Source organism: Lactuca virosa, chromosome 4, assembly GCF_052849685.1.
Source record: "Lactuca virosa cultivar CGN04683 chromosome 4, Lactuca_virosa_CGN04683_v6, whole genome shotgun sequence".
Taxonomy (NCBI): Eukaryota; Viridiplantae; Streptophyta; class Magnoliopsida; order Asterales; family Asteraceae; genus Lactuca; species Lactuca virosa.
In genome coordinates this window covers 49,600,007-49,672,095 of record NC_136429.1, presented here as the reverse complement: position 1 = coordinate 49,672,095, position 72,089 = coordinate 49,600,007, and the positions used below count along the sequence as shown (strand labels likewise).

At 35.3% G+C, this 72,089-nt stretch overlaps 5 protein-coding genes and 1 pseudogene across 7 annotated transcripts; 4 read left to right on the top strand and 2 right to left on the bottom strand.

Annotated features, from left to right (window-relative positions):
- The first annotated feature begins 17,849 nt into the window (after positions 1–17,849).
- Positions 17,850–21,956, top strand: CAC2 (acetyl Co-enzyme a carboxylase biotin carboxylase subunit). 2 transcript variants are annotated; one of them, XM_079041300.1, is made up of 16 exons: positions 17,850–18,026; positions 18,215–18,280; positions 18,854–19,179; positions 19,258–19,399; positions 19,474–19,572; positions 19,684–19,812; positions 19,973–20,062; positions 20,151–20,210; positions 20,327–20,512; positions 20,601–20,693; positions 20,771–20,852; positions 20,940–21,046; positions 21,169–21,244; positions 21,349–21,395; positions 21,478–21,540; positions 21,765–21,956. In XM_079041300.1, the coding sequence occupies exons 2-16, from the start codon at positions 18,230–18,232 to the stop codon at positions 21,819–21,821; spliced, it is 1,608 nt and encodes a 535-aa protein (XP_078897426.1). In that variant the 5' UTR covers positions 17,850–18,026; positions 18,215–18,229; the 3' UTR covers positions 21,822–21,956. The 2 variants fall into 2 exon arrangements, with proteins under 2 accessions (XP_078897426.1, XP_078897427.1); XM_079041301.1 differs by having other exon boundaries at positions 17,850–18,115.
- Positions 21,957–26,274: 4,318 nt separating this feature from the next.
- Positions 26,275–29,469, top strand: ASP1 (aspartate aminotransferase 1). The gene is made up of 10 exons (XM_079041299.1): positions 26,275–26,621; positions 26,743–26,828; positions 27,484–27,690; positions 27,782–27,887; positions 27,958–28,062; positions 28,199–28,371; positions 28,466–28,625; positions 28,715–28,810; positions 28,898–28,992; positions 29,083–29,469. The coding sequence occupies exons 1-10, from the start codon at positions 26,445–26,447 to the stop codon at positions 29,153–29,155; spliced, it is 1,278 nt and encodes a 425-aa protein (XP_078897425.1). The 5' UTR covers positions 26,275–26,444; the 3' UTR covers positions 29,156–29,469.
- A 5,130-nt stretch (positions 29,470–34,599) lies between these two features.
- Positions 34,600–38,210, bottom strand: LOC145104013 (Nucleotide/sugar transporter family protein). The gene is made up of 12 exons (XM_079041297.1): positions 38,005–38,210; positions 37,310–37,855; positions 37,035–37,204; positions 36,845–36,930; positions 36,713–36,762; positions 36,414–36,481; positions 36,173–36,273; positions 36,048–36,060; positions 35,765–35,949; positions 35,591–35,677; positions 35,081–35,175; positions 34,600–34,986 (listed from the first exon to the last, which is right to left on the bottom strand). Exons 2-12 carry the CDS (start codon positions 37,555–37,557, stop codon positions 34,875–34,877), a joined length of 1,215 nt encoding a protein of 404 aa, XP_078897423.1. The 5' UTR covers positions 37,558–37,855; positions 38,005–38,210; the 3' UTR covers positions 34,600–34,874.
- On the top strand, positions 38,070–43,036 carry LOC145104411 (MDIS1-interacting receptor like kinase 2-like; annotated as a pseudogene). Its single transcript, XR_013707080.1, has 3 exons — positions 38,070–38,113; positions 40,881–42,493; positions 42,632–43,036. The product of XR_013707080.1 is annotated as an MDIS1-interacting receptor like kinase 2-like (transcript).
- Positions 43,037–44,052: 1,016 nt separating this feature from the next.
- On the bottom strand, positions 44,053–46,308 carry LOC145104012 (heat stress transcription factor A-4c-like). Its single transcript, XM_079041296.1, has 3 exons — positions 46,056–46,308; positions 45,481–45,808; positions 44,053–45,112 (listed from the first exon to the last, which is right to left on the bottom strand). Exons 2-3 carry the CDS (start codon positions 45,694–45,696, stop codon positions 44,213–44,215), a joined length of 1,116 nt encoding a protein of 371 aa, XP_078897422.1. The 5' UTR covers positions 45,697–45,808; positions 46,056–46,308; the 3' UTR covers positions 44,053–44,212.
- Positions 46,309–51,297: 4,989 nt separating this feature from the next.
- Positions 51,298–53,574, top strand: ACD32.1 (alpha-crystallin domain 32.1). Its single transcript, XM_079041295.1, has 6 exons — positions 51,298–51,554; positions 52,163–52,276; positions 52,397–52,601; positions 52,705–52,825; positions 52,902–53,057; positions 53,277–53,574. Exons 1-6 carry the CDS (start codon positions 51,450–51,452, stop codon positions 53,326–53,328), a joined length of 753 nt encoding a protein of 250 aa, XP_078897421.1. The 5' UTR covers positions 51,298–51,449; the 3' UTR covers positions 53,329–53,574.
- Positions 53,575–72,089: the final 18,515 nt, after the last annotated feature.

Genomic DNA, 72,089 nt, shown 5'->3' with positions numbered 1-72,089 from the left:
TATGGCCATTGAATCCCCATGCAAGCTATAAGATGTCATTTTGACCTTTTAAGCTCCAAAAGGCCATGCATGGAGAGAAAGGTGGAAGCTTTACGTGTTCATGTAGTGTTTAGGGTCCATATCTCAGTTTATATGCTTTAGCTTGGAGTATTGATGGCTTGTGGACCAATATATGGGTCCTAAAGAGTTAGGGTTTGAGCTAAACCCATTAAGTAAGAGTATTTGTTGAATCATGAAAAGTGACCCTCTTGAACTTCAGCTACCGCAACCCAGTAGGATCCGCAGTCAAGGTTTCATCAACAACCTTACCCGAAGTCATCATCAACCGCAGTCACTCTTAGCTACTAGATTACTTTACTTTGTCTAATTTTTATGTAATTCTCTCTATTGTCCAGTATGCCTTGCATGGCTACTCTTAGAGACGTAATCTAGTGTAACTCTTGAGACTCTATAAATATAGCTCATTCTCACTTATTCAATACAACTCTTGGTGCTATCATTTCTATCTTTCTATCTGATTACGCATCTCTCCTTACTCTCCAAATTCACTAGAACATAACTGAATACAATCTCTCTTCGGAGCAAGTCACTTGTGACTTAATCACTAAGTTTGATCTCACTTACTAACTTGGTCTGAATGCATTCCTCGTTATGAATCATCTTATGTGTATACCTGATATAACAATTATTGTCATTTACATTTCTTTACTTTTCCGCAACTGACTTTCTAACCTTCTAACTCCTAACTTATTAATATTATTGTTGAGCTTTTAGATCCTTCGAGATAAACTATTCTGCAATTATACTTGTTCTAACATTTGTTCAAGTGTATCTCAAAGTTTTTCTCTCAACAATTGGTATACCACTGAAGCTCATTTCTTAAAAAAAAAATTCAAAAACAAGGAAATATGGCACAATCGTTATCTCTGAATGTCTCCAACAGTGTTGGTGGTTCTAATCGAGCTCAATATTGGTGGCAAATGAATATCATCACTGGTCTCAGAGAATGGAAAGATACTTAAGGAGACTTGGTAGAGATGTATGGCGATCCGTAGAAGAAGGATCACATGTCCCAGTTCTTACACCAGTCCAAACTGACGGCGCTACTGCCAGACTAGGAGGAGGTCAACCAGTCATGAACCGTCCCACCAAGGATGATCTCGATAAAATGGAAAATAATGCTGTTGCTTTTTATGAAATCTCTTGTGGAGTTGCTCCTGACAACTTCGATATTATCATAAATTGAAAATCAGCAAAAGAGATCTGGGAAGTTCTCAAAAACCTGTATGAAGGCTCAGAACAAGCTCAAGACAAGAAGCTCACAACTGCACTCAATGAGTTCAACAATTTCAAAGCTCATACTGGCGAAAGTTTGGAAGACTCCTTCAAAAGGTCCAACCTGATAGTCACCAAGTTATCCAATGCGGGCACCATCCGCAGTAATCATGAAACAAATCTTCAATTCCTCAACGGTTTGGGAAGACATTGGACTACTGCTAAGATGATAGTTCAAGGGGATAGAAAGATTCACTCTTTGTCTCTCTATAAGATCTACGGGGAACTGCAAGCACAAGAATCCACCGTACTCAAAGACTGTGCTGACTTCGGAGGACCACTTGCTCTTATAGCACAAGCTCCACATAATCAATCCTACTCTCCCTCGTATGACACTCCTCCGCATTCATATGAAGCTGAATCAGAGTATGATGATGAAGAAGAATTTCAGAAGGCTATTGCTCTGGTTAGCCAACAGTTCAATCGACTATCACCTCCTTCCTTTCGCAAGAATCAACAGTTCAACAAACCTCCATTCAACCGTAACTTCAATCCACAGAATAACCATTCTCGTTACCCCAAAAGTTCTCATCCACCACCGCAATCTCAAAATACTCAACCAAAGGAGGCACCGCAGTCTACTCAAACCACTGACTCCGGTACTCCCTCAGAAGACAAAACTGATGTTGTGATTTGTCACAAGTGCAACAAAGAGAATCATTTTGCTAGAGATTGTAAGGCCAATATAGTAAAAGACAGAGCATTCTACCTTAAAATGGCTCAAGAATTGGAAGATAAGGAAAAGGCAAGGGCGTACGTTGCCCATGTCAAAAGAGACCACCAAGTTTGGTCATCCGGAGATGAAGAAGAAACCATCAGCAGTATCAAAGGAAAGGGCAAAATCTACATGCTGGCAACTGCGGAAGACGATGGATCTTCAAAGCTGGAAAAGAATTACTGCTACATGGCTAAGGATGGAACTCTAAGCATCGTCGAACAAGTAAAACTCATGATCCAAACTCTAAACTATAACATGCATGACTGTCAACCCTTCATAGATAATCTTAATGACACGTGTGCTGCCGTCCTTACAGACTATAACAAAGCCTTAGATGAGAAGAACATTGCGTCCCAAGAGATGTTCCATGTGAGAGGACGACTGGATAACAAAAGACTCAAAATGGCTATGTTAGAAAAGGACTTAGAGTTAGAAAAAGATGCTAGAATGTTGAGTGAAACACAATTAGAGATAGCTTTGAACCAGAGAGATTTAGCTCAGAGTGAAATTGTACGCTTAAATCTTTTAATAGAAAATTTGTTCAATGAAAGTGAAGCTATTGAAAATTTGGTAAATAATGGAACCGTGGACAATACATACAATTGGGGTTGGTCAAATGGATATCCTACCGCAAAGAATTCCTCACCCCGGTTTAACAAAGATCGACTGTATGTTCCTCCTGACCGATAATTTCATTTCCCAGTCAATGACAAGACTTTTCCCGAAGACATCAGAACACACTTCGGTAGACTTCATAACCTAAGCAATAATTGTGTTATTGAGGAAATTGTGCCTGAGGTTTCCGATCACACAAGTGATTAAATTCCTATCTTTGGCACAATCTACCCAAATTCTCAAACCTCATCCGTAGTTGATGAAGAAATTGTTATTGAGGGTCCTGAAGTCTCGCAAGACTTCCCATCTCTGCCCTCAGACCGCAGTGTCTCTCACTGTAGTCATGAACCACAGAAGTCCCACAAAAGTCTCACTGAAGTCCCAACTCAGACTTACTCTGCGGTAGTCAAATCATCCCTACCGTAGTCCTCATTAAAAGGATCTGTGACTCTTCAGCCAATTCATCATGAATTACCCATAGAGAACTTTGAAGTGGGTCAATGCTCTCAAACCCCTGAATCTTCAAGTTCAGATGACTCAATCCCTCGTTTTCAAAAAATTTCAAAGGCTTCCAGGAAACCGCATCTGAACACTAATGACTGCGGTTCTCCAAAAACTTTGGCAAAAAAGGCTTTCAAAGAAGAAATTCGATCCCGAGGTACAAACAGACAAAACTTTTCGAAAAAAAAGGCATATCAGATTTCCAAAATCTAAGAGTCCAGACAAATTTATTTTCTCACACTACTTTTCAAAAAACTCTCCCATCAAGAAAACATGCAAAAAGGAATGTACAGTTTCATCAGTCATTCCAAACTCTTCTGACACAATCCAAATGAAAGAAAGGTCTTTTCGAAGCAATGTCTTTCAAATCTATTCCTCAGATGATCCAAAATGGAAGGGTATTTTACCCACTTCAACACTTTTAAAATCACATCAGAACTTTAACAAGTGGAAGGGTATTTTACCAAAACCAATAAAAAGGTCCCAAAGATCTACACGTGCTAAACCTTTTCCAAAACAAACTTTTCAGAAGTCCAACAACACCAATATCAGATATTCCCGACCTCGGACCGGTCACAAGCCCAACTCATCCTTTAGACCGTTGACCAAACAATGTGTCAGAACAAAAGACAAAATCTCAACCTGTCAATGTCAATGTAGCTGCCAAAATGGTTCATCCCATGTCAAATCTAGGTGGATTCAGAAACCTCGTAATTTTTCAAAAAGATACAACACTCCAAAATCTCACAAACACCCAGGACTAGGATTAAACGTTGACACGAAACCCGTCCCTGCAACCTCGGTTCATGCATCAATCAGAAATTCACCTTTTGTCCCAGGCTCCAAACTAGTTTGGATGCCTAAACTAACCGTGTAATTTTCAGACCTTGTGCAAGGAGGAACAAGAAGATGAATGGTTAATTGACAGTGCCTGCTCCTTGCACATGACCGGAAGGTTAGAATACCTTCGGGATTTCAGGCCAATTTGCAACGGTGGAAATGTTACATTCGGCAACAATGCGAATGGGATAATCTGAGGTTATGGTGTTCTTACTACGGGAAACTTCTCTATTCAAAAGGTTGCTTATGTAGAAAGCCTTAAACACAATCTCATCAGTGTTGGCCAACTATGTAAGGCAGGCCATCGAGTTGAATTTAATGATCAATTTTGCTATGTAATGACAAGTGATAGGAACATATGTCTGATCAAGTCCCGATCCGAAGGTACTATGTATCCTCTGGATGTCTCTCTGATCATAGGCAAACCGCAGTTATGCTTCCTATCCAAAGCAGTATCCGAAGTCAGCTGGCTATGGCACCGCAAGCTAGCTCATCTCAACTTCAGATACATCAACAATTTGGTCACTGGAGAACTAGTAAGAGGACTCCCTATTCTCAAGTTCAACAATGATACTCTCTGTCCTGCATGTGAATGTGGAAAGCAATCCATAGCAAGTCACCCCATGGTGATTGACTCGTCAATTTCTGAACTACTGGAGCTCCTGCACATTGATATCTGCGGTCCATCTACCGTAGCCAGTCTCCATCACAAGAAATACATACTGGTTATAGTAGATGATTACACACGCTTCAAATGGGTCTTCTTTCTTCGACTCAAATCAGAAACACCGCATATTCTCATCAATTTCATCAAAGAGATAGAACTCCAGATCAAGCTGCCAGTTCGACGCATCCGAAGTGATAATGGAACCGAGTTTACTAATCATCTCCTAAATGGTTTCTTGGTTTCCAAGGGTATCACTCACAACTTCTCCGCTCCCTACACACCGCAACAAAATAGGGTAGTAGACCGAAGAAACCGCACTCTAGTAGAAGCCGCCAGATCCATGCTCAACTTCGCACACCTTCCTCTCTACTTCTGGGCAGAAGCAGTGGCCATCGCATGCTTTGTATAGAATCGAAGTATTGTATGTAAGCGACTCAGCAAAACACCGTATGAGGGCCTTAACAATCGCAAGCCAAATGTTCGTTTCTTTCATATCTTTGGGTGTAGATGTTTTGTGATCAACAACAGAGAACATCTTAACAAGTTTGCACCGAAGTCTGATGAAGGCATCTTCCTTGGCTATTCCACAAACAAAGTTGCTTACAGGGTTCTCATTAGACGTACAAGGCTAATCATTGAAAGCTTCGATGTGAAATTTGATGACTATCACATCCGCAACACCGCTCCATCGACTGAAACCACAACAATCCTAGAAAGTGATATTCCTGCCTCTTCGGGTCCATTAAACCTAGTTGAAGTCAACTATGACGATCTCTTCGACCCTGTAGAAATAGCCAAATTATCCGAAGTTCTTGTGTCTCAGGAAGCTCAACAGCAGCATGCTGATGTATCTGGTCCATCTCTATCCGAAGTAGCATCTCTCAATACTTCCACCTCGCCGGTTGAGGGGGAAAGCTCTACTCCGGATCAGGCAACAACCATCGAAGTTCCAGTACTTGATGAAGCTCAAGTTCGCACCCACAGAGAATCATTACCATCCAACGTTTCTTCCGACTCGGATGATGAAAACATAGAGAACATTGACACAAGAACAGACTCAAGAATTATCACTCTCCCATCCGCAATCCAGGGGGAACCTTCTAAGGGTCTAGGGGAACTTCCTTCTGCAATCCAGGGGGAACCTGTACCATCTGCCCAAGAAAACGTTAATCCCACCTTCCTAGTTCAAGATAATTCAGCAGGATGTTCTCAAGTCCAGGGGGAACTGCCATCTCCAACCGCAGAGTCTTCCGATATCGAAGACATTCCCTCTACCGCAGTTGTTGATTATCTGCAACCCCGTCTACACGTATGGACGAAGGACCACCCACCAGGACAAATCATTGGCAACCCATCCGCAGGTATGCAGACTCGATCTTCCAAGGAATTATCTGATCATTGTCACTACGCAACATTTATGTCCTCGTTCGAGCCCCGAACGATCAAAGAAGCATTACTAGAACCCGACTGGATATCCGCAATGCAAGAAGAGCTAGAAGAATTCAAAAGAAACAAAGTATGGAAACTCGTCCCGAAGCCGCAAGGTCATACAATTGTTGGTATTAGATGGGTATTCAAAAACAACCTGGATGAATCTGGTGCGGTAGTCAGAAACAAGGCAAGGCTAGTTGCAAAGGGCTATAGTCAACTTGAAGGTATTGACTATGATGAAACGTATGCTCCAGTGGCACGAATGGAAGCCATCCGAATCTTCTTAGCATACGCAGCCCACAAGAACATCAACGTACACCAAATGGATGTAAAGAGTGCCTTTCTCAATGGGGAATTAAAAGAAGAGGTTTATCTTCAGCAACCTCCAGGCTTTGAAAGTATTGAATTCCCAGACTACTGCTACAAACTTGAAAAAGCAGTCTACGATCTGAAGCAAGCCCCAAGAGCGTGGTACGAGACTCTTTCTGAATTTCTTGTCTCGTCCGGATACAAAAGAGGAGTGATTGATCCCACTTTATTTAGAAAAGCAAATGGTAATCACCTTATGCATGTACAAATATATGTGGATGATATCATCTTCGGATCAACTGATGAAAAGATGGTGAATGAATTCGCCAAGCTCATGACCAACAAGTTCCAAATGAGCATGAATAGAGAGATCAACTTCTTTCTAGGACTTCAAGTTCCGCAAGGGATATTCATTCATCAGGAGAAATACACCACTGAACTGTTAAAGAAATATTCTATGGATAACTGCTCTTCGGCTAAGGTCCCCATGGCCTTCGGATATAAGATATATGCTGATCCCTCGGGCGAATCAGTGGATCACAAGACTTATAGAGGTATCATTGGTTCATTGATGTACCTCACCGCAAGCCGACCAGCCATTGTCTTTGCAACAGGTGTATGCGCAAGGTACCAGGCTGACCCAAAAGTGTCACACATGACCGCAGCCAAACAAATACTACGATACCTGAAAGGAAGCAAGTCTCTTGGATTATGGTACCCCGCAGGCAATGACTTCAGCCTTCAAGCATTCACAGACGCAGATCATGCCGGATGCAGACTAGATCAAAAAAGCACCTCAGGTGGATGTCAATTTCTGGGTGGAAGACTCGTCAGCTGGTCATCTAGAAAACAAAGTTGTGTATCACTGTCTACCGCAGAAGCTGAATATGTGGCCGCAGCCAGCTGTTGTTCACAAGTCCTATGGATGAAGACACAACTTATGGACTACGGATACAGAATTCTGCGGATACCAATTTACTGTGACTCTGAAAGTGCTATAGCTATTTCACACAATCCAATTCAGCACTCCAAGACAAAGCATATTGAACCACGGTATCACTTCATCAAAGACCACATCCTGAAAGGTAACATTGAACTCATCTTTGTCCATACTCATGAAGAGATTGCTGATGTGTTCACAAAGGCACTTGACTCTACAAAACTCAACAGTTTCTTACAAATTTTAGGAATGATGAATCCGGACCCACAATTCTTCTTGAATTGATAGGTACCGCAGACCATCCTCGGTCTCTGTTGCGGTCCTAACTGAAGTTACTTCTGATAGATGGTATTGGTATATCCTGTGTACCGCAGTCTATGTACCGCAACCATATATCATATTTATCTCTCAATGGTCCTTATTGTTTGTTGTTACTAATTTTTGTTCAAGTGTTCTCCTCAGTTCTTCTACTGATGTCATACATCCGATCCATCCGCAATGACATCCGAGCCATCCGCAATGAAGTTTCAATCCGCAACCACATTTATAGTTTCTCAACTGTTTCATTAATTCTTGATTCATGGTGTGCTATTTAATGATCCTTCATTAAATAAGAAAATCATTAACAAAAAAAACATTCTTTGAGTAACTATCAGCGTTTTCCCATGTCCTCAGCACGTCTAATCCGTTACAACTTCTCTTTTGTACAACGGATTAACTCCACTCTCACCACACGATCACAAACGTGATGTTTTACGTCTGACACTTCATTAATTGCAACCCTTTTTAGTTAATCTCAAAAAAAATAATTTAAACCTTTTCATAACCTGTGGCTGAGATTTCATCTTCCAAATCGCAGAAAAAACCCCCAAACGTTTTTACCTTTATTTACTTTCACCCAGGTTAAACACAATTACCGTTCAAATCCATTCCTATAAAATCCTTTCTTCTTCCCCAATATCAGTTTACGCTCTCTGAACCTTGAACTTCCTCTCCATCTTTCTTACCCTCTGTTTTCTGCAACCTTTCTCAAACACTCGACAATGGTGAAATCAGGCATCTCTAAGAAAATCTCCAAGGCTTCTGCCTCTGCAAACCCAACTGGGTCCGATTCTGAAATAAGAAATCCAATGCCGATGATTGCTTCAAGCAATTTTAGGGCTGTTTTCGAAGATCATTCATCCTACAATGCTCCGATCAAGCTAATGATCAAGTTCTTGACCAATCACCCTCTATTTGGCCCCTTCGATGCATTCACAAACGTTGTTCCCCTTTCAACCTTGTTCAAGTGTGCATTCTCTGCTTACAGACCCCTCGAGAATCTTCAAGAGGTGCATCTGCACTTGGTAAACGATTCTTTGGTCATTCTGAGCAAAGAAAAGTTTCTTAATGCCATTAATCTGCTGATTCATCCTTCAACCAAGATTTTTACTCCAAGTATGGCTGACATCCTCTCAGCTCTCTACCAAATGGGTTACCAAAAAAAGATCAAAGGAATTGGCGAATTCAAGAAGAATCAACTACCTGCGGTGTGGCAATTCGTTTGCCACTTCGTCATCCGCAGTCTGTCAGGCCGAACCGGAGGCACTGACAACATGGGTCTCAAGCTTTTGGAACTGGTATGGAGCATTTTCACTGGCCACGACGTCAACTACGGTCAGATCTTGTGGGATGATTTCCTGCAGTACATTCCCAAGGAGAGCCCACGAGAAAACCCTACCGAACTCACATTTGCAAGATTCTGGTCACTTTGCATCTCAGATCTCCATGCGGATGCAGGAATTAGCATGGGCAACGACACCGATCTCTTCATCACCAAATACCTCAAAAGGTACAATCCTTCCAAGGATCAATCTAACTTCGGACCTATAAGATGACTACCAGTCCACATTTTGACATCACTTGGACTTGAAACCCCCGATGTCACAGACCATATAGAGGCTACGGAAGGTATTAGCCTATACCTTTCTACCCCGCCTCTACAAGCCACATCCGCACTCACCATTCCTGGTAGTACCGCAGTCCCTTCTTCCACTACTCTCTCTAATCTTTCTCAAAGAAGAAAGAAATTAGTCTCAGCCCATCAAGGCCCCCGCAACGTCTCCAAGAAACAAAGAACCCCAAAGAAAGATGCTCCCAAACTAACTGAACCCTCAAAGAAACGCAAAATCACCCAAACTGTACCTTCAAATGATAGTGATTCTGATGAGGATGCACAACCCATAGCTATCCTTAAGAAAAGGAAAACCAATCCCACTGGCCAAATGCGTGACCGGACTGATACCTCAGCCTCTCAAAAGGCTCTGGTAGTCCTTTGGGTGGCCGCATACCCATTCAACACCACAATCGAATATCACTCAGACTCAGAAAGTGAGTATGTTTCACCGCATCGTGGAGACTCACCCACAGTTCACTCCCAAGAGGATGACACTGGTTCTCGCCCTAAGGTCTCCAGGGTTTCCCGACTGCATTTCTTTTCTCCTGAGGAGTTGAAATCCATCCTTTTGAATGTCACCCAAACACTGCAAACACCTTCCCAACCGCAGGGCAATTCTTCCGCCCTTGCCAGAACTGAGCCGAGGCCAGACTTGACCACGGGTCAAGGAGACTGAGGAAGCTCAGGAAATCCTACTCTGCTTACATCCGTTCCAGGTGGTTTAGGCACGGTGAGCACTAATGTGCAAGGATCCGTAAACCCGGAGGACACTTCGGTGCGATTCCAAGGATTTGACGGAGATGAATCGAATGATTCATGGTTACATTACACTCCTGTGTCTGAGGCTGATATCAAGAAATATGTTGCTTTCCGTAGGGCATTCCAAGCAAGGAAGGATCAGCAAACCAAGCAACTGCAGCAAAAGCAACAAGAAATCCAATCCGTAGCCAAGTATTGGGCGAACGCGATCAACAATCCCAACACCGTAACCACCATCCTGAAAGTACAAGATTGGATGACTGAAATGGCTGAGACGATCCGCAAGGCTCAGTCTACTCAGGGTGGTGAAGGTACATCCAAGGTCCCTCCAGTTCAAACTCCAACTCCAACTGTCAGAGATTCACAAGAAGACGGAACCGCAATCGAAGTTAGCTTTGCTCCTACCTTCGGATTCGACGATTTCGATCTTAATGAGGTAAATCAACCTAATCCTTCTGATGATGACTTAATGATGTTTGATGAAGAAGAAGAATCTAGTGGCTCTCACCATTCAACCTCCAAGCCCAAAGAGAAGAAGAAGAAGAAGAATGTCGTGACTAGAAAAGAATTTATGAATATGCAAGCCAAAGTTGACCAGATCCTAGCTGCGGTCAAGCCCACTCAACCGCAACCTGAAGACTTGCCAGGACCGCAGTCACTGATTGAGCGAATCGAACGATTGGAAACTCGTGAACGACTGGCTGCTGAGCGCATTTCCCTGAAAGTTGAAATGGGAATTCGATCTCTCGACACAAGTAGACAAGCTGATCATAAGCAGTTCATTGCTGCTGCGGAGCGCCTCATCTCTGAGGTATCCGCAATCAAGGCTGACTTACAAACTATCATTGCGGATCAATCTACTCACTCCCAAAAGCTGATAGCAGAGACCCACACTGCTTATGAGTCCACCATCTCAGTCCTCCAATCTACCATCAACAGACTCCAACGCTCTCTCTCTTCAAATTTTCATGGCCAGGAGATTCTTCAACTGACAAAGGAGATTCATCGACTACTCTTCAACACTGCCATCCCAGACAATCAGCAATTGGCTGATGTTCTTAAAGCCCAATTCCAGGAGGTATGTGCCAAAGTTGATGGTCTCAAACAATGGCTTGAGGAAGCCCCAGTGTTGCATTCCTCAAGAGGGGGAAGTGAGGAAGAAGACTATCATTCCAACAGTCTTTCTCAGCGTCAAAGTCCCCCCCCCCCATCATAACTAAAACAATTCCCTCATCGCAACCATCTCCGCATCAAACACCACCGCATCAAACACCACCGCAACACAAAATCACTCAAGAAAGTTCCTCTGAGCGACCGGAGACTCCTCCCCACTTCAAAAATCTTGCATCCAATATGTCATCCGAACACTCCAACGACTCTCCCACAACAAAACAGAAGAAAGCATATTGGAAAGTAGCCAAGTTTGCTGAACTCATCTGGAGAGAGAACGGACTCGACATCACCATAGATGAATCTTTAATCAACTCTTGGATCAATCCCCACCGCAGACTCCTAGATGATGACTACAAACCATACCTTACCTATGCTGAACCCCCCTCTGATGGTTATTGGGATGTTCCAATCTCCCCAAATGCTAAATACTTCATTGTATTTGAGCAGTTCGACCGTAGCCTGCCCGATCACAAAAGACTGCCTATGGATTTCAAAAGACTTAACCGTTTCTATGCCAAACATGCTTCTTCCATAGAGAAAATTTGGTCTAATGATAGACCATCCGCAGTCAAGAACTTCAAGCCCTGGAAATTCATGAAGGCTGACTTCATCCAATACACGCTTACCAGAAGGAATCAGGACTATGTCCGCACCCAAGCTGACTTCCCATGTATGAATCCAGAAGAAGTCTTCCTGATAGCAAAGGTGTTCAAAAACAAAAGCGAGAAGTATCCGAAGATGAAGATAACACTTGAAAGGGCAAGCACGTTTCTGAGGGAAACTGTCTGTGACTTTGCAAAAATCGACGCAAACATTTACCCCACAATTGCTAAAAAGTTCGATCTACCACCACTTGATCCAACACCGATGCCTACTGAAGGTTATGAAGAAAGATCCCTAGGTGCAACAAACTTCCCTGAACTTGGAGTCATTTTCAAAAGGAAGGTCGATAAAGTCAAATACTTCATTCCTATGACTGCCATGAATCGTCTCACAAGGAAGCAACTTGAAATCTGTCGAACCGCAGTTGAAAGATCAAAGCACACTACTGCCGAAGTCAAGTTCGAGATTTTGAGAAGGATCACCTGGTTGGAAAATATCAGGAAATTTTGGTGGATACTGATCAAGTTTCTAAAACTTGACAACTGAAGAAAAGTTAAAGAGGTCACTTAGGGGGAAATTGTTGAATCATGAAAAGTGACCCTCTTGAACTTCAGCTACCGCAGCCCACTAGGATCCGCAGTCAAGGTTTCATCAGCAACCTTACCCGAAGTCATCATCAACCGCAGTCACTCTTAGTTACTAGATTACTTTACTTTGTCTAATTTTTATGTAATTCTCTCTATTGTCCAGTATGCCTTGCATGGCTACTCTTAGAGACGTAATCTAGTGTAACTCTTGAGACTCTATAAATAGAGCTTATTCTCACTTATTCAATACAACTCTTGGTGCTATCATTTCTATCTTTATATCTGATTACGTATCTCTCCTTACTCTCCAAATTCATTAGAACATAACTGAATACAATCTCTCTTCGGAGCAAGTCACTTGTGACTTAATCACTAAGTTTGATCTCACTTACTAACTTGGTCTGAATGCATTCCTCGTTATGAATCATCTTATGTGTATATCTGATATAACAATTGTTGTCATTTACATTTCTTTACTTTTCCGCAACTGACTTTCTAACCTTCTAACTCCTAACTTATTAATATTATTGTTGAGCTTTTATATCCTTCGAGATAAACTATTCCGCAATTATACTTGTTCTAACATTTGTTCAAGTGTATCTCAAAGTTTTTCTCTCAACAGTATTAACGGGTAAACTTGGAAACTTTACCATTAAAAGGACATTTTCAGTATGTATGTGAAGTATGAAGCTCAGATCTGAAGATTAGGGGCTTAATCCATTAACATGGCTTAACAGACTGAAGAACTCGTCGAGTCAACTCGACGAGTTGGGTCGAAGTGTACAGATTCTGTAAAGGGAAAAACCCAACGAGTTCAAGGATGACTCGACGAGTCGACTGGAGAATTCCCGATTCTGTAGATAGGAGGAACTCGACGAGGTTTGAAAGAAATCGACGAGTTGGATCGCGATTTCAGGGTTTATGATTCATGGAACTCGAATAGTTGATGGACCAACCCTGTAACGACCCAATTTTCAAAAGAAAATTTTCATTTTTAATTATCCAAAATGCATGTTCATCATCCACAAAACCAGTTACAATTGTTTTCGAAACCATATCAATTACAAGTTTATTTCCAAAATATCAGAGGGTCCCATAAAATGCCCGAGTGAGAGTGCACGCCGTGCCATCATGCCTTGCCCTTGGGCTCATATGTACGTGAAACAAATCCACAACCTGTAAGCTAATTCTTAGTGAGTTCCCCATAGCATACCACACACAAACTACATACAACATATCATACTAGCTATAACAACTATAAATATCATATAAGCCATGCATACAACCGATAAGGATGTCGTGGGCTCGTCCCCAGGGTCTTACACCAGGATTCCATGGGCTCTCCACATGGTCTTACACCTAAGTGACATGGGCTCTCCCATGGTCTTTGATAGGAAAGCCATGGGCTCTCCACATGGTCTTACATCCAAGTATCATGGGCTCTCCCATGGTCTTCCATAAAACATACCACATATATCAATAGCATACTTCCTAGCTCATACCAACTAACATGTCACATAATACAATCTCAGTTAGGATACTACACATCATAAAATGGGCCGGCCTTGGTGCCTTAGACCCATTGGTATGGTGAGGAGACTCACCTCTGTCCGAAGAATCCGAAAGCTGCTCTCCTAACTGTCCGCAACCACTCGCGCTGAATAATAACATTAACCAATGTTAGGACTTCACTTGATCAAAGGGAAACCCAAACCCCAAGTCCTTCCATAAAGGCCCAAATATCCTTTCTTTGTTAATGGGCCCAATTCCATGTCCAAAAATCATTAATGGGCCTCTTGGCCCAATAAGGCCCTACCATAACATCAATGGCCCAAAACAAATAAAATGGCCCATTATTCCCAAAATGCAACAAAGTCCAATAACTAAATGGGGCCCAACAGCTAAAAGGCCCAAAACAGATCCAAGCCCATCTGTGGTGCGTACGTTTAGCGTACCACCCTGGTACGCGCAGCGTACTGGGTCTCTGGGACTTACGCATAGTGTACGCTAGGTTACGCCCAACGTACTAACAGATTAAGCACTTTCTCCATTAAGTGCTTAATACTCGATTCCCTTACGTCCAAAAGTCAGATCTAAGCTTATTAAGACGACCTAGGGCATAAAGTTGGCAACTTTATGCCTTTGCATGTCTCATATGTTCCCAACACCCCCATTAAGACCTTTTTAAGGTTCTTAACCCATGCATGAGGTCAAAACACCCACCAAGACTCCATTTTTATGTTGCAGACGGACCAAAGAACCTCATATCTGTCATTTACATCCTCTGGAGTTGCTCAACTCACAATAGTAGATCCAAAATCAATAAATGGGACAAAACTAGAAAATCCTAGTTAGATCTAGAGATTAAGATGGAAAGGTCCAAGCTTTATACCTCTAGAAGCTCCTCAAGGTCGACTATATGCAGATCCTTGAAGCCAAATGACACTCCAAGCTTCCTTGACAACTTCTCCTTCTTGAAAGAACACTATAAGGACCAAAAATGCACTCTTAAGGCTCAAATTTCACTCACAAATGGTATTAGGGTTTTCAGGGACGTTTGAAGGTGAAGGAGGCTGGTATGCCTAGCGTACGTGCTGCCCCTCCACGATCCTCCTCGCCAAGTACGTTAAGCGTACTCATAAGTACGCCCATCGTACTTAAGGGCTTCTTATGTCATATTTGAAATACTTCAAGGGCTACAAGGTCATACCTGAGTTAGAGTGTTACAAACCCGGCGAGTTGAGTCAACCCAGGATGTTGACTTTGACCACAAGGCTGACTTTGACCAGGGTGTTGACTGTGACTTTGACTTTGGCCAAAGTTGACCCGTAAGGGGTTATGAGTATGAAAGGGTAATTAAAGGAGACTTTTATGTGTATGAGTTTGAGTGGAGTTGATTTCGGACCCCAGGGCAGTTCAGCTACTTCACGACATTTGAGGTGAGTTACCTTCCAGTAGAAGTGGGTCGAAGGTACCAATATCGGCCCACTGGTAGCTGATTATAGTATATATGATTGTCTTTGTGATAATTGTATGGTATGCCACAATCTGTTATGTTTTATGTGCTAGTATGCTATGATATTATGTGATAGTAGTAAGAGGGGGTGAAATAGTCCCCGTAGTCAGTTGAGATAACCGGAGGGTAGGTCGAGCACCCAGATATGCTTGACATGGGTAGGTCGAGCACCCCAGATATGCCTGACAGGGTAGGTCGCACACCCATATATGATTGACATGGGTAGGTCGGGCACCCTAGATATGCCTGACAGGGTAGGTCGAACACCCATATATGCTTGACATGGGTAGGTCGGGCACCTCAGATATGCCTGACATGTTAGGCCAGGAACCCAGATATGCCTAGTAGTATGTGTTTATGCGATATGATGGGGGAACTCACTAAGCTTTGTGCTTACGGTTTTCAGTTTTGGTTTCAGGTCCTTCTTCTTTGAAGGGAAAGGAGCCGATATGATAGCAGCGCATCACACACGATTTTCCGCACATGAGATCTATGGGAGATGTACTCTGACATTATTTTTATATGACATGTTTTGAGATATTTGCTACATGAGTTTTGAGTATGATATGAGATGACATTATCGATGTTTTCAGATTACTATTTTATGAATTCTTAATTAAAAATGAAATTTTTGGTCATGAATTTTGGGATGTTACATAAATCCTAATTTCATACTTAAATTGTGGTGTTCTTATGATATTATAGTTATGATTCCATTCCTAGGTCCATCTATAAGCTCCAATTAGCTAATAATTATGAGTTTTGGAAGTTTGGATGTGTTTGATGTGTTTTCTTAACCATCAATGGTGAAAAATTCGAATTTATGATTTAAATTGAGGTTTCTTGATTTTTTGTATTCACCTAATGTATTTGGATCAATACCCATTATTAGAATTGCAAACCATACTTTCATTTGGGTTTAAATAATTTGTGGTCAAAATTAGGGTTTTCTAACAGAAGGGGTTCTAGATCTAAAATCCTACATACTAGATTTGTAAGAATTATAACAATTTAGTATTGTATCGAATCTAGCATCCCATACTGTTACATCCTTATTATCCATGCATAATATTAATTAAATATATTTTAGTCACATTTAATTTTTTTAAAATCAACGAATTAGCAATTTACTGTCCCCGATTAATCTTCGCCTAACCGATTAATATCTTAATCCCTATCCATTAGCTAGCTAATGTCGAACGTTTTTTACAACCTTGATAAGAACATATACCATTACTTCAAACAAACATACACAAGTTACTTAATACTATTCTATAATACATGTTTTCTCAAATGGACCAAAATGCCCATTTAGCACATAATAGCAATCTGAAATACTTATACAAAAATTCTAGGTTCTTACATAAATGGTGGATGGTTTGTGAACAAAGAAGAATAATGTATGAACTATTTCTGTAAAGTGGATGATTACTTGCAAAAAGTGCCAACATACGAAAGTCTATGAACCAAATTTACAAACATAAGAAACTTTTGTGGCCAAAACTTGAAATAAGATATTTTTGTGGCAAAGTGGGTGATTAGGGGTGGAAAGTGCCAACATACGAAAGTTTAGAGGCCAAATTTACAAACATAGAAAAGTTTTATGGCCGAAGTTTAAAATAAGAAACTTTTGTGGCCAAATCTAAAACCACCAAAGTATATTATTCGTTAGAAGTTCATCTTTTATATATATATATATATATATATATATATATATATATATATATATATATATATATATATATATATATATATATATATTAGTAAGAGATATCATTTCTTCAACAAAGTTCAAACTTAGAGATATAACTAGACTGATCTTACCCCAACTTTGTGGGAGAGGCCAAACTTGTCTAAATACAAAAGTATAGGGACCAAATATCTTAATATATAAAATTCCTATGGTTGAAGTGTGAAACCCAAGAAGTTTAGGGACCAAATATGACAATATAAAAAATATAGGGACCAAACTTCCAAATATACAAGTCTTGTGGATTAAGTATACAGCCCAAAAAGTCTAACTTTGCGATAATCCATAAATTTTATGTTTTTATAATTTTTTAAGCACATTAATCGTTTTTATAAAAAAATATCTGTACATGGACATTTTATGTAAATTACATATATAATTTTTATAATTTATTTTCTATATAGGGACTAAACTGCTTATATACGAAAGTTTTTTATAAAAAAAAATCTGAACAAGAACTAGTTCCGATAAATTCGTAACTTACCTTTTATAGAAAGGATGTATAAAATGGCGAAAATTTGAACCTCAGAACATATGTTATAATTTATAGACAAATAGCACAAACTAATTATATATTATTATTTTACAATCTTATCTATGAAATATATTATATTATAAAAAATAAAATGGTGAATAAATCATAAATCATAAATCATAAATGTATGTATAGCCAAAACCAAAGAAAGTCCGTTTTGGGCGGAGAATTCAATCTGTGAGCATCATAGATTTCATCGACACCCCTCCCCTCTTTCTTCTTTACTTGTACTACTTCATTGCTCTCACACTCTCTCGCTCAACCGCTACGCCTAATTCTTGAATTTTTGCCTGCCTCTCGATAATTTCGGAGTGAGTTGCCTTCTTACATATACACTCTTCATTCCTTCTTAATTTTGATTCCGATTTCCTCACTAACAAGTTGGATCTTACTTTCAAGTGTAATTACTTGCTCATCGCTATTACATGCTGACAAATCTATAAATGCTGTATTCATGTTCTTGTCGATACAATCCTGATCTTGTCTGTTCCTTTTGCAGCGCTTGATATACGACATGGATTCCGCCGCCATGACATTTTGCAGTAAACCAATCACCTCCCCTCCGGTATGCTCAGCCACTCTCCTTTTTTGCAATCCAGCTCTCTGGTAGCTACATGTATTCAAAATTGTATCACTGTCTGTATGCTTTCGAATACCGGGATATTAGATAAGTGTAGAATCGTATGGGATAGTTTTATCACTTATTTCGGTGGATTCAATGGGTGCCGTGTGGTTACTGTGCGTGTAAATCAACGAGGCTGATGGTTGATGCAAGCGTTCTGTGGTAGTAATTTGATGAATTTCTTCCTTGGATTGCAAATTTCTTTTCTAGATGCTATTGGAATTACTTTGGCTATGCATGAGTGTTTTTCTTAAATGATGTTCAAAAACTGCTTTGATTTATGGTGTAGGTTGAGATTTCTATCTCATTTCATCTTTTATAGTTCCATTTCGATATAATTCAAAGAAAAAAAACTGATCTACTATGTGTGAAGATTGCTAAATGAACATGTTCTGAACAACAATCAGTGTGCTATATTTCATGGCTGCTAGCCCTAACCCTAACCCTAGCCCCCAAATTCTATTTTCATTGTTATGTATATATAATATATTCCTGATTAGAACTGTTTGATGCTAGGGTTTATTCATTGGGAGGTCTAGTGGAATGAAGAGCTCCCAGTGTAGCTTCTTGGTGGGAAACAAGTTGAACTTTCCGAGACAAAGAGTTCAAGCTTCTCAAAAGACTCGTAAATCAGGGAAACATGAAGGAGCACTTGGTGCCACATGTCGTGCTGAAAAGATCCTGATAGCAAACAGAGGGGAAATTGCAGTGAGAGTGATTAGAACTGCTCATGAGATGGGGATTCCCTGTGTTGCAGTCTACTCCACCATTGATAAGGATGCACTTCATGTGAAACTAGCGGATGAGTCAGTTTGCATAGGGGAAGCTCCCAGTAGTCAATCGTAAGTCAACCTAACCTATCTTTATTCTTTCTCACATTGAAAAATTGGAAACTTTAATTCTCAGCTTTTGTTGATCAGGTACTTGTTGATACCCAATGTCCTGTCTGCTGCTATCAGTCATGGATGTACAATGTTGCATCCTGGTTACGGTTTCCTTGCTGAGAATGCTGTTTTTGTTGAGATGTGTAGAGGACATGGAATCAACTTCATTGGCCCAAATGTAAGCAACTTATTACTATTACTATTATTATTATCTAGAGTGGTTAATATGCTATAATTAATGCCTGTTTGCAGCCTGACAGCATTCGTGTGATGGGGGACAAAGCAACTGCTAGAGATACCATGAAGAATGCTGGTGTTCCATGTGTACCTGGAGGTGAAGGTCTATTACAGGTATTTTGATTCATCTACATTATTATGATATTGAATTTCTTGATGCCAAAATATCAAGTTTTTGTAGTGATGACATGTGTGTTTTGATTCTTATAATAATAATAATAATAGAGCACAGAGGAAGGCATCAAGCTTGCTGATGAGATTGGATACCCTGTGATGATTAAGGCCACAGCAGGTGGTGGTGGTCGTGGAATGCGTCTTGCAAAAGAACGTGATGAATTTGTAAAATTGTTGCAGGTATTATAAAATCTACAGTTATTTTATGCACATTTTTCCTTTTTTATTCGGTTTATAATTTCATAAAGAGACATTTTTGCAAGATTCAGATTGTATGGTTTATGAATTTGAATCCTGAAGCCAATTTTAAATCTTTTTGTTTGAATTTTTCTCTTAACAGCAAGCCCAGAGTGAGGCTGCAGCTGCGTTTGGAAATGATGGTGTTTATTTGGAGAAATACATCCAAAATCCAAGGCACATTGAGTTCCAGGTAAGTGTTTTTTTTTGTCATAGTGAAATGACCATTTTGCCCCTACCTGCTTGTTGAGTTTCTAACTGCAGCGACATGCTTATTTCAGGTTCTTGCAGATAAATATGGAAATGTTGTTCACTTTGGAGAGCGTGACTGCAGTATTCAGGTGTATATATATATATATATATATATATATATATATATATATTCTACCATCGGTTATTTTGCTTACTTCTTTTTATATATATATATGTTGTAAAAATGCCGATTTTGCCCTTGCAGAGGAGGAACCAGAAGTTGCTTGAAGAAGCACCCTCGCCTGCATTAACCCCAGAGCTAAGGAAAGCCATGGGTGATGCAGCGGTTGCTGCAGCAGCATCAATTGGGTACATTGGTGTTGGTACTGTAGAGTTTCTTTTGGATGAAAGAGGTCAATTTTACTTCATGGAAATGAACACCAGAATCCAGGTTAGTTTTAAAAAAAATTATGAACTCCATTTTATTATAAATAAATGTTGTGACCCTTTGTTTTTTTTTTTTTTAATATTAAAAAAAGGTCGAGCATCCAGTAACCGAAATGATATCTTCAGTGGACTTAATAGAGGAGCAAATCCGTGTTGCTATGGGTGAAAAGCTCCGTATGACACAGGTATATATTAATTTTTCTTATCTTTTTAGTTTTTATGTACCAAAAATATTTATTCTAATATTGAATTATTATTACAGGATGATATTGTGCTTAGAGGACACTCGATTGAATGCCGTATCAATGCAGAAGATGCTTTCAAGAATTTCAGACCAGGACCAGGTTCTACTTTTATATTTTTTGTTGATACATATGTTTTTTTTTTTTTTAATAAAAATTATTTAATAAATGAGCTGTTGATTAATTCAGGGAGAATTACATCTTACTTGCCATCTGGAGGTCCATTTGTGAGAATGGATAGTCACGTTTATACTGATTATGTTGTTCCACCAAGCTATGATTCTCTACTTGGAAAGGTTCGTAATATTTTTTCATGACCAAATTTCAGGAAATAGCAAATATTAAGTGAATTGCTCATGTTAGTCGCATTTATATTTTTAGTGTTTAATTTAAATGTCAACATTGAATTATTTTTTAGCTTATCGTATGGGCCCCAACAAGAGAAAAGGCAATTGAGCGCATGAAGAGGGCTCTTAATGATACTATTATCACAGGTAATATAAACACTTTTGTTATAAAGATTATTATTTATTATTTTTATTTTTTTGGTTTTGTCAAAAGATTTGTTTTTTTTAATATGTTGATTTTTAATTTTCAGGTGTTCCAACTACAATCGAGTACCACAAGCTAATTCTTGAAATCGAAGTAGGCAACTTGTCTCATGTTTTTTTTTTTCGCTAAAATCTTGATATTGTAATTAATTTAATTATTAATTTTTTTTATTCAGGACTTCAAAAATGGAAAAGTTGATACTGCTTTTATTCCAAAGCACGAGGAGGAATTAGCCGAGGTAAGAGTAAACACAAATTTGAATTTATATTTGAATTAGTAGTATTTAATTAATGTTGAACAAACACAAATTTGGATTTATATTTGAATTCAGTATTTAATTGATGGTGAACAAACACAATTTGAATTTATTTATATAAGGTGGATAAATTTGTATTTTTAAGTTACTAATTAAGAGGCATTAAATTGCTGATTATGTGTTTTTTGATATGATTATGGTTGCAGCCACAGAACTTGGTTACCTCATCTTCTGCTAAAGAAGTCGCAAATGCTGTAGCTTAAAAGAGTTATTTCATCACTTGGTATTTTTCTGTATGCAAAAAAATGTTAGCTTTTTTGTCTCGAAAATAACTTTTAAGCTGTGCTTTCTCTTTGATTTTTTTGAGATTGAATGAGTTTAATTCACAAATTATCAAACTCGTATCCAATTAGATGACATTTTAATAATAACTTTTTTGAACGTCCTCATTTGGTTTAAATGATCTCCCTTGTTTTGTTGGAAACTTTGCACTTCTTCTAAAGTGCTTACAAATGCAATAATTACAAAGGAAAGAAATGAAACTAATTTGATGCAATACATTTAAGAACACACTAAACTAGAAAGGAAAAATAAAATAGAAATATTAAACTGCAGTGTGTGTGTGTTGTTGACAAAGAGTAAAATTCAGTAAATATTAACAGAAATTAATTAATACAAAAGGCTTATTATGCTTAGTTGCAATGCGTAATGTGTGGCTAGATACATATGCACACGTAAAATTTTGCGACTTGTGTTCGCATAAATGTTGGTCCGAGATTATGAACTAAATATTTAATAATTTATATTTTTCAATGCAAACACAACAAATATTACCAAAAACATCCAATAACGTTTTGAATTATTATATGTTGATGTTAGTTTTGTATTTTTTGTATTTTTTTATTTTTAAGTTTAATCATCAACTTCACTAAAACACCAAAATACCAAAATATTTATTTCCTCCAACCACAACTGGGCCACACCACATCAGCCCCAAAGACTCGAAGAGTATCACATGGGGCATATATATCTATATCCGACCAGTTAGCAATAAGCTCATTACAAAAGAGTGAAACTACAACTAGAAAAAATAATTCAACACCACCATAATAACCACTCATTACTAGACTCGAATCTAGCGTCTTACTTGTCCAAATCTCTAAATATCACATCCGATCCAATCCGAACCAACAAGATATCATATTAAGAATAACCCGGCAAAATAAAAATAAACTATATTCATTTTTTCACAAGAATTTTATCAATTCTCTGTCGGTTTTCAAATTTTAACGTGGAACAAGCTTTTGGTATCCTCAAAAGTTGTTGGGACATAGTTTGAAAGCCTTCATGATGAATTCATTATAAAAAAAAATTAAAAATATAATGTATGTTTGTTAAATTATATTACACAATATCATTTTATGAGATGAAGTCTAGCAATATGTTCCTTTCGACTCTAACCATCTTCCAGCTAATCAAAAAGGTGAAAAAGTAATCAAGATACTCAAGTTGCTAAGAAACTCACAGCAATTTTCGATAAAATCTCGTTAAACATATTACAAATGTCTACTAACTGTATGTTTCTTATTAGGATGTTGTTTTGGTTGTATTTTTTTTTGATGTTATTTATTTAATTGTATATTTCTTCGATGTTATTTTTTTATCTATATAATTTTTAATTTTGATTAACTTTTTGAGTTTAGTATATTCTATTAGCCTTATTTTATGGTAATTTTTAAATGAAAAAAGAGTACAAGGCATCTTCGTGTTCTTCAAATTAGCAGGAGGCTGTATTTTTTTGACAATTTGATTCAACAAATAAAAGAAAATAGGTAAACACTATACCTGGATGAAACGATGATGTTACAATAGGTGGCAGTAAACGATTCAAAGAAGAAACATTGAACAGACAAAACAAAAATTCCCCAATCTTGTAGTTTTGATTCGAGGTTGAAACGACTTACGGAAAGCAAAAGGAGATGAAGCCGGTATATATTGAATTCAATATCGATCCTTCAAAACCACAGCATGAGGTGGCGCCTGGAGGTCTTTAATAGAGGGTGACTCGACAAGGAAGCATAAGCGGAGAGGGCACGTTGCATCTGCGCTTCAAATAAAGCAGTAGGTGGCAAGCAGCTTTCCGGATACACCACCGACAATATGGGAATGTGAATCAACAACACCTCGCTTGAGACAGGCAACAAAGGTTCTGACCTCCAAATACGTTAAAAGAGGTCGCCCAGAAACCTTTCGATTGGTGGAGGGAAGTAATAGTCTACGTGGACCAAAGTTCAAACCTTTAACATATAGGTAATGATATATATATATATATATATATATATATATATATATATATATATATATATATATAGTAAATCGAATCATTATTTTTTATAATAAATTTAACATTTCATTGTATCATATCATTATTTTTTTTCTTTTATTCACAAATAAGAATAGTCTAATACATTTTGAAAATTAATTTCACATTTTTATTTTAATCAACGATTATAATTTTGCATAACTAAATAAAATATCTCTTAATTAATAATTTATTTAAATTAATTATTTAATAATTATGAGTTTCTACTATGAAAGTGTAATTAATTTTGTTATCGTGGTTTCTACGGGTTATAAACTAGTTACAAATATAATTATAGGAGATTTGAGTCAATCTAAATAAAAAATTTTAAATAAATATTTTTAAAGATATAATAATAATAATAATAATAATATTGTTGATGGTATCCATGCTATTTTTCTATCAAAAATCTACCTCCTCTAATAAACAAAACTTAAAAATGTCACATGTCATCATTTTAAACATTAAGTTGCCACATATCATTTTGTTAGTATTTTTCATTTAAATTAATTATTTAATAATTATGAGTTTCTACTACGAAAGTGTAATTAATTTTGTTATCGTGGTTTCTACGAGTTATAAACTAGTTACAAATATAATTATAGGAGATTTGAGTCAATCTAAATAAAAAATTTTAAATAAGTATTTTTAAAGATATAATAATAATAATATTTTTGATGGTATCCATGTTATTTTTCTATCAAAAATCTACCTCCTCTAATAAACAAAACCTAAAAATGCCACATGTCATCATTTTAAACATTAAGTTGCCACATGTCATTTTGTTAGTATTTTTCATTTTTCTCTTTTTTATTTAATTTGATATATAATATTAATATCCCTTATTTACGGTTTTGAGTTATATATAGTAACGAAATATTATATCTTAAAATTAGGCTCAAAATAAATTTGAATTATTGGCCATAATTCGAAGATTATATTATTTCCATATTTTTCTTCTAAAATTAAGCAGGGAAGTTTTTATGTATTACTATCTTATTAATTTAAAATTTTCATATATGTTTGCTAGATTAAAAATTTTCCATTATTAATCAGAGGCATTAAATCCGATTTTTTTAATTTCTATGACTTTTTAAAGTTTTGCAATTTCATCTTTGTGATAGCACAATTTTTGATATCATCTTATGGAAAGAATCAATTCCAAAAAAACACTGATACAAGTGTTAATTGCATAAAACCGTAAAGAACTTCCCTCAAAATGTAATTTTAGTCAATCAATTTGAATTGGTTTTAAAAATTATAAATTTTCAATTTCGACTAACAAGGGCGTTGTAGTTTATCTTTTTGAAATATAATATCATCATTTTGTTTATTTTATCAAATAATAACTTAATATAACTAATAGATATCTAAATAATTAATATGATAAGGTCAATAACAATCTTTATCAAAAGTTGGTTTGTTTCTCAAATAACCTAAATAAACTGTTTTTAAACATGTTTAATTGTATGTTGTTTTAATTTAAAATAAAAACTAATTAAAATCATTAATTTTAAATAAAAATAGTAGATTTACAAATAAAATTTTTAATGTCGTATATAAATAAGTTTTAGAAATATATAAACAAATTATAAAATTTTATTTCTTATAACATATTTTACTTTTTAATAGTAAAACATATTTTATTTTTAATTTTTATTTGTAATTTATTTTTATGTGTTCATGTATGTTTCTTACAATGCTTAAATTTTAATTCGACATATAACAATTGCATTTCAATGATTTAGTATGTTTGTTTTTTTAGTCTATTTAGTTTTATATTTACATTATACAACATCATATTTTTTTTCAATAATCTATACATAAATAAGGCCGTTTATATCTTCAAAACATGTTACATATTAATCTGAATCAAATCAATCAATCTAACATTATAAGTTATTAACTATTTGAAAATCATTAGTTAATGATTATGTTTTTAAAATATCGATATTTTTTTAATTTGTTGACTGTAGTTTGCACGGGTTATAACCTAGTATTATTATAAATAACAAAAAGATAAACTATATTAAAAAAGAAAAAAATATAAAAAATATATAATTTGTCGTTTTTTGTCAGTTACAAAAACTAAAATATAATTTATCACTCGATTGTATTTTGATACCAAATATACATCTTTATAAATAAACATAAACTATAAACTATTTTAAAAGAACAATCCCAAACGCCCTTAAAACGAATGGGCTTGTAAGAAAAGTAAACAAGTAAACATTTAATTGTACGCACGTCCGAATAATACCTGAAGCAAGACAAAAAAAATAAAATAAAATGTTATAATATATTCTGTGAAAAATAAGAAAATTCAAAGAGACGATAAACTAAAAAAAATAAAGAAAAGGTCAGACGCTATATTTACGCATCCCAATGTCGGCACCTATTTCATCATCAACATCAACATTAACTTCACCATCAACAAAACCAAGCACCTAGCAACCTGCCCGGACTTCAGCTCCGGCAATCGCAACCCACAAACACCGAGAGCGACACCTTCAATATCCGATCGATGGCGCTCCGGACAGCAATTACCAGACGAATCCTGACCTCCAGCTCGGTGGTACATGCCTCTCGATCCATGTCTTCGTGGTGGAAAAATGTTGAGCCTGCGCCCAAAGATCCCATTCTTGGCGTGACTGAAGCGTTTCTTGCAGATCCTAGTCCTGATAAAGTTAATGTTGGCGTTGTAAGTTTCTCTTTTCATTTTCACTTTCACGAGGATTCAGATTTTTGCCGATATTCAAACCCCAAGGTTTTATGGTCGAGATTACTTTAGATTATATTGTTTCTAATCAACGGATTACCAGGGAGCTTATCGTGATGATAACGGGAAGCCGGTAGTCCTCGATTGTGTCAGAGAAGCAGAGAGACGGATTGCAGGAAGTATGAACATGTGAGTGTGACGAGATATATACTCCTTTTTTTTTTAATTTGAGTTTCTTGTTTCTTTCGTCAAATTGTTTATTGAGAAATTCTGGTAAGCAATAAACAATTGAGGTAAATCACAAATGAATAGCTATAGTGATTTATGCCCCATGCAGATATTGTTGTAAAGTGCACAGTGCACTTCTCCTCTACAGTTGTTAATTTCCAGCTTTTGACGCCTAAAAACTTATCGGCAACATCGAAATCGCTAGATCTTGCTTAGAAACGACGCTAATTGGGTTACATGAAACCTCATGATCAAATCCACTTATCATCAATGTTATGGTGGTCCGGTGGCTGTTATCTTTACAAATCCCACCAACCATTTTGATCCTTCCGGCTTTATTCTTACCTTTTTTCTTTGCTTTTCTCACCATGATATAATTCCTTTATTATCTTTGAATTTCATACTATGATTTTTAGTTGTTATTATCTTAGTGATTGAAAATGAAGGTTAGATTTCCAAGTGAATATCTGTTTCTACACCCATATTTCGTTATCCTGGACTCGAATCACATGAATTTTATGATTTGTTAAATCAAGAAAACAGTTGATGTCCTCTATCTTTTCTAATTTTATAATAATTTGCATAGTATGTTGTAACAAATCATACTTTCCTTCAGGGAATATCTTCCAATGGGAGGAAGCAATAAGATGGTTGAGGAAACCCTAAAGTTAGCGTATGGGGAAGATTCTGACTTGATCAAAGATAAAAAAATTGCAGCTGTACAAGCTTTATCTGGCACTGGTGCATGCCGACTTTTTGCAGACTTCCAGAAACGCTTTTCCCCTGATTCTCATATCTATATCCCAGTCCCTACTTGGTCCAAGTAAGTACTTACATAATAAAGATTTGGTCAAAAGTTTGAATCTTGATTTTGTATTGATCTATTTTGTTTTTTCTCATGATGTGAATGTTAGCCACCATAACATTTGGAGGGATGCAAATGTACCACAAAGAACATTTCATTATTATCATCCAGAATCAAAAGGTCTTGATTTCGCCTCACTGATGGATGATGTTAAGGTAATCAAGAATGACATGAAATTTCTTCTTGGAAACAGTTCTTGACATTGTTTTCTTGGATGTTTCTCAGAATGCACCAAAGGGGTCATTCTTTTTGCTGCATGCTTGTGCTCATAATCCTACAGGAGTTGATCCTACAGTAGAACAATGGAAAGAAATGTCTTACCAGTTTAAGGTTTGTGTACATGTACCCTATTTAATATATAATATATATATATATATATATATATATATATATATATATATATATATATATATATATATATCTCTTCTCTTTAAGTTATTAGTCTTTAATGTTTTACTGTTTACAGGTGAAAGGTCATTTTGCTTTCTTTGACATGGCGTATCAAGGGTTTGCAAGTGGTGATCCAGAGAGGGATGTGAAATCCATTAGGATTTTCCTTGAAGATGGGCATTTGATTGGCTGCTCTCAATCATATGCTAAAAATATGGGTCTTTATGGCCAGAGAGTTGGATGCCTCAGGTGAGATTCTCTATTACTTGTTTATAAGGGGATTAATTAAAATTAAAATTGATGTTTTTAATGTAATTGTAATCCTTGTGTTTTTTTCTTGTAGCTTGGTATGTGAAGATGAAAAGCAAGCAATAGCTGTGAAAAGTCAACTGCAGCAACTTGCAAGACCCATGTACAGCAATCCACCAGTTCATGGTGCACTTGTTGTTTCAACTGTTCTTGGTGATCCAGATCTAAAGCAATTGTGGCTCAAGGAAGTCAAGGTAGAAGGGCAAATTGGTCATTTACTCTCACATTCAGACAGTTTAATCAAATCCAAAATGGTGATCACTTTTTATTTTTTATTTTTCAGGGTATGGCTGACCGAATCATTGGAATGAGAAGTGCTCTTAGGGAAAACATTGAAAAATTGGGTTCCCCCTTATCATGGGAACACATAACCAATCAGGTAATTACATTTGTATCTTGTAGCACATTAAGTTGCATAATTTTATTGTTTATTTGATTATGTTTTATATTATTGTTGAACAAACAGATTGGGATGTTCTGCTATAGTGGGATGACTCCTGAACAAGTTGATCGCTTGACAAATGAATTTCATATTTATATGACCCGAAATGGGCGAATTAGGTAATATGCCTTAAAACCCAATTTATCAATTTCAACTTTTTTTTGGGGGGATGAAATATGATCTAAAGAATATTATGTACAAAATTACAGTATGGCAGGGGTTACAACTGGCAATGTTGAGTACTTGGCGAAAGCTATTCATGAAGTTACAAAAACTGCTTAAAGGACATTGTTGTAATTCCTTATGAGGTTTTGATTTAAAAAAAAAAAAAAAGAACTAGTATTTTGGGTATTTATCCCTGAAAATTTTCATCCATTGGTTTCTAAATTAAAATAAAAAAAGGGCCAAAGTACTTGATTTAGTTATGAGTTTTGATTGGTTGTAGTGGATAGTGATAATTGTGTTGTTGTGGAAGAGGATTTGGACAAGTTAATTTCTTGAGTTGTATATTACCAGGCTTTAAAGCCGCCTACGTGTTGAATAATAAAACACATTTGTATTGCAGCGCATTGATACGAAAGAACCACTCTTTAACATTGTCTTTGTGAGGTAGATAAGCTTTGAGTTTTTTTTTTTTTTTTTTTTGACTTGTACGATTTGGTGTCATGTTTTTTGTTTCCTTTATAGAAAGCTATGTAAACTATGCTTTTTCTTTCTTGAATGAAATCAATTATCAACATGTTAGGGAGCTCATAGCAAATTTGGTCTTGTGCACGAATAAAATGTGAGAAGTAAGGGAGGTGAAGAACAAGCATTAGAAGTTGAGTACGATTCTAATTTTGAAGTGGTCAAGGAAGGGTTGACTTTGCGTAATCCAAGAGGAGGAAGGCTTTGACTTTAAGTTTAACATTGACATTCACATCAACATTAACAATGCCAACCATTTTTATAAAACTGAAGACTTTGACATGTATAATAATAAAATATAAAGTAGTTCAAGAAAGCTAATTTTTCCAATACATAATTACAAACAATATCCAAGAAATGGAATATGTAAAAGTTTCAGAAAGAATAAGTTTTACTAAATTCTACACACCGGATTAAAAAAAAAGTTAGTAAAATAATAAGATTAGGTTATCATGTTTGTCATCATCAAAACAAGCCAGACCAACATAGAGTAAGGTGCTGTTTGTTTTTCTGAAGCCAAAATGTCTGCAGTCTGCGGACCACATCTGCAAGCCTCTGCAGCAGAAGAGGTGGACCAAACGTCTGCAGTCTGCAATAAGAAGACTGTTTGTTTTTTAACGTCTGCAGGCTATTGAAATAAACTGAATTTTAAATAAAATGATTTTACAAACTTAAAATGATTTTTCAACACTAAAATTTTAATAATAATAGTCTTATAACATTGAAAATAAAATTCATGCAACTAAATTAGTCATACAATAAAAAAAATTAGGTTTTACAATAACAATTTCATTTAAAACAATTCATTCTATATTGTGCATCAACTGATCGACAATTTCATCCCTTAACTGAGTCATATATTCACGGTCTGGTGCAGTACCATGTGTTGGAATCTCGTCTTCATCATCCTCAACGGGAACATTGTTATTTCGAAACGGGACATTGGGTTCATCGTATCGTGCGAAATACTCATCACTCAGTCCTTCTCTCCTTATAAAATTATGAAGCGCAAAACATGCCATGACAATGTTTCTTTGTGTCACAAACGGAAATGGTGCCATCCTCTTCAATATAGGGAATCGTGCTTTCAAAACACCAAAAGCACGCTCAATGACATTCCGAAGTTTTGCATGTCCGTGGTTAAATTTTTATTTATTGGTCAACGCACGTCGTTGACGAAAATCTCCAAGCCAATACCTCACATTACGATAAGGGGCCATAAATCCTCGAGTGTGTGCATACGCGGCATCACAAAGATAATATTTGTCTGTAAAAAATGAAAAACACTAATCAATTTTCAAAGTAAGATAAAAATATTAAAAAAAACAAAAACTTACCTGGTGGTGGAAACGGGAATGATGCTTGTGGATCGGCTACTGCTTCTGATAATATTCTAGAGTCATGCGCTACCCCTTCCCACCCAGCCACAACAAATGTAAACATCATGTTGAAGTCACAAATTGCTAATACGTTTTGGTAGCAATCTCCCTTTCCCCTACTTCTATATAAGTCTTGTTTCTTAGCAGGGACAACAACATGTATCAAAGTGCCATCAAGTGCACCAACCGCCCCTTTGAAAACCCGTCGTAGCCTCCTATTATGTCCTGGAATGTTTGGATTCGGATTAAAAGAAGTTGGTACTATAACATCTTGTGCGAAAAACATCATTTTTTCCAACACTTCATAAAAAAATTTATGAACTGTTTGCTTCGAGTGTTGAAATCTCCGCTTGATAATCACGTAACATTGATTATGGCCGATCATCATCAAAAACATATCCATCTTTTCCTCAACCGATACATGTTTGCTGTCCTTTAATGAGTAATTTGCTCTAAAATGAGCACATAGTCGTACAAAAGAGTCACGGGACATACGTAGTACTTCAACACATTGTAAACGATTACGATGTAATAACTCCAATGTGTATTCATGTCCCGTCATTTCCGAATCATTATCCCGCAATCGTTTCACACCCCTCTTCCAAAAATAACGGATGTACAGGTACATAAGAATGACGAGAAGTAACTTTTGATTGTGATCCATTATAAACCTAAAATAAACAAAGTAGAACTTAAAAAAAAACATTACATTAATCATATTTCAAGTAGCAAATAAACATTACAAAAACCATATTTCAAGTAGCAAAAAAAAAATTACATAAACTATATTTCAAGTAGCAAATAAAAATTACATAAACCATATTACAAGTACCATCAAAACATTAGATAAACCATATTCCAAGTAGCAAAATAACAAAAAATAGTTCCAACAAAAGCAAATAAGACCTAACAAATAGTTTCAACACTAGAAAAATCATCGGACAATCTTCCCATCCTTCAACACTCCTAAACTTGTACCCGTCATCTCAAGCCATCCTTGTAATATCTCGGGAATATCGGGCAAATGCATCCACATCTCTCTCATGTTCATGGTCCCTCCAAAAATATGATATGCAACAAAGCGTAAAGGATCTGTAGGGCCTAATTGAAGCACCTCTAACTTCTCTAAACATTGAGGAATTGTATACCCTTTAGTCAAACTTTGCAGAGCTTTTTTCATTTCAAATGCTAAATCGTTAGCAGTAATAGAAGTTCCATTAGGTGAAGAAGAAGACGGTGAGGCACTAGGAGGTATAGGAGTTGAGGGTTTAGCCCTTTTGTTGGGGTTACCAGATGGTGAAGCAGTATATGGTGAAGCAGCAGAAGGTGAAGCTGCAGAAGGTGAAGCAGCAGAAGGTGAAGCTGCAGAAGGTGAAGCAGCAGAAGGTGAAGCAGCAAAAGGTGGTGGCTCACGATGGGAAGTGTCATCACCATCATCATCTATTGCATGAAAAGGGGTGGCGGTAATCTGAAGTGGTGGAACACGACAAGAGGATGCTCCAGCTACTGATGATGACTGGGTTGAGTAACTCCTAAAATTACCAGTGGCACTATTTCCATCAAAAAGACGTGCACAAAGATCTGGAAAAGGCAATGGAATTGTTCTCAATGAAGCAGCCTTCGGATGCCCCTAAACCCAAATGTAACAAAAAAAAAGTATAAGAATATTAGGGAACTTCAAACTTAAATGTTTTATATATATTAATATATGTACCTTCTTAAAATCATCCCACTCCTCGGATGTTAAGTTAAAAGTGTTTGTTTGAGAATTGTATATATTACCAGTTTTGTTTTTTAAATATACCCATCCTATGTATTTGGCTTTCAGATTGTCATATGCATTTTTCATTTGTTTTTGAGTCAACTCAACCCCAAATTTCTCCTTAAGAACTCTTCCAAGCCTTATCCATGAATCTTTCTGCAAACTCAAGCCTTTTCTACCAACACTTTCTACTTCTTCAATACAAGTATCCAATAAGCATTTTAAATGTTCATTGGTCCATTGTTGTTTTTCACCCATTTCTAATAAAAAAATAACAATTTGAGACAAAAAAAAAGTAACAATTTGAGACAATTAACAGTCAACAAATAACAACAATTTTAAGTACTTTCAACAACAATTTGAGACAATTTTAAGCACATTCAACAACAATTTTAAGAACAAATCAACAAGAATTACAACATTCACAACAATATTCTTATTTCCAGCACTTGATTACATCAATTACAGCAACATCTAACATCAAATTTAAGAAAAAAAAACATTTTCAGCAAAAGTAATCAAGAAATTTGACTAGATTATAGACTTTTCAGCAAGAATAAACATCAAATTTAAGAATAAACAAGCAATTTCAGCAAAAGAAATCAAGAAATTACAACATTCACAACAATATTTCTTATTTCCAGCACTTGATTTCATCAATTTCAGCAACAAATAACATTAAATTTAAGAAAAAAAAACCATTTTTAGCAAATAGAATCAAGAAATTTGACTAGATAATAGACATTTCAGCAAGAGTAAACATCAAATTTAAGAATAAACAAACAATTTCAGCAAAAGAAATCAAGAAATTACAACATTCACAGCAATATTTCTTATTTCCAGCACTTGATTTCATCAATTTCAGCAACATCCAACAAGAAACTTATGCAAGAAAGGAAAATGAATCAACAAATTTGAGAAGATTATAGACTTTTCAGCAAGAATAAACACCAATTCCATGTGAAATTTGAAAAAAAAAAAAAAGGAAACAGAGCATACCTTCGATAGCTACCAGGTCCGACAGCCGAGAGGAAGCGCAGCCTGAAGTCCGGCGTTCTGGTCGGCGTGTTGTGGTCGGCGACGGTCGGCGTTGTGGTCGGTGGAGTGCGGCCGGGAGATCAGTGGTGGTGGAGCGAGGGTTGAGGCGCCGATGGTGAAGATGGGTTCGTTCAAGGAGGAGTCGACTGGAAGTAGCGGCGTTTTTTTTTTAGGTTAAAAGCCCGCAGATGTTAGAAGTGGGTGGTCCATGTCTGTGTGGTGAAGACTTCGCGCAGACGTTTTTAGATCTTAGCCCTTCGAAAAAACAAACAATCTGCGGGGATAAAAGTCTGCGCGTTGTCTGCGGGGCGCAGACAAAAGTGGTGCTGCAGCTCTTTTAAAAAAAACAAACGACTCCTAAGTCATATTTAGAAATTGTACCAACAACCTTAGTTGTGATAGAAAGAGGAAAATAAATGTGTTGCTTGAGAATACAGAGGGGGGATTTCAAACTAATGAATACAATATGATGTTTTCTTGTAGAGAAGGGAATACCAAAGATTTTTTTTGGCATGAGGATGCGAGATATATGAATCATGTGATTATTATAATAGAAACTCACAATAAACATTTGAGTTGGATTACACCCAATACAAGAGATTACTTCAATGATCCCACAAGATTTTAGGAAGCCGATGAAGAAGAAAAATAGATAGCAAAGTACAAGATATTAAAAACATAAAAATTGGGTGCTTGTAAAAATTAGGGATAAATGGGTCTTCAAGACCAAGTTAAATGATGGGAAGGTTGATATATAAAGACAATGCACGAATATAAAACTTGACAATTTTCAAGAACTAACTCATCCAAAATGACATTAATATTCTGTATTTTACCCAAAAAGATACACTTGTCACGTGTAATGCAAAACGGGAAAACTCTATTGAATTTCAAAATTGGTAGAGCCCAAAACATGTAAAATGATGACAATACGTATGGTTTTGTTTCTCCCTGAATGAAATACAAGGGTGATGGTATATTAGTGTACACTTACAAGTTACAATCATCAGATAACTTCCTTAATCTTCATCAAGATTATCCGGAATCATAGTGGAACTTTGTACACTTACTTAATTATCTAGACCTACTTTTTGTGATTCCATACATCAACCTCTTACTTATGATGGACCAGCGATCACGGGATCGTTTCCTCCTCATCATTAATCTCCTCAAGGATAACGTATTTTGCAGGGACTGCAGTTTCAGACTCACCTATATCTGATTTATCTTTGTGCAACTTCTGATACCTGATAATATCATATATGCAAAAACAAATTAAATATATAAATACTCATTAAAGGGTACATATTATAGAAGATTCTGGATTTTGTGATCACGTACTTGTACCAATTGAATAGACTCACACCAAACATTATGGTCACGAGACCAGCTCCTTTCAGCCATGTAAATTCATCATGAAAGTAAAACACTGCCACCTGAAAACAAACAAACAAATAAAAAAAAATTATTAACAAAAGAGTAAATTACAAAAATGGTCCCTACCGTATTCTGGAAATTACAAGTTTGGTCCAACTTCCGATTTTGTTACATGCAGCTTTGGTCCCACTGACTCGCACCGTTATAATTGAGGTGGGTGTTAAGTCCCCTTGTAAAATGACCAATTTACCCTCATTTTGTCTTTTTGTTATTCTACAAAATGGTCCTTTATTAAAGGATTTAACGCCTCCTTCTCTAATGGTGTGAGTCAGAGGGACCAAAGCCGTACCCAAGCAATGCAAAGAAATCAGAAGTTGGACTGAACCTGTAATTTCCACAATACCACAGGGACTGTTTTTGTAAATAACAACATACATATCATGAATAAAGATTGCATTGAAATTTGCAGCATACCAGTATAGTGACAGCTTCCTTTACAACCCCAGCTATTGTCACTGTTACTGCACTTGTTACTGAAACAAGGATGTACTCTGTTAATACCTACACAATTAATAGATAGTTAGAGATCAGATGTTCCAGATTTTTTTTCTCTAAGAATAAAGGAAATATATCAAATTAATATATTACCATGAAAAAGGCAAGCATCCCCCCAAAAAGCATGAGGAAGCAACTCCTGATGATATGCCCTGAGGTGTCAAAATAAGTGCTACTTCTAAATTCATCCCATGGATCCAAAATAAGAGATAGCAAAGCTGTTAATAGGGCCATTACAGGAGTTACATAGCTCATTAAGGTCAACGGATTCTTCAAACCTGTTCAAAAAACAATAAAATAAATCTAGTAAGATACTTTCAATTTGCATGCCTGAATTCAAATTAAAAACATAAAGATGAGTAAGTGCTTTCCTTACCATAGGCCTCTTTCTTTAGGTTGGATAGGAATCAAAGTAATCCAGCAAGGAGAGAAACAAGATTAAGTAAAAAAAAAATCATTTTGTATAATTGTTATAAGTAAAAATGAAATAATGAGTTGTACCTGAAGGAGGATTTGAGTCATGCTCCAACGAAAACCAGACATAACAGCAGCAAGCATCACAAAAATGAAACCCCATAAATCAAATTCGGTCTCTCTTGCAACTGTAATCATGATGATATATGTCAGGACCAAAAACTAGCATATAAATTACCATTGCCTATCAAACTTTGATTATATTAAAATAAATAAACGAAATTATTTTCTAAAGTCCAAAGTTATATGCCTAAAAAAAACATCATACCTGTTAATAAAATTCCAGATGATATCACCAACATGATACCTAAAAGTTTAAAGCTTGGAGACTCCAGCCTACAAAACAAATTGATATATATTGTCAAATATCAGGTTAGAGTAATCAAGATTTGAAAAATAAAGCCACATGCAAAGGTCCTTTAGAAAAGCAGAAAACATAATACTAAACAATCATATCAACTTAAAAAAGGTTTAAGCTTTATAACTCTGCAGAAAACCCAAAATCCATCACATTGGCTAGAATTAACAACAAATAGTAAACTTATCAACAGTTATAAATAATATTACCTGAATGCAAAAGCAAATATCAGGAGAAATATAGGAGCAGCAGATTTACACTGCAAAACAAAAGAGGAACTTATAACTAACTAAAGCAACCCAAACATTCCAAAATGAAGTGAAAACAGAAAGATCACTAACCATGGTAGCAAATGTAACAGAGATGAAAACAAGTGATGCATTGCTCAAATTGATATCAAGTGCTGTTCCAAGAGCTGTTGGTACAACTGTGAAATGGAAATTGGATCTGTAGCATTAATGTTGAAACATATCACAAGCTTTAATTTCTTTAAAAAATAAGAAACAAGAAAAATGGCACAAAAAGCTCTACCTCTCATAAAATAGTCCTTCCATGACATAGTTACAGTTGGTTCGAATCTTTGGGACCAAAAGTATGTGATAGCCCTTGAGAAAACAGCTTGCATTGCAAAATGAATTGTGTTCATCAATAAAGGAGCAGGAAATCTCCCCATATCATCTCCCAATAGTGTTTTATTATACCTATTACCATTAAAAAGAACACATTCTAAGTTCTAACTTCTAACACTGCATTATATCAATTCTCAAACTAGCTACTAAAATCAAATAATACCAAAAGACACTTACAATGTCAAGAATGTACTGAAGGTGTACCATACAAGTATGAGGAATAATGTCTTGAGTATATCAGCAATGACAATGGGGTTCTTGGAGCTTGAAAAGCTAGGTTTATGTTTATCAACATAATCATTATTTGAGTCCTTCAATCCTCCATCAAAATCATCTTCGATATCAAAAGAAACACGTTTTTCGTTTATATTTGATCTCCTAGGGCTAAGAGTAGAAGCCAATTCAGCGTTGCTACCACCATTCATCTTTATGCTTTTAACAAAACCTTCTTGTTGACAATTTGGATGCAAAGGGTTCTATTGGAAACCAGATTCTTAACTCTCTCCAATTTGGTTTCCGAATTACATATATATGGTCGGAGCTATCAAAGCGCCAACCACATAGTGCACATTATGAGAACTTAGATTGCGCACCTAAAGCATCAGATCAGTAGTCTATCCAGTAAGATTTCGTAATATATACTAGATAGAACCAACTCCTAAGATCTTAGCAAAATTCAAATCGAGCGCACGACTCAAATAATCCAAGTCTTGTGAACATTACCTGTTTCGATCAAATGTTGAATTGAATTAAAGTCAAAGTAAATCGGGTGTCTTATCATTGGATTTAAGATGATAAACAGCACGAAATCAAGTCGAATCGAATCAAGAAGTATGTAGTGAAGCAACTAGAGTTGAATGAAAAACACACACCTGGATATGGTATTTGGTGGTGATGCGCAGATGGGAAGCGGAGTTGGGACACCGACAGAATAGGTATGGTGATTAATGATTATACAGAGATCTTGAGAAGGAGATGCAGGTAATAAGTGTTGGATATTATGGGGGTAAAAATTAGGTTTGTTGTCAACGTCTTTTCTGTTTCCCCGAGTGGTTCTTCAGAACGTAAAGAGGATGTATGATACTTTTAGTAGATTTCAAGTCAAGATCATATAACTAATGAAATTTTTTTATATTTTAGTATAAAATAAATTGTTTTTTTTTTATTTTATTCTTTTCTTATATAAATTTTATATTCCACTCGATCCAACCCGATCCAAAATTAGTAGGGTTGAAAATTTTAACTTGTTTAATTATCATTTAATATGTTTAAATAAATAATCAACCTATTATCATTTAACATGTTTAAATAAATAATCAACCTTATTTCAACTCATCAGCCTCTTTAATATAATATTTATATGTAATGATTTCAATTTTTATTTATGATAAGAAGATATACATATACAATGTCATTTGAATAATTGATTTGTTTTTATAATCATACCTTTTTAATTTGAACAATCATTTGAGATTGTAACTTATTTAATTAGATGTATTTTTTTCTACTGTATTTATATTTTGAAATTTAAATCAGGGAACATACGCTCAAGTTGTTTATGTTATATGTTGTGTAAAATAAAATAAGAGGATCAATCTTATCAACATGTAAAATATTTTAATGTGAGTTGTATTGAGAAAACTCAGCACACTTATTTGAATAAATTAAATTGGATTTAGTTGAAAATTTCAAAATTTTCTTAATCAAATATGTCAACTCCATCCTAGCTCAAAGCCTCAAACCAACAAATTGTCTTCTAGAAGTTGTAACTTTTATTAATAATTTGTAGCTTGTAAATGTATACAATTAGATTTTTTTTTAGAACGGCAAATCTACACTACTTCTAAATTAGACCTAATACCACCTATGTCTCCAATGACACTTGAACCCTCAACATCTAGGAGGGAGGACAACACCCGATACCGCTGGGCTAGAAGCCCTTTGGTATACAATTAGATAAAAACCAAAATTTAAAAGCTCAAAAAGCTAAAAACTACTTGAATAGCTTTTGAATACAAAACTTTTAACTGTGATTTGTTGAGAATTCATAGTTTTCCGAGAACCCGAAAACTAAAAGTGGAGCGTTAGATCAAAATTAATTCATTAAGGGCATGATCGTCATCTTACCAATCTCATTTAATGTTTAATTTTTATATTATATGAAATATTAATAAAAATGTCTAAAAATTAACATAATGAATCAAATTTTCGGATTTTTTTTAAATAACAGTTTTCATATTTTTAAAAATGCAGAGTTTTTAAATTTTTTTAGAAAACATGAATTTTTTAAAAAATTGAAAAAAATTATTTTTTTTAAAAACAATAAATTGTAAAATCAATAAATTGTAAAACCAATAAATTTTTAAAAAAAAAACTGAAATCTTAAAGAATTTATATAATTTTTTTATCAAAAAATGTCAACTTTTTGTTGATCTTGGGAGACTCTGTTTTTGAATAATGATTTGAAAACAATGGTTATATAAACACTTTTTTTTTTAGTAAATGAGTTGTTTTGAAAAGTTTAAATTTGTTGTGATTTTTGGAGACGTTACACTCACCGTCATACCCACAACGATGCATACGAGGAACGTAGAGAATTCAAAGTGATCAACAAGCAATAGATGAGTACTTAATCCTCCAGTTTATTCATAGAAATTAGCAATAAATGTATTTCATTTGTTTATAATAAATATATCTGTTATGTTTATAAAAGATTTGTTAATAATAATATCCATTGATTCCATGGTAATTTTTAGAAAAGTCTCAATATTTTGGTTATTGGGTAATTTTCAGAAAAGTCCCAAAATTTTGACCAAACTAACGAAAAAGGACAGAATATCGGCTAAATCTGCGAAACCGGTCGAAAAGGGGTTTTTAAACTTTTAGCCCGTATTCTGTGTTTTTCTATAAACAAAATTTTCCCTCACTATTTCCCTCACCCATACCGTCCAACCTAATAAGTGCTTATAATTTTCACCTATCCAAACACTAAAATCTTTTTATTTCTGGTGTCAAACCGCAATAAGCTTAATAAACCCTCTAAATAAGCAATTCCAAACACACCCTCACAACGCCACCTTTAATACATGAGATGCCCGTCTTGAAATCAGCATTGTGACTCTCGTTTTGTCGTCTTGGGTCTTGTTTTGTTTTTTTTTTTTTGAAAACAACAAATGATTCAACGGAAGCCTACACATGCTTTTAAATGTGCACCCCGGGTTCGAGCTCTACAAAGCGGGCAAACCCAGCCCTCAATGAGATTTCCAGGGGAAAATTCCCCCACAAGAGGCTATAAAAGAGGATTTATGGAGTCCCCAAGGATCGAACATCCTACCTCACCCCACTATGGGTTATAAAACCCAATACATCACTACCAGCTAGGTTAGAGATCATTTGTTCGGTCTTGTTTTGTTGATGCCCAGTTCTCTTGTATTATTCTTGTAAATTAAAAACTATTTTAATCTTATTAGATATGCTTGATTTATTTATTATAGCTTTTACGTTTTTATTATTATGAAGCGGTGTCACAGCCCCATTTCTACTTGGAAGTTCCAAGTAGAAAGGCTAACATTCCACTTTGGACCACAAAGCCTGAACCAATAGAAACCTAACGTAAAGGAGGGGTTAGAAATTTACCGCCAGCCAAGGTCTAGGTCTCCGTTGAACTGTGGTGTTTACCATGGACTTCCAAATGACCACCACTTTGGGAATGCATAAATGGAGTACACATACACCCTTTCATATATAGTTATCATGGTTGTTCTCTTTTCCATAAACAAAAATATGTGGCCTGCTTCCTCGAATGTTTCTTCACAAATCTAAACCGATTAGAACTCCTTGATGTTTCTCGTAACTGGTTAACTGGTATTCTTCCATCTCTAGTATGGAGGAATTTGACGACTTTGGATCTTAGTCAAAATCATTTTACTGGTCCAATCCTTTCAGATTTAGGTTCCATTGTCAGTCTCCCACAATTACAACACCTTGATCTTTCTGATAACAATTTCAGTGGAATTCTACCATCTCAGATAGGGAGTTTGAAGAATTTGATTTTCATGGATCTTAGTCAAAACCAATTTTTGGGTCCAATTCATCCATCTTTTGGTTCCATGGTCAATCTCACTGTCCTAGACTTGAGCATCAATAAACTGAATGGATCCATCCCAAAGGAACTAAGTAAGTTGCAAAATCTACAAACATTGAACCTAGGCAACAACAATCTTGGTGGTCTCATTCCCACATCTTTTGGCCAACTAAGCAAACTCAGAATTGTAAACATTTCCATGAATCACATCAATTTGACCTTAGAAAAACTCGATCTTAATCATAACAATCTTGTGGGTCCGATTTATCCTGAATTTGGGATGATGTCAAGACTCTTTTATCTTGATTTTTCATCAAACCAGTTGTCGGGAAATGTATCTTTTCAAAAGCCATGTAATTTCCAGCATCTAGACCTGTCTATGAATCTTATGACCGGAGTTGTCACAGGACTAAGTGCTTGCAATTATTTGGAGTACTTGGACATTAGTGGTAATAACTTTTCTGGACAAATGCTAAACATATCAAACTTTCCAAATTTGGTGTTCTTAAATCAGTCTCAGAATCATCTCATAGCAATTGTTCCTGACCATTCTCCGAGAAACAAACTCGTGCTCTATTTGGCCACTTTAATTCCTACCATTGTTGGAGGTGGCTTCTTAGTGCTTTTGTATGTGCATTACCATCATCACAAGGCTAGAACGAAGAAGTTCCAGCAGCCAGAAACAACAAGGCATGGAGATGTATGCTCAATATTGAATTATGATGGAACACTTGCATATGAAGACTTCATTAATGCTACAGAGGACTTTGATCTCAAATATTGTATCGGAACAGGTGGCTATGGTAGTGTTTATGAAGCAAAACTACCAAACGGTAAAACCTTTGCTTTGAAAAAACTTCATAGGTTTGAAGCCGAGCAACCAGGCATTCAACCAAAGTTTCAAGAACGAGGTCCAAGTCTTAACCAACCTAAGGCACAAAAACATAGTGAAACTCTATGGTTTTGTCTTGCATAAAAAATGCAACTTCCTTGTATATGAATACATGGAAAACGGGAGCCTATTTTGCGCACCGAGTGACAGTGAAATTGCTGTTGAATTGTGTTGGGTGAAGAGATTGAACATGATTAAACAGATCGCCCATGCTTTGGCGTACATGCACCATGATTGTAGCCCACCTATTGTTCATCGAGACATATCAAGCAACAACATTCTGTTGAACTCAGAAATGGAAGCATTTGTTGCCGATTTTGGAGCAGCTACCCTGATTCCTCCAATCAAACTGTAATTGCAGGAACTTTGGGATATATTGCTCCAGGTATATATATATATATATATATATATATATATATATATATATATATATATATATATATATATATATGCTCGTCTTGGATCCCTGTATTATTAGCATATGTGAATTTTGCTAACAATAATCATTGGTATGATGATGTAGAGCTTGCGTATAACATGATTGTGACTGAAAAATGTGACGTGTATAGCTTTGGCGTGTTGGCACTTGAAATACTTGGAGGGAAGCATCCTAGAGAACTCGTGTCGTCCTTAAACTATTCTTCTAGACATGATACATCGCTGGAAAATATACTGGATGTGCGACTTGCTTATCCAACAGAGATGCTGATTGAAAATGAAATCCTCCGTGTTTATCATGTAGCACTAGCTTGCACTCTCACAGATCCAAACACTCGGCCAACAATGAGAAAAGTGTCTCTGGAATTATCGCGTTGAGGCCTGAGGGTATTTAGATGTATCTTTTTTCTATTTTATTTATATTTTGAAATTTAAGTCGGTCAACATATGTTCAAGCTGTTTATACTATATGTTGTGTTGGAAAAAAATAAATGGATGAAACGTAATGTTAACTTGTAAATTATTTAATATGGGTTGTGTTGAGAAAACTCAGCTCGTTTGTTTAAACAAATCAAGTTGGATTTAGTTGAACAATTTAAATTTTTTAATCAAAATATGTCAAACTCCAGCCCAACTCAAACTGACAAATGGTCTTTCTACAAAGGATATTTGGAAGGCAAAACTATCTTGTAACTGGAAGTTGTCTTTAAACGTGTCAAATTATACAAAAATCAAAAGTTAAAAGTGAAAAGCTAAAAGCTATTTAAAATAGCCTTTGGATACGAAGATTTTTTTGTTTAAAATACAAGCTAAAAGATCATACAGTTGAATTGAGTTTTTTTCTTATAAACTAAAAGCTCAAAAAATAAATAAATAAAATAATAATAATAATAACTAAACTATGCCGAACACCCCCAGAATTTATTCAAGAATAACTGCTTAGCAATAGCCACAGATTTAGCATTATTGTTTTTTCTGGAAGTTAAGTTAGATTTTCTGGTTCTCAAACAATATGCTCTATTATTTATGTTCGTATATGATTATGTTAAAAAAGAAGATGATTGCAAATAACCAATCAAAAGTTTAATTAAAAAGTAATAAAGGGTAATGATATTAAAAAGACACCCCTTAGACACCCTATAAACACTTTTATTAAAAATCAACCTATAATAAACTATTTATAATTTACTTTTTCAAAAAACAATACAAATTCAACCAATAAAAAAAACTTTAAAAATCAGGTGTCTAAATGGAAAATTAAGGTCTCTTTTTAGCCAACCCCTATTTCAATTAAAAAGTAATTGATATTATCACACTACACACGTGGGTTATTTGATCCCACATCAAGCGTGGTTGGCGATATTGTGTCTCATCATTATAATTACATTGACAAGTGAGCCTAAAATGACCAGTAAATGATTGTATATCTCACACTTTGTTACAGAAGGATGTTAATATACGTAAAAATAATAATAATAAGTATTTCTTAACAAGAAAAAAAGCAAATAATGAAATAACAGAAACACTATTATAAACAAACCGAAAACTGTAAACTACATACTGATACACATACACTCCCCTGAAATGTAAGATCTAAAACGGGCCAAGTTCATGATATTATACAACAAGAAAGTCAAAGTCAAAAACAAAAAAACAAAAAACAAAATCATCGAACATCAAGCTTACCAGAAGGACTAAGATTCCCCATCTTTTCTGTAATTTTATCTAAATTATTATTCGTATTCCACAAAGATTTACGCTGACCCAATTCATCATGTTTGTTAATTACATCTCGCCTCGCTGACTGGACTTCCTGTGTGTCCCCACCGCCAGGTGTCTCCGTCAGAAATTGTTCCCAGAACACATCATTCGCTCCTGCTTGCACTGGCGGCACTGTGGCGGCACCACCATCACCATCCGTGGCGGCAGCAGGGGCGGCATTCACATCAATCCCTGAAGATTTCACCCGAGAAACCTCGTTGAAATCACCGGAAACCTGCTTTTCCGGCTGTGTGAGTATGCCAAAATCGTATGTTTCTTCACCGGAAACTTTAACAATGTCGTTCACAAAATCCGTCCAAAACTTCAAAGACGATTCCAACTTGTTCAACAACGGAATGGAATCAGGATTCCCGTTGTCGTCGGCATTGGCTTCATCATGCAAGTAAGTTGTTATTAGCAACCGTCTTTTTCTGGTGTTGGATTCCAAAAACCCGGGTTTTTCAAGGATTTGAGCAAGGAATGACATTGTTTTCTTGTGTCTTAGTTGTATTTTTTGTACTCGTTCACGTAAAGTAGCAAAATTTTGTTCGTATTCTTGATTTTCTTGTTTGTGTCTTTGTAGCACAAGGCGAAGGGAATTGGTTTCATGTTTTAATTTTTGGATATCGTCCTCGTATTCTTGTCTCTCAGAAGGAGACAAGGTGGCCGGAGTACTTCCTTGTGGTGGTGTTGAGTGGCTGTGGATTGGTTTCCGGCGGTGGATTTTTTTCAGAAGGTGTCTTTGTCCTCTTAGGAATTCATCGTTTGCAAACTCCCATTGGTCAGGATCTATCTTTCTAAAACCCTGTATAAAAGATTTCCATTAGATTTGGCTAAAATAGAAGATGAAGATTTTGTCCCACATTGATAGCAAGAGGAAATGTGGAGATGTCTCCATGCCTATAAATCTTTCGAGAGTTTAGGTGTATTTGAGAGATTAGTCTATGTGATTGTAATAATTAATCATACAACGTGGTTTTGTAATAACAATATATAATCATTAATCATACAACATGGTTTTTCTCCGGTTTTCATCATTTAAAGCAGCAGAAAATTTGCCCTACACTACACCGTTTTAAAATTGGCAAAAGGAATGTAACATCATTGCATAAATAAGTGTTTTACCCTAACATAACGTATTAGATATACAAGAGACAACAAGAAGATGCTTACATATGTATTGAGCTGTCGAACAAAACTTGAGAAATTGTTGTGCTTGAAGTATTTAGGAAGCAATTCACTGGCGAATTCAGGTGGATTCCAAACAACAAAACTACTCCCAGTATGACTCCAAGAAACAATATGATCTGTCAAAGGGTCATCTACCATTTCATATGTTTTAGTCAGGAAAGGGGGTGATGAATTTGAACCACCTTGAGAACCATCCATCACAATCCAAAAAACTTCAATCAATCACTCAATCTCTATAATTCGTATCCACAGACACTAAAATCATCTTCAGTAATTCCTTTTAATTTCAATTATCTCAAATCAAACCAACCTGCCCCAATTAGATCAAATCCATAATCAGCACTAGAACCAATTGATAATCACGGATATTGTCAATAGGGTTGAAATGATATGGATAAGACATCCAGAACAACCTAGGGCATGTAACATAGAATACGGAAATGGCAATTGAAATTAAAACATTTCTTCAAAGATCCCGACCTTTTGATTTTAAAATAAATGTAAGGATAGGGGTTAGATCAAAGAAAGTATTCGTGATTTCGTATGGAAGAACTTACTTTGACTGCAATACAGGAAGACGACGAGAAGTTGACTTTGACGTTTGAAGTTGAATAGCTTCGGATTGATCGAGTTTAATCTGGAAACGTATGTTTGATTTCAATACAAAGGGGGGAGGGAGAGAATGGCGTGTGATGGATAAATTAATCTGGGTTCGACCCGAAAAGAAGTGAAACAGCCAACGACACGGTGGGTTTTTAAAGAGCCACCGCCGCCGCCATGTGTCTCATATAATGATCATTAGCGGCCGTTGATGCACAAAATTAATTGAAGGAAAATAAGGGATATAATCCGTGTAATATTTTAAGACACTTTTTAGCCCATAGAATTTTTGGAGAAGTAAATAGATTAATAGATTATGATGATTGATTGTGTGTTATTTTAAGTTGAAATAAAATAAAATTCTAATTTTCATCGTTAAGATGATGTAAAGTTATTAACGGTGATTTATCCATGAATTATATTAATGAGTGTTGTAAAATTCTTGTCGATTAATTTTCGATTAATCCTAGACGCTATCTGACCGATTAGAAGGCACCTAGCGATTAATCCATTTTTATACAGTGAACGAAACAGTAACAAATAATGAAATTTCAATATTTAAAAAAAGTTTTATCTTAATAGAAACTATTTAAGAAATGATTAGTGTTGTATGAACCATATTAACCTATTTTGTTATGATATTAATTGTATTTACGGACTTTGTTATGATATTACTTATATCTATTTTTTTAAAAATTCAATGAATTAGCAATTTAGGGTCTCTGATTAATCCTCGGCTACCTGATTGATCTCTTAACCACAATCAATCGACTAGCTAACGTCGAACGTTTTTTACAACCTTGATATTAATAATTAAAATCTATAAATTCATATTAAATATGTAACATCATGTTTGGAAAGAAGACAAATACCACAACATACATACATACAATTGCAATCTATGCATCGAACTTTAGTTCAATTTTTCACACCAAGTAAGATCAAAAGGTGTGGGAAGACTATTTGAAATATTTGTTGATTTATTGTGGATTGGGACCAAAAGACAAGTTTCATTCTATTACTAGATTCAAATTCACTTAAAATAATTTTCTTTGTCTTTGATAATCTTTTTTTCAGAAACGACGAATAAATATATAATAAAATAAAGCCCCACAACCAGCCTGAAGCTAGATTAAGGCAAAAGAAAAGTTTACAATACAAATTACAAGAAAGAAAACAGGGAACAATACCAATCAATTCTATTGTTAACTTAACATTGTAATATGCACCTAGCAGTGTGTAAAATTGTCACTTATAACCACCCAATCCAAATTACCAATTATAACCGATCAATCTAATTAAAACCCACAAATGGATATTTAGTTGTAATGAGATTTGATCAGTTAAAAAATCAATATATAAATTGAATTGGTCGATTCTTAGACAAATCCAAAAAAAAAATCGAATTGATCCAATACAATTGAATTTATCCAATTATCATACGATTATCATCCAATGTTCTAATTATCATAAATTAATTATTAATATATAAATTAATATATATTAATTGTTTATAAAGAAATTTCATAATTTTAAATATCAAGTAAGATTACTTTGATGGGACTAATCGGATATATCAATAATAAAAATTCAATGACTAAAACCGATTTAATACACAGTTCAAATGGATCGGTTAGGTTCGATTGAATTGGATTGATTGGAAATATCTAATAATCAATAGATTATTGGATTTGAATAGTTTTACAGAAAAACATTAGATAACAAGTGACAAAAACAACTACATGCATATGAAGCTTACACATTTTCAATGAATGCAATCACAAAAATAAGGTTATAATGCTTCAAATTTAGGTCTATATAGTTACGACTTTCCGATGTGCATGAGGTACAACTGTGGAAAGTGATTTACACATTGCTTTTCCAATTATTCAAAACATTTTCAATATGCAAATAACACTTTTTTCCAACATATAAATAACAATGATTTCTAATATGCATATAACATTGCTCACTGTTAGAAAATATAATAGCAGTTAAAGTAAACCAAGCCCGAATGATACTACCCGAAACATGGATATTTATGTTCCAAAACAATTTGAAACCCCACTTTTTCCAACGCTAACATGTGTAATGTATGTACAACTTTATGGAAACCAAAAGATAACGCAATAACTTTTTGTCAGTGTTTATTACTTATGATATAAGTTATTTACATGTTCGAAAGTATGCTCAACACCAACATTTTTAGTATTACTCTTTGGTGATTAATTTATCATTCATTCAATCTTCGTTTTAGACATCCAATGTACCAAAACAAAGGTATTCGTAGGAAAATGTAAACCCGTTAATATCTTTCCATTTTGAGTTCACACAACACATGGTATTTAAGTTCCAAAATAGTTAAAACCCCATTTTTCCAACACTAACATGTGTAATGTATGAAAAAATTTATGAAAACTAAATGATAATGCAATAACTTTTTGTCAATGTTTATTACTTATGATAAATTTTTTTAGGCTCTTTAATTTTTCTATATGTAAATAACACTACTTTCAAACATGTAAATAACTTGTATTTTTCTTTTACACCCCTTCTTTTTTCCTTGAATATGTTGATGCTCACTACCTGTTTCTATTTGAATGCCAAAACAAAATTATTTTGGAGTTCTATTTTAAGAATGTTTGGAATGTCACATCTAGCTTGCTTTTTTTAGTTTTTTAGGTTGTCATTTTTGGTAAACCAAAAACTAGGTTATAAGCTAGCTTTTTAATAAGTTCCTCATATTAGAATTTCAACCAACTTTTTGAGCTTTTTTAAAATTCTCCAAAATATACTCTTATAAATTATATAAAAAAAAAACTCAATCACCCACATGACCTTTTATGTCATTTTATATATTTCAGTTAACTTATCAACTAGTTTTTATCAAATATTATTTTTTTTATCAGCTAAGCAGCTAGCTTTTCAGCTAATAACTACCAGCTAGTTCGTGAAACATAACCTTTATAATACCCATTTATCCTTTAAAACACATTGCAAAATTGGTGCAAACATGCCAAGCATGTTATATATGCTTAACATGTGGCATGACGTGACTTCAAGAACTACATGCAAGTAAATTTACATAAATTGCAAGTAGAATGACTTAAATAGGGTAATTTTGAAAGATAATGTGTTTAAATAAACTATTTTGAAAAAACCTAATTTTAAAATGCGCTATTTTGAAATAAATTGTTTTTAAAAGGGATTAAATGACAAAAACTAACTATAAGTACATTGGCTTAAGAGGGATTTTGTGAGAGAAAATATATGTTAATCATTTATCTTATGTTAGTCTCATATCTAGGGGTGAGCATTTGGACCAGACCGGATCAAACCGACTCTTGAACCAGACTATTTTTGCAGAAATCCGTGGACCTTGAACCAAACCTGTTGAGGCTTACAGGTTCATGTTCAGGTTCAGATTCAGGTCCACGTCCAGGTCCACGTCCGATTCCCAGTTTTTGGACGTAGGGGTGAGCATTTGGATCGTACCGGACTGGTTTTGCAGAACTTGGTGGACCTTAGATTGGAGCTATTAAGGCTTACCAAGTCCAAAGGTCCGGTCCGAAGGTCTAAATGCTCACCCCTACTCATATATTCGACTGAAGTATTTCGCATACGGATTGACATCAACTCCAACTTGAACAATGCTTCTTGGGTTTGATCTTAATATTTCATTGGTATAATCTAATATCCATACATAATTATTAGACAATTTCACATCAATTAATGCAAATGAAAATGCTTTTTCCCTTCACATTGACCCATACTAACCTTTCAATAAAAGTTCTTTATAAAATCACTTTAACTTTCATTTCAAGTTTGCTAATTATCTCTTGCGGGTAATGATTAGCAATCAAATATGGAGTTATTATGGACCAAAGTTGCAATTTTGTGCATAAACATGCCTCTCTTCCAATGATTTCAGTTACCAAGTTCATTCATCTTCTATCCATGATGCCTTATACATACATAAACATTTAGTATCATTACTTTTCTCACAATAAACTAATATTTTAGAACGATCACTCTTTGCAAAACTCAATTGGTACCCACTAGCTACTACATAGTTTGTTAAACATAACTTAGGGGCATTCGTACTTTCCCCTAAGTGTGATGTCATTCCATCATACAATATATTAGGGTTGTGTATAGTAGATTAGAACCTTATCCTCTATTTTTCATCTTCCCATTTTGTTCGTTGTGTCAAAACTATCATCTGAAGGATCCATTCATCTTCATCAAATGAGATGATATTTTCAGGCAATACCATTTCTCCCTACTAACTCGTTTAAAATAAGATTCACATTTTGTGTCCACGGAAGAAGGAACACATTAATTATTATAAAAATCTAAAAACAACCTAGAAATATCTCTACGAAAATTATCACCAAACGGTTCGTATGAGTTTCCATCAGTTTTATTAAAACCCTCCATACTAACTTCAACATTTGAAGTTGAAGCCGTACGTGTTTATTAAAACATCATTAGAAATGGTAAAAGTAACTAAAAACAAATAACGAATCAAATAACATTTTGGTTAAATAATTGCTTCAACAATGATAAAGGCAATGGAATTTTACAAATCAAAACCAGTTTCATACAGTATTTGTATGATTTGAATCCACAATTAAATAAAATTTTCTTGTAAAAAATATGTATGCAATTAGTAGATAACATCCATAAACATTGAACTTTTGCCCACACTTTTATCAATGGCATCAAACAACTAGTAACATCATCGATACTTAAAATCGAAATGTTTATATTTGGGTAAAACAGCTAAAAGTCCAACTAACTAACTCAAATAGTTGAATATTAGAAGATAATTATAAGAAATAATGCAACAAACTGACCTCATTTGGCAGTAACCTTTGAGTTGTAGTTGTGTTCGCAAAAGACTTTGACCATTTACCGCGAGGAGACAAAGGATTTTCGTTGGTGAAAAAAATAAAATGATTTAAACGAACAAAAAATAAAAATAATAATTAATTCGCTCATTTAGTCGTAAAAGATTGAGGTTTTCATTTAAAATATGACCATAATTGATTTTCTCATAAATTAATAAAGTCAACATTATCACATTGCATTTGCATCTAATCCAACAAAGAAATATAATTATTCAAAATTTGATTGACCCGTGACAAAAATGGATAACAATATCCTTGCTAGTCTCACCTCACCCGAACCCAACCAAGCACACCCGGTGAACCTGAGAGTGAGACGTAGGACACGTTCTTGCATATCACCCATACAAACTAGAAACCCCATTCATTCCCTTATTTCTATGCAACCAAAATCATCACAACCGGCGACCTTCAGTGAAGTAGTGAACCAGAAGCACGGAGATGGAGACTGAAACGGCGATACGAAGAGTTGAGATGATCACTGCTCACTTCTCTGCCGCCGATAATATCTCTGCCACCGGAGTTGCAACTCATGTCTTCCCTCTGGTAACCCTCGAATGGATTTTATATCGTTTTCAGGCTTAAAGGATTTCAGATTACTACTATTTTATTCGTTTTTTTTTGGCATAAATCGTCACAGTAACTGTTATTACGTTCATTCTCTTCCAAAGCAACCGAGCAAACGGAAATGTTTGAGGAGATTGATGTGTTATTTTATGAATTTCACCTATCCCGTTAACCAACAGATTACAGTTGAAGTATACGCATTCTCTGTATTCGAATTTCCTTTCTACCTTTGACTAAAATTGAAACGTTTATGGAGATTTAGTTTTGAACTTTTGATGCGTTGATTTCTTTGAATTCAAAATTGAATCAGTGTTTGTAGATTAGACGAACACTAAGACCTATGTTGCTGTATTTCATTCAACGGACTGTTATATCGATGTTGAATATTTATACATAACTAAGTAGGCGATCTCATTACCATGACTTCATCACTTATAGCCTTCTTTTCTTTCTAGGAGATTATCATTGTTGCCTAGATCTTTTTCATTTGATCTTCATTCACTATCTCTTTGAAGATTTGTTTTTGTTTTGCATTTCTGTATGTTGTATAAACCTCAGTACTTCTGTGGTTACTTTCATTGCCTCAGAATTGCAGCAGTGGGTTAACTTCTATCAACAGGAGATTAGATAATCGCATGAATTTTGCCAGACAAGATTCAAGGTCCCAAGCTAATTACATGAGGCAGGCTTCAAAACAACAGGTCTTGAATTTTCCCTTCGCTACCCTCATGCTTCTATTGATAAATAATATATGTTAAACATAAATACTACCTTCCAACTTTAAAATTTATCATTTCTAACTTATAGAAACTAATAAACAGGGGTCCTCTGAACTTGTGCCACCCATGTTTTCTCAGCCAGCTAGTATTAATTCCAATGTTCCTAAAGTTCGAGAAATTCAATATGTTGATGAAGATTACATGTTACCTTCTTCTCAACCACCTAAATTTGCCAGAACAACAGTAGAAAGTGATGTACCAATGAAATCCATCCCATATAACAGCACACATGTTACTAAAAGTCTCGGTATTCAAAATTTCCATATGACATGTCGACTCTTTTAGACTGCATTCGTTACACAGGACACTTTACAAACTTTCTAGGACTTCTTTTAAATGATATGATACAGGAGTTGAGAGAAAACAATCTCCAAGGATGGATGTGGCAGAATCTGGAGGAAAATATATTTTGGCGATAGAACTGCCAGGTGTCAGTATAGATGACATAAGAGTTGAAGTTAATAATACAACGTAAGGTTAATAAACTTTTCCCATGTTTATGTCATTTTTTTTTATTCCTAATGATTGCTGACAATTTTTTTAATAGTCTGACCGTACAAACAACCAAGAGGAAGACCATTGCGTGTTCAAGTGATCGTAAAAAGTCCGCTTTTCACAAAAGGGAGATTCTAGAAGGACCCTTTGAAATCATGTGGCCACTACCCTTTAATGTGAACCCAGATTCCGTTTCTGCCGAGTTTTTGTAAGTCGCTACTTTGGAATCGTGGATTTCGGAATTGGAATTCGAGATTCCATTCCATGGCGTGTTTGCTTTCCAGATGGATAAAATTCAATTCCGTCAGATTCCTTCAAACTTTATGTTTGATGGAATTCACGCGTATTACAATTCCTTTAATCTAATTCTGTCAGATTCCAATTCCTTTAACAGATTTCAATTATTAAAAAAATATTACTTGTGCAGGAATGGACTGTTACGTATTACCATTCATAAACTTCGAGTCCCGGTTTGGTGATGCAGCTTCTTGGGTAATTCGTATATAAATACTTGTATATTGTAGTATAAATATGAAGTTATATATGGTATAATTCATATTATATATATATATATATATATATATATATATATATATATATATATATGTATATACATACAGACCATGTAAAAAACAAATACTTAAGTGATAATACTTTGTAATAAGATTTGTTAAAAAAGTTATACCTTTTAAGCATCTAAAAGGCGAAAACAGAAATATTTTAAATCTTTTGGCATGGAAAGTAAAAGCAGAAGGTTGTGATTTGTGAACTCCTGCGACAAGTTCTTAATTGAAAACTATATGGTGGTCAACCCCAAACTTTAATGAAAAGTCAAAGGTAGCCGGACATTATATGCATACCACTTTGGAGATAGGAAATTTTTGCTCACTTTGATTTGGATTATTATTATTATTATTTTAATGTCAAAGCGTATATTAATTTTAAAAAATAACGAAAAAGAGAACAAGTAATCGGGTAAAAATATTGTCAAAGTGGTATTCATATTCATATAGTTTTATAAAGCTCTTCATATTCATATTAATTTTGTTTATCATTGATATTTGTCTATAAATTTAAGAAAAAAAAAACCCTATCATGACTAAAATCTATTTCAACACCGTACTTGATTTGTTACGTTCAAAACCATTAATTTTACCACATAAAGGTAAAGGGCATGGAAGCGATGTGCTTACCATTGGGAACACCGCCAAAATACTCATTGATACATCAATACGGTTGTCTGTATGACTAAAATCCATATGAAGTTATAAACGTTTAAGCCTATAACAACTATTTTCTTTTGTATTATTAAAAAACATTAGAAATAACCTTCACCTTTTCTTGTTTCTCACACCATTTTTTCACAAAACATTACTCTTTCAAATATATGATTTTAAAAGACGGATGTCGAAGGGCTATGTCTTTTCTTAAGAAAAGCTTTCAACCGTTTAAGAAAGTCTAGAAATAAATCAAGATAGTTTTTGGGAATTGCATTGCCAAGAAGCCTACTACAACCTGCGAGCAAATCTTGTGGAACATTATATTACACACGCCCACATATCCAACCTCGACGGCTACTTTTCTTTAAGAAAACAAACTGAAATTGTTTCGATGGTTTGCTGAAAATTGCTTGTTTGGTCCCTAAGTGTTTTTTTTTTTTTTTTTTTTTTGCACTCAAATCGTCCTTGAGTTATGAGTTTATTGCGTTTTTCGTCCCTTGTCGAGATGAAAAAGACTATATTCATGATTTTTTTTCAATTCTATTTATTTATTAATTATAGAAAATAAATTAAATAATTAATAGATTTGCGGGTCCCACCACAACCACAACCACACCCCATCCCTCTCATCTCTCATTATCTCTCACTTTCTCATATCAATTGACCTTTGAAGAAAGATAGAACCATAAGTCTTTAGACCTCAACTCACCACCGTCAGACTTCTGTTAGAACCACTAGGTTGAACTCGGTACCCATTGAAAACCTATGGACCACCATCTACTTTGTCACTGTAGTTTTTTTTCCTCGCTCCAAATTTAAAAGTAAACTTGCATAAGAGTAAGGTTTACAGAGTGGGTGTAAGCACTTTAGAGATTGAGAGACTAGCTAGTGTTTTAAAATGTGAGTTGACCTCCTTTCCTTTTTCTTATCTTGGTTTGTTCGTGGGTGTTAATATGTTGTTAGCGAAAAATTGGGCTCCAGTGGTTGAAAATTTTAGGTCTCGTCTTTCTAAATGGAAAGTAATGACCTTGTTTTTTCATGGTAGACTCACTCTTGTGAGTTCAGTTTTAAATAGTCTCACTCTTTATTACTTCTCCTTGTTTAGAGCCCCAAGAAAAGTAATTTATTTACTTGATAGTATTAGAAGAAATTTCTTATGTGTGTGTGCTGTGGGGAAGGGGGGGGGGGGGTGATGATGTTAAAAGTGTTGGATTAATGTTTCTAAGCTTATAACTAAATTGGTATATTCTTGTAATTAAAAAGAAAAGTTTTTTTTTGGGTTGCCCTCACAACTAGAAATAACTAGAAATTATATTAGGAGAGAAAGTAAATGATTTGTTAATATATTATATGATCAATATATTAATTAGAAATAGATAACTGATTTGTTAATTTATTATGTGATTAATAAATTAATATGAGATCAATGGTTAAATAATGGAGAAAAGACACAAATGTCCTACAGTTTCTAGGATTGGTCGATTCAGTCTATAAAGTTTTTTATCAGGCTTTATGGGGGTATAAACTAGGATACGACCTACTCTTTTAGTCTCTTTCAACCTGTAATAGTCGGTTCACCATGAGATAGTGACCATTTAGACAAAAAAAAACTCACATTGTGCCCCTATAAAGCCAAAAAATAAGTTCGGGGATCAAATGTTTATGCCACAAGATCAACATAATTTGGGAGAAGAAGAAGAAACCCGATAATGGAATTAACGATAACAATCCAGATGCTAAACCCCAAGTTCGCCGGATCAACCATGTGACACCATTACCTCCTCCATCAACCCTAACCGAAAAACAAGAAAATGAGAAGAAACCCTCGGTTTCAGAAATAGAATGAGCTATTGGAGCAGGAATTTTGAAAGATCCTGACATCAACAAACATGTTTCTTCATCTAATTAAGTGAAATTCAATAGGTAATTTTGTTTATTCGATGTGAATTATGAACTTTTTAGGTTTTCATTTTCCAATTTGAAATTTGTGCTTCTGTGTTGTGAAATCGATCTTGTGGCATAAAGATTTGATCCTCGAACTTATTTTTTTGGCTTTATAGGGGCACAATGTGAGTTTTTTTGTTCTTTTGTCTAAATGGTCACTGTCTCATGGTGAACCGACTATGACTATTACAGGTTGAAAGGGACTAAAAGAACATGTCGTATCCTAGTTTACACCCCCATAAAGCCCGACAAAAAACTTTAAGGACTAAATCGACCAACCCTAGAAACTTTTTAGGGCATTTGTGTCATTTCCCTGTTAGATAATTGATTTGTTAATTTTTATGGTTAATAAATTAATATCAATAAGAGTTAATTTTGAATTAATCAGATTTAATTGGAATTAATTTATGGGTTAATTGGAATAAATTAAAGGTACAAGGAGTGAATTGTAATTGTTCAATAGTTGAATGAAAAAAGTAATTCTAGAACCATCCATGGTATGGACGGTTTCAGAGGAGGTTCTAGGGTTTCTCGAAGCCTCTTGGTTGTAGATAAGGAAAGGATTTGAACTAGGATTAAATATATTATTTAATTATATAACATCTAGATCCTCGAGGTATGAAATTTTAAGTAAAATATGAGTTTTGGGTGGGTCACAACTTGAGGGAATCATCGTCACGTCATGACATGGCCGCAAGAGACGTGAGTCTCATTTAAGTGTCACGACGAGACATTATGATGGTTATGACGAGACACCTGATCAAAGGCAAACCCTAATTTCCGGACTTATACTCTATTGAAAGGAAGTAAGGGGCTAGGGGTTCCTTCACCCTCGGCCCCCATCACCTCTAAGCCCCTTGAAGAAACACTAATCCCTCTCATCTATTTTTAAGCTCATCTTGGTGCTTTTGGTTGCTTTTGAAGGAAGAATAAGACCTTGGTAGTGTTGTGAGCATATTGTCAAGCTTTAGGACTTCATTTGGGCATCTTTGGAACTTTATAAGTGTTCAAGTCTCAACTTTATTGCTTTAGGTTTCTAGATCTAAGCTTTTATCCCTTTGTCTTCAAGTTTGAGCAAGTTGAAATGGTGGGATTCCATAAAGTTGGCAACTTTATAGATCCTTCAGGTCCTTTGTATATTATATGGTTTAGATATGGAATTTGCTAGTGTATTGAACCCATACATGAGATCCTTGGTGACGTTTCTCCATTTTGACCTAGTTTGAGCTTTAAACTCACAATGAGTATGCATGGCTAAAAAGCATCGACCTTTAGGTGGTAATGGACGTTAGGAAGCCTTGTAGAAGGATTGGATGGATGGATTAATGGATTGAGTTGAATCCATTAAGCTGAGAAAGCTCGTCTTCACGACATGACAACTTCCTCATCACGATGTGACAACTGGGGATTTCCCTATTGTTTTGGACTAATTATGTCAGAACGTGATGGTTTGATCATCACAACGTGATGGTAGCTTGGATCGAGACTGAGTTGGATCATGACTGAGTTTAAGATCGAACCGAGTGCGTTTCTCATGACGTGACCATGGTCTGGTCACGACATGAGGTTCAACTGATGGTGATGCTGACCGTTGACTTTGACCTTGACCGTTGACTTATTGACCTCGATTGACTTTTGGTCAAATGACTAGTTCTAGAGTATAGACTGAGTTTGGACCTTATTTGATTTGCTAGGTATGTTGTAACACCTGTTGTGTGACATTGATATGTGGTTTATCTGACTTCGTGAGACAGGTGAGTCTTCTCGCTATACTATATAGGTTGCTAGATTATCTTTGTGACTCTTCCGTGAAAGATTGTGGTTGGATCACAACACCTGTATGAAGACTGTGGTTGGATCACAACACCTGTATGAAAGACTGTGGTTGGATCACAGCACTTGTATATAAGACTGTGGTTGGATAACAACACTTGTTTGTCTTTGTGACTTGCACAAAAGACCATGGTTGGATCATGGCAAAAATGTTACGGTTGGGCTGTAATCTGGGAGTGACTGTAAGACTATGGTTGGATCATAGTATTCATGTAGGTTTGTGCCCACTGATATGTATGGTATATGGTATTTTGGGCAACGCACTAAGCTTTTTTCTTACGGTTTTGTGGTTTAAACATTTTCAGGTACTTCAAGTTCCAAAATAAAGGGCTCGGCTTGACTACACAACATCCCCTGATGATTTTCCACACTGCTTATTATCATTTCACTCTGATGTTTAAGATACATTTTTATCATGATTGATTTTGGAATATCTGATGTATGGATTTGATGGCTTGAAAATGAAAAAAATTTATTCATATTTTTGGGATGTTACAAATTAATTCAAATATTCATCTGCAAGTTACCTAAACTATAAATACGACTCCGTGTGTTACGTCCCGATTTCCAAACCAAATTTTTTCATTTTTATTCATTAAAATATTCAATTACATTAGAGTAGCATTATTGTGAATGCACGGGTGTACAGTCGAACCTTGCCTTCTCACGAAGTACCTGAAAAACATTTATAACAACTGGGTAAGTGCTAGGCTTAGTGAGTTTCCCAAAATAACATATACCACAATATGTGTATCATATACTTATGGCCTACACGTTATTTTCTCTTCAACACAAGTCTACATGTACTTATGACCTACATGTTATTTTGTTAACACGTGTCAATGTGTACTTACGGCCTACATACCATTTCGTTAACACGTGGGCTTATAGGATCCTGACATTTTTGTCATTCCACCATCATCCCCTAACTAATTCACAACAACTTATAAGCATATCAACAATCACACACATAGGTACTACATATTCGGCTCTACAGGCACATAGAAAACTATATTATGGGCTCTACACTACTGGTTCCTAAAGTGATCTACAGGAACATAGGTACTACATATCCGAGCACTTCTATTTACTCAATCCAGAGCCTCAGAGCTTCACTAAAGTGCTCTAAAATCAGAAATATTGGGCTCGAAGTGAGAGGGATGTCTAGAGAGTTTTTTGGAGTGAATAAGGGGTGTAGAACAAATGAAACCAGAGGCATCTATTTATGGTAAGGATGTGCGTCATGTACTATAGGTGCGCGTAGCGCACTAGGGTAACATCGATCCATCCACTGCCTACCATGTGTCAAAACCCCTATGGTCCACGTTGAACCTTCTAAAAGTTGCACGCCGTGCAAAACGTGGATTTTGTAAATTCCATATCTTCTTCATATGAACTCTGTTTTCGACACTCTTTATATCCACGCGTAGCTATCGATGATATCTACAACTTCCATTTAGACTCTATTGTAAAATTTTGACTTTACTTTTAATGTTATATTTTTAACAGGCTTAGACTATTAAAGCCCGTATAAAAATCATAACTCTCTCATATGAATTCCTTTATCGACTGTCTTTATATCGACAAAATCATATGGAAGAGATCTTCAATTCTCATTTAGATTGTTTTTCCTAACAATCAACTGATCTCTATTTTAGAATCTGTGGTGTACACTGTTGCACTGAAACTTCTAAAAATCATAACTTCCTCTTCTGAAGTCAGATTCGTATGTTCTCTCTACGCATGCTCTCAATTGTGCGTTTACTACGACTTTCGTCAAGACTATTTATCCTAAATAGTCTTCTATCAAATACGTCTATTTACATGACTTGTCATTTATAATATTAAGAAAAAATTGGTTGTTACAACTCTCGCTCACTTATAGAGATTTCATCCTCAAAATCCTACTCCTAACGCACTTTAGTATAATGCCTACACTATCCTACTTGGGTTTCACGGGATCAACCTAATATCTAGTCGACATTGCTGCATCGAAATTCCCCCCCCCCCCCCGTACTTAATCGGTCTTAGAGCTTCATTTTCTACCATATACATACTCCTGGAATCCTTGTGAAGTCTTCCAAAACCGGGAATTCGTCGGTTTGGTCTTCTAGAACTTACACACTACGATTGACGATCGCCTTTAGAGGTGAAATATTGACACAGCCAACTCGATATAAGACGATTAATTAAGGACATTTATCTGCAACATACTAACAGAATGCACTTTCCGGATCATGACTCTAAAAAGGCTTATGAACTATCTTAAATCACACATGAATCTGTAGCATCCGAATCCTTGAGGTACTTAATTTATTGATTTCTTGCATTTTGGAGGAGGGTCACGTCGTGATACATAGCCGTTATGACGTGAGTGATCATTGATCGTTTGACCCACATTCTTGAACCTCACGACGTGAGCATGAGGGCTCACGACGTGAGCCAAGCCTGATGACCCCAAATCCCTAATTTTTGTAGTATTTAATGGAATGAGAGAGCTAGGGTTTCCCATCCTCAACCTCTCTCACCCTAGCCTCCTTAAAACCCTAACTTTGACCTCCTTGAGACATTTGGCCATTGTTGGTGATCTCAAAGAGGTTATTTTGTGGTTTTTGGTCCTTTAAAGTGGAAGAGGACTCTTATGGTGCTTCATTTTGGCAATCTAGCTTCTACCTCTTGGTCTTGTTGAGCTTTTGGACCTCTATAAGTCATAAAGCTCTTACATTTTTGCCTCTTGCATGCTAGATCTAGGTTTTGAGAGCTTTCTTTGAATGTTTGGGTTGTGTAGCATGCACGGGATCCATAAAGTTGGCAATTTATGGATCATTGAGACATCTTTTGTGTATGAGGCTTTGGATCTGAGTTTTGGTGATGGTTTTAGACTCCAAGCATGAGTCTTGATCTTATTACCTTTCTTTTGACCTAGTTAGTACCTAAGTCATGCATTGGACATGCATGACTGAAAAGCTACAATTTCTATAGTCCTTAGGGTCGAGGAAGGTGCTCCGGAAAATCCCAAAGTGTGTCTTAAAGGATTAAGAGCTTAATGCTCAAATTTGGTCAGAACATGTCTCACGACGTGAGAAATGGGATCCTCATGACGTGAGAAAGGAGGTTGTCCCGATCTAAGGATTCTGTTTGGATGTTGTAACTGAGTCGACTCGTTGAGTCAGGTCGGGTCTAGTCCATTCTCATGACGTGAGCCATAGTGGTCACGACGTAAGGGTGAGCTGAGGGGAAAGTTGACCTTTGACCTCAGACATTGACTTTTGGTCAACTCTTGGCTTTGACGGGTAGACTAAAGGTTTGCCTTGTATGATTACCTAGGTGTGCAGTAGCACTGGTGTAGCTGACCGTGAGAGCAGCAGTAGTTGATTATCGATAGAGAGGTAAGTTTCCGTCACTGTACTCGTGGGTCGAAGGCACCAATACCGGCCCACTAGATTATGTTTGTAGGATGATGATTGTCTTCATGACAATTACCTGTTATACCTATATATGCTTGTTGTCTTTGTGATTCTTGCTGTTATGATTATATTCTAGCTATAGGGTGAAATAGTCCCAGTACCAGTTGAAAGATACCGAAAGGGGTGAAATAGACCCAATACCGATTGAAAGATACCAAAGGGGGTGAAATAGACCCAGTGTCAGTTGAAAGATACCGAAGGGGTGAAATAGACCCAGTACCGGTTGAAAGATACAGAAGGGGGTGAAATAGACCCAATATGTTTTTAACTGTTATGTACGTATGGTATGGGGTATTTTGGGGGAGCTCACTAAGCTTTGTGCTTACAGTTTTCATTTTATGTTCCAGGTACCTCTAGCTCGAAAGAGAAGGGCCCAGCTTGATCGCACCGCATCTGCCCATGTTTTCTGTATTTACGTGATTTAAGGAATGTACTCTGATATTGTTACACTATGAAATACTTTTGGTTGTTTTGACATGATTACTGGATGTTTTAAAATGAATTAAAAATGATTTTTTATCTGAAATTTTGGGATGTTACGGAATCTAGATTGCAATTGGTATTCCAATCTAATCCAGGTGTTCCAATATCCTGAATTTTAACCTAAACTACTATGACGGGTTTACTGTCGTGAAGACACTAAAACCAATATTCTAATTGGTGACAGACTCATAATACAACTTGCTTATCTTCCAGCCTACTAGATTATAATGAACACCAGGTCGCCTAATAGCCCTCTCACAAGGTTCTAACTACATTACCTATATCGAGGTACAACTATTGTTCGAGCAATTCGTTCACGATACGCTGTGATGCTTCTCCAACTACTAGGATTTTGATGCCATATCGCTCTTGTCATCATCCCCCCAGGCTTGAAGACTCACGATCAACCTTTCGGTGGTCTTAAAGACTCACAACCATTATCTGACTGTCCTAAAGGAACGTACTCATCCTCCTTCCTTGATATCTACTTACCACAACATGTCTTTTTTTCTAAATTTTGAGGCTATAACTAATTTAGAGTTCCTTAACCTACATTATATGGGTGCTAAAGTCTAACTATCGTCCTATGTCGACCTATGAATGTTGAGATTCAATCCTAGTTCTCTATTAATTCTTATGTTTTTCGACTAAAGGGATAACTAAACTAAACACATAATTTATAGTGATGCCTAAAGTTACACTAAATTATTACCATATCCTTAATGGGCATAGTCCCTTTTAAATGGTCTCCTCTTATGGGTCTCTACTCATGCTTATGAAAATTCCTTATCCCTTGATGTTGATCTTACTATTATAATCATTTGGCTCATGTTAACTAAATCCTTTACTATGGTTGGAATCAAATTCCTAAGTCTGGTGTATGTCTTTATTACTTAACACTCTCTATGGCAAACTATACTACGTATTGAATTCCTGGTCCTCTACTGCAAGGATAAATCCTACATCCTCGAAGGAACGAAGCTATATGGTTCTCTTGGCTATCTGAGCCGTACCTAAGAATTTGGAAATTTCCTGAATCCTATCATACATTTGGAATTAATGATTAACCTTTCCTCAAGATGCAAGAAACTCATAGCCTATAGTTATTCTAGGAGAAGGCTTCCTTCTCCTGTTACCCGAAAACAAAACTAACTATCTCCACATACTTGTGTTGCAACTCTCCTGGACCTTGTTGTCGAGATTGAACTTCCCCTCCTACTTTCTTCTTAAGGGTCAGTTCTCCCCTACTTGGGTTCGACCCATCCTCTACTGCTGCTCGTAACTAGCCGAAGTCTAAGTTGGACTTGCCTATGTGATTTGTCGCTCCTTTGACTTTGAAGAAACTCCTGGTTGTCATATCTAATGACCTTCGACATTCTCTTCGATGTATTACTAATTGTGCCTACTGAAAGGAGTCTTCTTGTAAGGCATGACCAAAACATGATAAGGTTGTGACAAGCACAATGTTGTCTTGAGACGCACTAATGCACACATGTAACTATTCACTATAAGGGGAGGGGGGTATTCTAACGTAGTCCAACTATTAATAATAACAACGGCTATTGATTTCACTCCATCTTTCTTTCCTTGGGTTGTGGGGGTCGACATACAACCGCAATAGGTAGCAACTCTGGTTGCTAGTTTCTTCGCCCCAACGAAGGCTACAATTCTTCTGTCGATTATCTTGATTACTTCCTTCTTAAATTTCACGACTAAACTCGGAACTATGTCGGACAAGGTTCTCAGAACCTAACTTACTTACGTAAATCAGACTCGATCTTATATGGCAACTTGGGCCCGAACTTAGAGTGTTCTAGACATCACTTTACAATAGGTAATGACGGAAATGAAAAGAATTCATAGTGTTAGCCACACTATCTACCTAACTACCAGTTCCTTAGCAACTTTGTGACTCTTCCTCATCCAAGTGTGAGTCCTGTGGTTCGGGTAGTATAGGCCTTTACTACCTTTCACACCTACTCATACTTGTCCTAAAAATTGTCTCGTAGTTTCCAAGTCACTTCCAAAACTACACATGACAACCACTAAACATATGTATATATATATATGTGTGTGTGTATGTGTGTGTGTTTATGTGTGTGTGTGTGTCCCATGAGCATATACAAGAGGTTTTCCTAAACTCCACTAGAACTTTACATATTCACTGATGCCCTACCTTACGCAAATATCCCTATCAAGCATATATTAAACTTCTTAGACTCTCCTTCTAAGATTCCTTTCTACTTCTCTCTACTATTAGCTAAGGAAGAATTTCTACCAATATTAACTAATTGTCGGGTGAATACGATTACATGCCTCTAGAATCTAAGAGCCCAATGTGAAACATGTTTTTTAGAAGTCTGTATAAACTGTTTAGAAACAAAAAATTATTACATGGAACAAGAGTAAAATTATATTTGATATTTTGGAACCAACTTAAGGGAAGTACAAAGTACGAATTTTACACACTATATATATAACACACACAACACCTTTAACACTACAACACACACACACACAAGATACATCACTCACACACACACACGATACATAATAGAAGATACATCACACACACAACACCTTTAACACCCCCTCTCACAGGGAACAAGAGTAAAATTATATTTGATATTTAGGAACCAACTTAAGGGAAGTACCGAGTACAGATTTTACACACAATATATAGCACACACAACACCTTTAACACTACAACACACATACACACACAAGATACATCACTCACACACACATGATACATAACACAAGATACAACACACACAACACCTTTAACACCCCCCTCTCATTTAGTAATATTTCAAAATATCCTTTATTATATGATATTTCTGGTTTTAATAATTGTAAACCATGAGTTTGGAATCTATTATAATCTTGTTCAGGATCAATTAATTTTTCAATATTAGCATCATAATTCTTCACGTTTACTTGCTATTCTACTTATAATATTTTTGGGAGTTATACTTAAACTTTTATGAGATGATTTGCCATTAATCTTTTATTGTTATACAAAAACTAAAAGGTTGTGTTTTTTCTGTTTTAATAGTTTTTCTTGTTATTTTTTCAAATCCTGTTGGTTTTAGTGACAAAGATTGTATTTGTTCTGTTAATATTTTAATATCGTCTTTTATCTCATTTGATTCTTTTTCTGGATAATTTTGTTTTTCTATTTTTTCTACTAAACTATTTATAGTTTTTTTAAAAATTTTATCTTCGATTTTATATGGAATTGTTTTATCTAGTATAGTTTTATATTTATCTTTAATATAATCTAATTTTTGATCTAAAGTATTTCATGCCTTTATAAAGTAAGTACTTTGAATTTTTTCCATTTTATTTTCTAGATTATCTGCTATATTAATAAGTAGGTCTATAATTGTATTTAAACAAGGGTCTGCAGAATTAAAATTATGTTGATGATATTTATCAAAATTACACTTAATTTTATTTTTTATCAGTAAGGACTAATGATCTTTTTATATAAGTTGTAAGTTCTAGTCCTAAATAATCTAATCTTTTATTTTCCAGGTTATCTATGCTCTGATACCAAATGAGAGGGGGTGTTAAAGGTGTTGTGTGTGTGTGATGTATCTTGTGTTATGTATCGTGTGAGAGAGAAAGAGAGAGAGTGATGTACCTTGTGTGTGTGTTGTAGTGTTAAAGGTGTTGTGTGTGTTATATATATAGTGTGTAAAATCCGTACTCGGTACTTCCCATAAGTTGGTTCCTAAATATCAAATATAATTTTACTCTTGTTTCCTCTAATAATTTTTTTTATTGTTTTTTATTTTTTATTTTTATATTTATTTTTGTGTGTTGTGTATAATCTCTATTAAACACCTTTCCCCACCAGAAAAAGGACTTTATAATAGGCTCACTACGGCCCTTCATATGTCCAATATGTGAGTCACTTAGTAAAAAAATAAAGATTATAAACACTATTAAGATGCGATAACAAATATTATTATAGACAATATTTTTATTAAACAAACTTTATTTTATATTAGAATATATTTTACAATAAACTTACAGATGAAAATTAAAATATCATACAAACATATGGGAACTTAAAACTAAAATTACATGATATTAAAGGACTTAAGGTTTTCCCTTTCGGGAAATCCTTTAAAAAACTAAAAGTAAATAAAGGAAAGAAACTTACATGCAAACTTGGATATCTTACAATGTTTATACAACAAAGTTGAATAAGAGCTCAATAACTTTTAAGTGAATCGGTTGAGAGAAAGTAAGAGGGAGAGGTTTTTTGCTTCTTAGTAGTTGTGTTTAACTTCTAAACAAATGTTTTTTTACATAGGGAATTTGAAAGTGAAAATATTACCGAAACTATTGAAAAAATGCACAAGTGTCCTTCTTCATAAAGTTGTCTCCATAAATTTAGACGGTGGAAATTTGTGGTGGAGGTCTTTATTATTAATGCTTTATAATGGAAGTTGTCGTCTATTTTTTAAATGGAATCTTGTAATAGTCTTATCTATCAGAATTGACTAAAGTGTTTTTTTATCTTCTAAAGAGTCTTCAATAGTAAAAAGTCTTCAAGTGTCGAGATTGTGTCCGGCAATCGAATCAAAAGCAAATGCACCATCTGATTGATTGTTGTCTTCATCTGGATCAAATTGATTTTCTGAATTATTGCTTCCACTTTCTTCGTCAAAGACGATATCATTTGAGCATGACAAATAAGCTGGAAAAGGACTGTCTTTCTTTGATTTATCTTCGACAATAGTTTTTTCTGAATTATCATCTAAATGTGGAATCATAGTCTTCAATATTTCTTGAACCGTTTTATTAACTACTGCATGGAGAGTTTCTTCATTAAATTCTTTCTTTTTTGGATTTTTTCTAGAGGTAAAGGCTTCATATAATTTTTAATGGTATTTTATCTGATCTCTAATATTTTGGAGGCTTTCTTGGGAATAATTTGGATCTTGGGCATCTTTAAAAATAGAGGAATCTGGGTTTTATGGAATTAAGGTGAAAGAGGGAAATTTTGGATTATTTGAACTGGTTGTATGACTATATTTGACTAAAAAATCTCTGTGTTTTCTGGGTTCTCTAAGTGAATCCCAAATTTCTATTGTTTGTTTATTTTTATTTGTAGAGGAAAATGGACTCCCATGTGTCTCCTTATTTTTGTTTGTAGAGGAATCAGGAGTCCTCTGTGTCTCCTGTGATTTTAGCAATCTCATAGCTATAACCGGATTTGATAACTCTTTACCAGTTGTCAGACTCACTTGACTAACTAGTAACTTCTCTGGCTTACTAGTACCTTTTGTATCACTCATTGGGGAGTGAGTACCCATGTTACTCTTCTTTTCGGGATCAGAAGAGGAACCACTAGAAAGATTTATTATTTATGTTTGTTGAGAATGAAATTTTTTTGTAAATTGTTAATTCTATTAATTAGATCTTGTTTTTCGTTTCTAAGCTTATAGATTTCTTCATTTAAAAGTTTGTAATTATTTTTCATTGTTTCATAGTGATCACAAAACAAAATTTGACTTGAATCTCTAGTTACCGAATAAGTAACTGGAGGTTCTACATAATGCTTAAGAGAGTCTGATATATAAAAATTCATGCCTAAATGCATTCTTGCTATTGTTAAAGCTTGTTGGTAATCATTATATCCTTTATATAATGAATCAGTAAATCCTTGTATGGCTTCAACTACTTCTATCCATGTGTGGAACAAACCTGTCTTCCTTCCCTTCAAAACAACATAAAAATTAAAATGGTTGTGAGTCTGGTTAAAATGTTATGATAAAGCATTTAAACATGCAATAAAATATTTTCTGTCTTTAGGATCTTGTCCATAAGCTATCCATAAATTATCTAATAAACATTTTTCTTCTAGACTAAGAGAAACACGTGGTAATGCTTTAAAAGAAATATTACTATTTGGAAAAACTTGTAAAGTCTAATTACAAAATCTAATATTATCATAATAGTATCTGTTTGAAGATTGTATTGGTCTTGCTGCAAAAGAATTTACTGATGGAATTCCTTCTGGCCTTACCATACCACGAAATGGTGGATGACCTCGTGGATTACCTGAAATGGATCTAGACATCTGAGATGGAAAAAACATAATTAATTTTTTTATAAATTTATTTTCTAATAATCTACTTAAAATATCAGCTTCCTTATTATAATTTCCTTTAATGTGTTCTATATTAATAGTTAATCCGGTGTTGTTTATTTGATCTAGGAAATTTAACCATCTCCTTCCACTACTTCTATTACTATCTCCGTTAATTTTATTGTAAAAAGAAACAATAGCTTCACAATCAGTTCTAAGAGTTATTTCTTTTTTAGAAATGATAAATAATTCAAAATTGTCTAACGCATATTAATAGCAAGTAGTTCTGCCTCTATACTACTAATATTGCATTTTTCTTTATATTTACCACTATTATATCTACAAATTCTTTTTAAACTTTTTTCACTAAATTTGTTTGGTTTACAACAAAGAATTGCTCCCCAACTGTAACGTCCCAAAATATGACCCAAAAATTTCATTTTTTTATTTAATAAAAAACAGTTTCAAAAGACATCATCAGTACAATCCAAATCAAATAAGTGTATCAAACATCATCTCAAATCAGAGTAATCACAAAAGCGGAATTATGTGGTGTGTGCAATGCAGTCATCCCGAGCTCTTCCCCTTGGAACCATAAGTACCTGAAACATAAACTGAAAACCGTAAGCACAAAGCTTAGTGAGTTTCCCCGAACTATCCAATACCATACATAATAAACCACATACTGGGCCCCCACCCTCCATCGATCCCCACCCGGTATCGAGTCCCACTCGGTTTCGGGCCCCACCCGACTTCGATCCCCACTCGGTATACAAATATGTTATTCTTAGGCCCCGCCTGACATCAGACCCCACCCTCTATACACATAGACATATATCACATAATCATACTAACACATGCAATGATCATAAACAATAGTATACGATACAGACATCGGGTCTCGCCCGGCATCGATCCACGCCCGGTATACATAGTAGCACATATCACATGCAAGGGTCACGCCTGTTATGTACTTGAACTGATTATGAGCATGGTCCTTTTGGTTTGCCTTCACTCATGCAACTTGATAGGATGACAAGAGGAGAGAGAGTAGAATTTATTATAAGAATAATAAATTCGTACTCAAAATGGTTTTATTAATATAATACAAGATTAATATATTATTTGGAAATCATATTATTTAATTAGTATTGATCAGAAATTAATTTGGAATTAATTTAGTGGTCAAAAGAGACTGATTCAATATTTAGGGACTGTTATGCAAATCATTGATAGTTGCATAAATGGGTTGATGGACTCCATAGAGTGGAGTGGATGAAATTTATTGGGAAGCCCATATGATTTCGTCCAAGGGCTCTAAGGAAGGAGTCCATGGGCTGCTTGTTGCCTAAGTTAGGTATTAGGGTTTCCACCTGAAAACCCTAGCAGCCACAGCTATATAAAGGACCGCATACAAGGAGATTTTCGTCCAAGCTGTATGAAAGCCTAAGAGTGGAAAAAATCCTTCTCTCCTAAAGTCATCTTCTTGCAAGGGTGTTTGTGACTCCATTAGAGGTGCAACACTTGGGGCACTAAGCTTTCAGAAGTCAAGATCAAGAAGGATTGTGATTGATATTGTTCTATAACAATCAAGGTAAAGTTTCTAACTTGTTTATTATGTCAATTTCGAAATAAGCATGCTCGATTAGGGTTTATTGCTATGGTATTCAATGTTGTATGTTCAAGTTAGAAAACCTAGATCAAAGCAATTAAGGTTGCATGAACACCATAGGATTGATGTTATGCTCATAACCCAACAGTGGTATCAGATCCTAGGGCGTTTTTCTAGTTGAATAGATGCAAAAGTGAACTGGCAAAGGATCAAAAAGTCGAATTTTTGCTATCTGCGAAGCCGACTCGTCGAGTCCAGGGTGCTGTTGCCGGGATTTTCGATTTTTTGAGCAGTTTTTGATGAGGATAATTACCAAAACTCATTTTCCTTGCCTAAAATCGATTTTTCATGATTGCTATGTTTATCCTTATCAAAATTAATAGATTTGGTTAATTATGAATAATATAAGATTATTTTGATTCAAATATTTAACCTAGTAATTTGAAAAGTTTCAAATTACACCCTTTAGGTTTTATAGTTTAAATTTGAACTTAAAAGTTTTAGTTTTTGAAATTTAAATAGTTAAACCCTAACGTTTTGAAAGGTTTCAAAACTTGTCCTCAAGTTTTGGAATTTAAAATTTAATTAAAAGCTTTAATTTTGAAATATTAAATTCTAAAACCCTAGTGATTTGAAAAGTTCAAATTGCACCCTTATGGTTTTATTAAATTAATTAAGTGTGTAATTATAAGAGAATTAATAAATCCATAATATAATGGTTTATATTTAATAAAATTAAAAGTATAATTTATTAGATTAAACCATCTAGTATTTTAAAAGTGTAAAATACACCTTTATACTATATAAAATTAAAAGTCTAATATATTATATAAGTATAAGTAAAAGTCAGTTTTACCGTTAGTAGGCCTCATTCACGAAGTTGGTCTATAAGGGGTGTTTAAGGAAGCAGCCTGTAAAATAACCGTCATTGGGTATCCACTCTTACTCACCGCACCCTTGACTAGCGGAGGGTCGTTAGCCGAACGGATAGGATAGGACGCAACCTTCCATTATAAGTATAATGAAATTCGAAGTAACTAAATGTTTTTATAAAATTCCTAAATCTTAGTTACTTTAGGAAAAATGTGAATTTGGTGCTAATCCATGAAATTGCACATTGCACCTTGTTGGTCGTTAGTGGAGCGTGTGTAGTTAATCGGCACGCTAATATGGGACCAATGAAGGATGACAATGGGTAGCTCGTAGATTATCATAGATCAATGGAGTGTGTGTGGTTAACCGGCACATTGATTAGGCGATAAACATCTTCGAGAGTACCAAGCTATTTTGCATGGTTATTCACACCTTGTTTGTGATCATCGGTATCCCAGTCACAAACTTGAAGGGCATACTCGATATTAAACATGCCATTGAAATGTTCAATGAATCTCACAATATCTAGGAGTTTCAATTCATTTAAAACCTAAATTTTCTTTTTCGTTTTTCATGGTGGAAATTGGTACATCGTCATTTACCTACCTTCAAATATTCTGCAACTGGATTACGGCATCCCTATTCCGAGTTGTAGAATATTGTGTTGGGTCCTAGCCTTGATATTCCATTTGGGTGTTATATCGAGGACTCTTATCAACTAACTTGAATTTTCTCCCGTTTTGTAGATGCCAAACAACTATAGTTTTCTTGAATCCTCACAAGAAGATGATGTTCCACGATTGGATCATGTAAATCATGTTTCACTTCCTCCGCCTCCTCCAATTATTCTCCCCGACCCACGTATTCGAAGACTTGAAAAGTTCAAGATCACTCAAGCCCTATTGGCAAAAAGACATGAAGATGGAAAGTTTGTGTGTGCACACGTATTGGAGATGAAGTCACACATTGACAAGTTGAGAATGTTGGGTGTCGATATCTCAAGGAAGTTGGTTGTTGACTGGGTTCTTCAATCACTTCCTGACTCATATAGTGAGTTCATTGGAGAGTACTATATGATGGACCATGACGTGACCCTCATTGATCTTACCTTTTTGCTTATTGCTGCTGAATTAGCAATGATTTGGCGCACTGGTAAAGTAAATCTGACTGGTAAATCAACCTTCCAAAGTTCCATGGAAATAGGCAATGGCAACGATAGTCCAGAAAGGATTTCTTCTCCTATGGGAAAGAAATCTGCCATGGTCAAAAAGTTTGACCATAAGATAAAGGCAAATTCTGAAATTGTCCCTTGTGTCATTCCCAAAGAGTCAATATGTTTCTATTGCCAAGAGAAGGGGCATTGGTTGCGAAGATGCCCTGACTACCTGAGAGATCTAAGAGATGGGAGACTCAAGATGTATGACTCTGCTTCAGGTAAAATCCACTATCTAACTCTATTAAGTTTCTGTTTCTAGATTCTTAATACATGATGTGATAAGATTACATTTTGATGTTTTGTAGGATCGAAGAAAAGAAAGGAAGCTTAAAGGAAGAAGTGAGCCGAGTCTGATCGCGAAGAAATGGATTTCGATCGCATGGTTCGATGATCGGATTTTTGAGCTACTGCTTAGGAGTTATGATAGATTGCTTAGAAATAATTACATAGTTTTCATTTGTAATCACATTGTAAGGACAAGTT

What these genes read in the sequence shown, in the direction of transcription:
- CAC2 (XM_079041300.1), top strand. Translation starts at nt 18,230, where the DNA reads ATGGATTCCGCCGCCATGACATTTTGCAGTAAACCAATCACCTCCCCT. An exon ending in TAATGATACTATTATCACAG is followed by an intron (nt 21,245 to 21,348) that starts GTAATATAAACA and finishes TTTAATTTTCAG; the next exon opens with GTGTTCCAACTACAATCGAG. An exon ending in AGCTAATTCTTGAAATCGAA is followed by an intron (nt 21,396 to 21,477) that starts GTAGGCAACTTG and finishes TTTTTTATTCAG; the next exon opens with GACTTCAAAAATGGAAAAGT.
- ASP1 (XM_079041299.1), top strand. Translation starts at nt 26,445, where the DNA reads ATGGCGCTCCGGACAGCAATTACCAGACGAATCCTGACCTCCAGCTCG. An exon ending in CCAGTCCCTACTTGGTCCAA is followed by an intron (nt 27,691 to 27,781) that starts GTAAGTACTTAC and finishes TGTGAATGTTAG; the next exon opens with CCACCATAACATTTGGAGGG. An exon ending in TGTGGCTCAAGGAAGTCAAG is followed by an intron (nt 28,626 to 28,714) that starts GTAGAAGGGCAA and finishes TTTATTTTTCAG; the next exon opens with GGTATGGCTGACCGAATCAT.
- LOC145104013 (XM_079041297.1), bottom strand. Translation starts at nt 37,557, where the DNA reads ATGAATGGTGGTAGCAACGCTGAATTGGCTTCTACTCTTAGCCCTAGG. An exon ending in ATATTTGCTTTTGCATTCAG is followed by an intron (nt 36,482 to 36,712) that starts GTAATATTATTT and finishes TTTGTTTTGTAG; the next exon opens with GCTGGAGTCTCCAAGCTTTA. An exon ending in AGTCTATTCAATTGGTACAA is followed by an intron (nt 34,987 to 35,080) that starts GTACGTGATCAC and finishes TGATATTATCAG; the next exon opens with GTATCAGAAGTTGCACAAAG.
- LOC145104012 (XM_079041296.1), bottom strand. Translation starts at nt 45,696, where the DNA reads ATGGATGGTTCTCAAGGTGGTTCAAATTCATCACCCCCTTTCCTGACT. An exon ending in TTCGACAGCTCAATACATAT is followed by an intron (nt 45,113 to 45,480) that starts GTAAGCATCTTC and finishes TCTTTTATACAG; the next exon opens with GGTTTTAGAAAGATAGATCC.
- ACD32.1 (XM_079041295.1), top strand. Translation starts at nt 51,450, where the DNA reads ATGGAGACTGAAACGGCGATACGAAGAGTTGAGATGATCACTGCTCAC. An exon ending in CAACTCATGTCTTCCCTCTG is followed by an intron (nt 51,555 to 52,162) that starts GTAACCCTCGAA and finishes TCATTGCCTCAG; the next exon opens with AATTGCAGCAGTGGGTTAAC. An exon ending in TCCGTTTCTGCCGAGTTTTT is followed by an intron (nt 53,058 to 53,276) that starts GTAAGTCGCTAC and finishes TTACTTGTGCAG; the next exon opens with GAATGGACTGTTACGTATTA.